The following is a 60305-nucleotide window of genomic DNA, read 5'->3' on the forward strand; positions in this document are numbered from 1 at the left end:
CTATCGCGTGGAAAATGTTGGAGGAACGTTGTGAATTTGACAGAGTGTATCCACAGTCCAGGGTCAGCGTGACAAAACACACGCACAGAGGCTTTAGCCCGCACCAAGTGTGTTTGTGTGTAAGTGTCCTTTACCAGGGATTCCTGGCGTGACTGGGATGACTGGTGTGTGTGCACGCTGTGAAGGACGCTTGTAAAAGAGACCGTTGTATATGTACAGTTACTGTGTCTGTGTGTGTGAAATTGGAATGACTGGTCAGTGTATGTGTGGTAACGTGTGTGTGTGTGAGGTCAATTGAGAGTCTTAATGTAGCGTTCAGCCTTTATATATTTTAAACAAATTAGAGGAACCCTGACCTCACAATAGTCTTGTGACTTCGACAGTGTGAAGAAAATAGCCTCAGCCTCAGCCATTAATCATGATTAATGGACTCGGCCATTCATCAAATTCAAACCGTCATTGTGATGTGATAGAACACAATTTCTTAAAAGCAAAAATTTGGTGGTCCTACTAGACCACTAGATTACTACTAATGTCATAAAACACATAATTTTTCTCATATTTTGCATACTGCATTATGCTCTTTTCAGCCTCTCTCTGAACTCTCTGCTTTAGTTCTTCTCCTGTCTGCTTTGGTTGGTCAGCTCCCGCATGCCTGAGGAGGCACCGTCCACCAAGTCCTACATCAGCTCTGCCATATTTGAAGGGAAACACATTAGCCAAGCAACACGCTGATGCTGAACAAGGCCGTATGCTCAAAAGAGCTCTACGTGTGACATCACAAGCGGGGCCAAAACTAAACAGAGCATTTTTTACATATATCAATTTGGAGATGTAGCAGGAGAAAAAGAGAGGATTGTTTTTCTCATACTTTAAGGGTCTGTGGACACAACGGGGACAAATATTTAAGTTGAAAATACATTAAGAAGTGCATTTTGCATAATATGTCCCCTTGTGAAAAAAAAAAAAATCTTTTATTTTTAATGCTATACAATCTAACAAACAAAAGGCCCTGCACACTTCACATGCAAACACGCTGCCCTACGAGCCACATGACATACGAGTGAGAATAGACGAAGACAACAACTTGTAAAATGCCGCGTACATGCTCTGATGTTAGCAGGACTGCCACGTGAAAATGGCCGAGGCAGAACCAATCAGCAAAGAGCGAGAGATGACTGTTGCCAAAGAGGAACAGTACGCCAGTTGTCTCGACATATTTTGGGTTTAGACAAGAAGATGACGGACTATCAGGTATTGTGCAGGACGTGCTTTGTCACCATAGCTACGACACTAAGCAGCACAATACATCTGTTCCAGCTTTTAAAAAGGCATCTTGAGGCCAATGATTGCACGGCTAAGAACCAGACGACCAGTGTGTCAAACAAGGCTTTGAATTATCTAAAGTTTTTAAGAGTGGCGAGTTAGAGCCGTAGTCCGTGTGTACTTTACTTTGTGTGATTTGTCAGCGCACAAACACTTACTTTGACGTCTTGCTCAAGCGTTCGTATCAGTTCTCCATCCACCTGCCCTGTTTGGGCCACACGGAGGGAGCGCCGCTCTGCCTTCCTCAGCCGGTACTGCAGGATGCGGCAGGTCTTATTTGCCTGAGAAACAGAGGCAGTGGGAGTACATGGTGTTATGTGCCGTCAGTCTAAACCATCTATGATGCTTCACTTTGCTGTATTGTGCCTTCAAGAAAACGCTCCCTGCAACATCCTTTAAAATACAACAGAAGACATGCTTTTCATTGTAGAAACTTTTGAATGCCCATGGTGCACCTGGGTTTGTGTAGCTCAGAGATGACACTCAGATGATTGCTTGTCCGTTATCTTATCTGCCTGTTTCAAAACATTTTGCAGCCTCTGCCTCTTTTATACATTTAAAGTTCCTAGATATCACTGAGATGGAGAGCACAGATTCAATAAGTGTGCTTTCGTTTAGTCAGTCGGTCCATCCACCCACCTGCTCCAGCTGTTGCCGTAGTTCCTGCAGCTGGTAGACGTCGTCCTCCATGTACATGTCCCTCATCTCCAGCATCTCCGACCTCAACTCCTCCATCTCGTCCTGGAGACAGTGGAGACAGTCATGAGCACATGTGGGCCGTAAAGGGAATCCTTTAATGTTTTATAAGCATCATTATAGCTTTTAGCATCTTTGTCATAAATGCAAGACAATCATCATCATCATCATCAAAAAAATCATCTTCCATTAACCTTGCTATGATCGTAACCCATCCCATCAATCACCAACTCCCTGTCATTGGCCACTACATCGCCGTCTTCATCATCCTCATTATCAGGACCATTACAAGAATTAGTGTCTTCTTCAAATGAACTGCTATGTAATATTCTCTCAAGTCAGATAAAAGGGGTCATCAGAAAGAGAGATCTACATGTTGTAAGTAGCAGAATGGAGTACTGTGTAATATAATATGATTCTCTATTGATTCTCCTCTCTCTCCCACCCAGGAGGCCGTGCAAAGGAGGTCAAAGATCAGGGTCAGTCAGGTTATTAGATAGCCTGAGAGGTGACTCTTAACAGTCTCTCCAGGGAGAAAATAAACCAGCACATATGATTAATTAATAGTAGTAGTGTTGTTATCTACATCTCTTATAGACATATTGGGAATGAATGGTTCATTTCAGCTTGACAACATGAATTGCATCATCCCCTCTGAATCTTTTCAAGGTGCCGCCCGTGTCTTAGCGTGTGTGTGGTGTGTGTGGTGTGTGTGTGTGTGTGTGTGTGTGTGTGTGTCTGCACTGAAATGAACCACACCCCACTAGAGAAAGTCTGGGTCACTGGGCTTTGGGCACTGGGTGTTACACACTCTTGCGCATCAAAGTGTGTGCAAAGTGTGTTGTGCGTGTGTACTATGCACTCGCATAATAAGCAAAAGGAATACAAGCAGCTGTAGTAGTAGTGGTGCTGTCATAATTTACTACAGTGGAGAATGTGGGTCAGCCTCTGCAGAGCTCCAACCAAAGCAACAATGAGCTCCCAGGATATATGTGTGTATGTGTGTGTTCATGTGTGTGTGTGTGTGTGTGTGTGTGTCTACTACGTATGGTATACACAATCTGTGTGAGCGTATGGATTGCGAACATGTTTACAATTAAGGTAGCGCGTATGGTTTAACATGAACTGGTGAAAGATTTGTCAGTCGAGCTAAAATAGACCTCAGCAAGAAGCAATCTGCAAGGCACCGACCACTGTGCTGCACATCTGCAACACAGAGGACACAGAGGAGGGGGAGAGAAAGGAAATTAAATAAGTAAAAAGGAAAGATGGATGGGAGAGGATAAAGAGAAAGAAAGAGAAGGGAGGCAAAAAAAAGAGGGAAGAATAAGAAAGGGAAAGGAAAGAGAAACAAAGAAAAGAAGAAAATCAAATAGAGGCAGCAAAGGAAAAGGGAAAAGGAAAGGAGAGAGGAAAAGGGAAGATGTAGAAAAAAGCAGGGCTGGGAAAAACAGAGCATGAAAGAAATGTAGACGGGGAGGGAGATACAACACGACAGCAGAGAGTGAGAATGTGAGGACACCAAACGAGGGAATCACAAGTTAATGTGGTGAGAGACTAAGAGAGAGGTGGTCCACTGACCTGCTTTTCACGGCTAACTAAAGAAGAACAGGGAGCATGGTTTCTGTCATGCGAGCGAACCAGCCAGTCAGGAGAATGAATCAACCAATCAGATGTCTGGTGCTCAGTGAGCCAGACAGATTTTTATCTTTTGATAACTGTCCTCACTACCTGCTGTAGGACTGAGGCAAATATTATCATCTCTTTACATCATGTTTCTAGAGCTAAGAGTCCAAATCACACACAATAATATTCATGTCATGCATCTACAGACATGACTGTGCACTTCCTTGTTGTGTAAAGACATTAACTACAGCAGCAGTGGTTGTTATCAATGTGTTTTGATTTTTATGAATTAATAAAGGGGATTTTACACGTTCATCGACGTAATTAAAAACTGAAAATTGCTTTGATGAATTTTCTTTTTTCCCCAAAAAGAGAAGAAGCCATTCTGATGTCCATTATGCATATGAAGCTTTAGGCAGCAGTCAGTTAGCTTAGCACAAATACTGGAAACAGGGGGAAACAGCTAGCCTGGCTTTGTCCAAAGAAAATCTGCCGTCATCATTCTCTAAAGATCACAAATGAACATGTTACAGCTTGTTTGTTTAGTCCGTAAAAACTGAAGCGTAAACATATTGTGGTTTTATGGGACAGTGTTTGTGCTAAGCTAAGCTAAGCTAAGCTAAGCTAACTGGCTGCTGCCTGTAGCTTTATCATAATATAGATTCGAGAGTGGTATCAATCTTCTTGTCTGACTCTTGCCAAAAAAAATCAATATGTGTATTTCCAAAACTGTCAGATTTTTCCTTTGCCATTGTATTTAGTTGGAAATGGACCATGGTCTTGAATATACAGACACAGGTGGTGGATCAGGGAGGGTTCCATGTTTGTTCGACCAGGCAGTGCCTCTGAGTTAATAAAGAAGTGTTACACAAGAAACAGAAAGGCTCTTGTGTCTGTCTGTACTAAATCTTCAAGGGCTTCTTACAACACAAGCATGTCACAGAAGGAAACAGCTTTCAATTCAGTGTGATTATAAAGTAGCTGGAGAAGGTTCATCAGATGGGTTCCATGAGTTCAAGAACAGAGTATTGCTTTAATATAATACAGGAGGATAAACTGAAGCCAGAATTACAAAAATTGGCCAGGGGAACTGGTAATATGTACAACTAAAGCCATTCTTCCTAATGTAGAACATGGTGAATATTCAAGGATAGCTATGAGAAGGATAAAACATCTCATCTGTACAAGTTAACTCTGCACAGAGGCTCAACTGTTACCTTAAACTGTAGTCACAGGACACAGACATTCCTAAAGATTATGTCCAAAAAGCCTCATCTTTGTGACTCTGTCAGGTTTAGCTGTGACACGAGGCCTGCAGTAAAGACCAACATGTGGTTTATCACATCTAAGCCAGCATGTGGACCTGAATGTTAATTTAATTCATTGTTCCTTCCTCCTCCATACGCCGTAATTCCTCCACGCTGTATTCTGGCTCACATGAGCAGCCCCAAATGTCTGACTCCAGTATTGAACTATTAAAATTATTTTTATATGGCAGGCATGCAAAAAATGCAGAAGTCAAATCTGCATAACAACAGCCCTTGAGGCACCAGAAGGCTTTTGCAGGTGAGCTCTGGGTGCAGTCAGCGTGGCAGGAAGTTACATATCATTCATTTGCATATTACTGGCCGCATGGTAATGACACAAAGCTGGTTGACAATCAGGACAGTTTCCCTTCAAAGACAAACATCTGTACACATTAAATTATAAATTAATAATCTGAGAGATTCCAACAGCTGTTAGTCATCTTCATCTTCTAATTACCCACCAAGAGGGAAACAGTAGCAGCACCAACAAAGAGCCAGGATATTAATATGCTCCACATGAAGCTATAGTTGAAGAAAGACGAGCCAAGGCATAAAGTATGCAGTGAAGGAGAAAAAGGTTGATCATTAGAGGTAGAAAAAGAGAATTGAAGAGGACAGTGAGTTAGAAACTGAAGTAAAAATGAGACATGGAGCTTGATGAGAGATGGGGGGGGGGACACCTCTGCAGCATGTTGTTTTGATCTTCAGATTAGCAACCAGGTGTTTCTCACAGCTGCAACAACAGACACAGCCAGACACACTTCACTGCCCGGCCTCCCATGAGGCTTTGGGGTGGTCCAATAAGGTAGCTCTGTTACATGCTGTCCTATATATTCAAGCAGCAGCTCTGGACCGCCACAGACACACACAGGCCACATACACACGGCTGCAAATGTGCATCTACTAGAATGATGTACATCTATTGCTTGTTTTTCCAAACCAACAGTCCAAAACCAAGCTATTCAGTTTGTATTGATAAAAAAAAAGATAGAAACAAAAGCTGGAACCAGCAAATGTTTGAAGGTTATGCTTGATAACTGGTTTGTTTTTTCATTCATGTTCTGTCAATGAACTATATCAACTAAGTCCACTGATCAGGGCTAAATAACAATACAAAGCAATAATCCTGATTATTTTAGTGGCTAGCATAACTAAAAGTAATAATATTGTCAGTTACTATTTCATGATAAAAAGCCCTTCAGCTATGTGGAGCCATCGACAAAATAAGGATCCACCAAGAATCTAAATTCCTCAACATTGTCCCAGATCTAAATGCGAAAAGAAGAGGATGTCCTCCTGTTCGGGCTGTTGATCAATCACCCTCCGCAATCAATATCTGACAATTATTGGCTTGTCTGGCAACTGCCAGGTTAGTGCTTAGGGACATGCTAATATAATCGACCCGTCCCCTAATCAATCACACTCAAGGCCAGATGGATCTCCTCGACCAGTGGATCCATGTATATTAGATTTCACTTTCTGCACACCTGTGAGAGCTGAGATGCCTTTACTATCAAAATCCGATGACATACGGTCCCACTGTGAGTGCAGGTACGCGTGACGGTGCACTGATGGTCTGGTGGTTGTTCTGAGTGCTCATGTTTTGGTGTTTGTCACATTGACAATTTTTGGAGCTGTGTTTTCCAAAGACATGATTTTGACATGTTTTCGACCATTTTAGGTTTAAAAAAAGGCCTCACTGAAGAAAAACACAAGAACTCTGTGTTCAGAAACTACGTTTCCCAGAATATTTTACCCCTGTTAGGTTGGAAATCACCAATACTAATCACATATCTTGGTAAATTAGCAATAAGGCAGATTGAGGCAGATTTTACTGCAGAGACTGACAACCCCTCAGCCTGCTGACTTAAATTACATCCTCACCTCCATCATGTGAGCTGGGAGAAGCACATCTGACAGCACTAACTGATGGTGAAGAGCCACTATCTGTCCAAACCAGTGCATCTAACTCTTTGCAGTGTTTCCTCCCTATTGCACCTGCAGGTATTCCAACATGAAACAAGGCTACAAAGGCTGCATGCTTTGCACAGAGGGCGCAGATTCATAACATCATCATCCTTGTAATGAGTAGCCTTGGATGGTGTCCAAAAGGCATCTGTACACACTGGGGAGCAAGTCAGAGTCAACTGGTAAATAAAACCAATGGACTTTCAGATAGAACATCATCATTGTGACAGAGAGAGTTTTTGTTTTCACATCTCTGTCTAAAAACATCTCTCATGCAGGATCTGGTCTGTTTGGGACCAAATGATTAAAACAGGAACTGGAACTGGAAACTTCAAAGACATTTAACTGGACACACTCACAGTTGACACTTGATTTCTTGGACTTACTTTGAGGTAATCATTCTCAGATCTCAGCTCTTCTATCTCCCGGACAAACTCCTCATGCATGCCGTCCATAAACTCCTCCGTGAGGTCTGAGAAAGCCAGGGATGTGCTGGCTGGCACCCTGCTGTCAAACGAGGTGATCGAGCGCTCCTCGCCGGGGGAAACGCTCCCTTCCCCGGTTCCCACGCCAAGGGAGAGCCGGTCTTTGTTGTCCTTCTCCGTGGAGGAGCAGTAGGTGGCGGCTTGGTGGCTCGCTCTGTCCGCCAAAGCCCCATCCCTGGGCGGCTTGTCTCCGTCCGGCCCTCCGCCCCGGCTGCTCCTCGACTCGGCGTCGCTGCTCACAGCGTCCGCGGAGAGCTTGTTTTCCTCGGAGGCGCAGTCCGACAGCTCGGAGCTGCTGTCGGTGGGGGAGAGCTTCCCCGTGGCGCAGCCGGAGTCCTTGGATAAATCGTCGGATCCGATGCTGGCGTCCGACACCTTCCGCCGCCCTCCGGTGCTCTTGCCTGCTTTGGACGCCGAGGTCTTGGACAATGCTGCGGCGGAGAAGGAGGATTTACCCGCCGGTTTGCCACCACCGCTCTTCTCCGCCTTACCGGAGAGACTTCCCACGGGGCTGCGCCTGGAAATGCGGCTCCCCAGGTGGATGGCTCCGGGCTTGACGCTCAGGGTCGGGGTCCCAATCCCTCCGCGGATCTTGGTGAGCGACCACCCGGGCACATCCTTCGGTCTGGCCGGGGACGGAGCCCGGTTTATCTTCTTCTTCTCGCCCGGAGACGGAGCGGACGGCACCGCAGAGAGCTCCGCAGTTTCAGGCCGGGGGTTTGGCTGCTGCTGGCCGGGCACCGCGTGCTGCGTCTGCCCGCTGTCCGAGCCCTCCGTCCCGCCTCCGCTTTCCATCTTCTGTCGGAGATGGAGTCTCCGTTCCTTGGGCGAGGCGAAGAAGAGGTGAGTCGGAGAGCTGTGGACATCAACCTCCTTTGTTTTTGTCATTCATTCCGTTTAGGCCGAGACAAGAAAAACAGAAATGAAACCTCCTCTTGAGGGGAGACAGGAGGCAGAAGTTGGAGTGTCGATAAACAACTGCAGAGCCACACAAAAGGAGGAGATCCTCACTCCAGCCACAATGAGAGCTCCTGTAGTGCAACAAGCCCAAAAAAGCAGGAAGCAGAGTCCAGATGCGTCAAAAAAGGCAAAATATAATCCCGTTTCGCACCGTGTGTGCAGTAACTGTGGGAATTATTCCGCTTTGTTCTCACAGATCCTCCCCTCCTCTCTTCAGAGATATCTGTCTCGATCACATTAAGTAGCCGGTTCCTGCTCAGGGGAGCTGTGGGTGCGAACAGAGAGGCAGTGTGGTGAGTATGGTCCAGCCTCTCTCTCCCTCTTTCTCCGCCCAGATAGTGGGATGAAGCTCTGGAGGAGAGAGAGAGAGTGTGTGCATCTCATTTCTGCAGCTCTATGTCGCCACCACTGCAGGATGCAAGAAGGACACAAGGAGCAGGCACAAGAAAACAGTGTGTGGATGCTCTGAGAGGTCCATAAAGAGCAGGCTTGAAAGCCAGATCTATGTATTTAATGATAAATGGGATGAGGGCAATTACTTTTAAAATACACATTAGTCAGAGTAGTCATTAGTCCTGCAGCCAGAAACTGCTCCCCTAAAATTACACAATGCATTTACTGTGTTAGACCCACCTCGCCATCTTGCTGCTGTCAGCATTTATTATGTGTGTTTATTTCATGGATAGATGGTCACGACTTACATACCATTTCATAGCATTTGTAGATTGATTTCCAGCTAATGTCCCTAAAATGGCTTCAAAGCTCACCACAATACAATACCACGTAAGAGCAAACGCGTACAGCAGCTTGCCAGCCAGAGCAACAGATATGCACACACTAGATCAGGGGTGTCCAAACTTTTTTCACTGAGGGACACATACAGAAAAACATACAAAGGGCTGGGCCACTCACTGGAAGTGAGCTATAATGCTAACTTTAATCCACTAGAGGTGATGTACATCGCCTCACCTCTAGCACCAGCACCAGCATCAGAGAGGGAAGCTTGAAATAGTCTGTGCTAGAGCCCTGGTGCTCGAATTAACAGCCTTACCTCCACTTTCTTGCCCCTCGCCGGACACCGTAGAGGCCATTCCTTTGCGCTCACTTGTCTCAGCTGGAGCCCATCCATTGTACCTCCACACAGCTAGTCCCATTTAAGTCCCATCATGCCAACTGCATCTGGCACAGCTTCAAAAACATCCTCACCAGTCGTGGTGCTCTTTAGACTGCTAACATCAAGCAGCTCCTCCGTAATGCAGAAGTGATCGTCATTAGTTATTAGCTGTGCTCTCATCGCACACCGGGTCTGAAACTTTCTACACTCATTTGCTTTCTTACCTTTCCTTAATTCTGCCATTTTGGGTCACTTGTAGCAAATTTTCTTCTTCTATTACTCATTTTATAGAGAAGCTGCCTCGTTCAAGACAGTTACTCCCCCTAGTGGTGAGACTAAGAAGTACAACACAGTCCAGCGCAAGTTCCATGTGTGGGCCGTACTCCAATACATTTTTAGAATTTCCTGCGGGCCAATGAAAATTGGACCACGGGCCGCAGTTGGCCCGCGGGCCGTAGTTTGGACACCCCTGCACTAGATAGAAGAGGAGGGAAAACACACTAAATAATAAAGCTGACAAAGTTGAAGGTTACACACTTAATAACTATATGGTGATCGATACACAAATACAAACAATAATAATACAAAAATTATTTAAAACTCATCAGTAAACATGACAAACTTCCTTTGGTTTGCTAAAAGATTTTAATACCGCTGTATTTTATTGTTCAGAGTTTCGCAATTTCTGTCATCACTGCATCCCAACACACAGAAAATCTCATCATTACCAGTTAAATAATATTTTTTATTGTATTTAAAGATAATTAGATATTATTTAGCATTTAATATCCAACTTAATCAGCTCTTTCTTTACACAAGAGGTAATGCTAATGATGAATACAGCCGTTTCTATCATGATTAATTTACTTCACTTCTGTTGTAGGGGATCAGAGCATTGCTGGACTCCATGTGGGACTTCAAGGCAACACAGCACAGTAAGTCTCAGGTTACTCCCTCTCTCTCTCTCTCCCTCTCTCTCTCTCTCTCTGATGCAGTAACAGCATTAAAACACAGCCTACTGCACTCTACCAAAGGCTAAACAGCTACGGGTTAATGCCTTCAACCCTGCTGGAACCACTGGTTCTTAGTGCAAACACACAGTATTATTAAAAGTCACAGATCTAAGGTCCCTTTATGATTTTATCGTGGTTACAATAATCTCAGTTTTGCAGTGTCTCTTACTTGCAGTACACACTAACAGGTTTATTGTTTTAGTTTAATTCGGCTGTTACCTCCAACAGAGTGTATGCTGTAAGACATACTAATACTGAGACGTGACGTTTTCATCACATCAAATTCCAAAATCTGTAAATGGTCCTTTCACTTATTGGGTTGTTTTATTCTGCTGCACCACTATTTGTCCTTTGTCTTCTTTTACAATACTGACAACTATTCGATCAACTCACACCCAAATTATGAGACCATATTCTCATGTAATTAGCATTTGTTTAATATAGAGACACTGAATTCAGAATATACTTCATTGTCTGGGTCTGTACAATGTCTGTACAATGTTTTGTGCCAATCCATTGAGTAGATGTTGAGATATGTCACAGGATAAGTGAAAAGTTTGACCTGCTGATGGCGCCAGAGGAGAAGTCAGAGTAACTAATCATCTGGGGACCATGAATGTCGGCACCAAATCTTATGGGAATCCATTCGATATTTGTTGAGACATTCTCCCAAACAAACAAATAGACCATCGCTTTCTTATTACCACACATTGCCTCTTTGTAGATGATGTATGTACCTGATTAAACTGTCCCAGCATGTTATGCAACTACATTCCTTATACAGCATGTTTCTTGGAACATAAGTAGGAAGCATGAAGTTGATGGGTAAAAATGTGTTTCTGCAGTATTTTCCATAAGTGACAGGGACAGATGATTTGTTTCATTATTAATGCTAAAAAGCAAAGTGGGACCTCCTCCTCAGCTCCCGCCAATTCCCTATCTCTAATAATAACCATAGTCATGTTTCTCTCTCCAATGTGCTGTGTTTCCTCAATGTTATCACAGCAAACATTCACTCTTACACACATTCCATTATAATTTCCAGTGTTAATGCAACAGCAACTCTATTCATGTTTACTCTCTTGATCTTTTGTCTCTGTTGCGGCTGTTTGTGAAACTGTGGCCATCAGATTAAAGTCTCAGAGAACACAGAGGCAATGCAAGATGTCGATATGGTCTGCGGCGACAGAATCGCGCTCTGTGAATGATTTATGGGCAGAAACTCTAGAGCGTCAAACACAGAATTAGAGCAGTTAGAATAGATTTTACCAGTCAGGGATCAGTACTGGTGATTGGCCATTTGTTGTGAACCAGTATAAGGAGTCTTGTTTTATACTCTATACTCTTGTTTCACACTATGCTGTTCATTAAAGAAAGAAAAAAAAAATCTGATGTGATGTCAAATAAAAAAGTAATGGGTAATGGGTCATTTTTTCACAGAACTAACTATTCAACATTCACTTTTCTGTGACATTTTTGCTTTTTGCTTAACTGATCTTAGAGCTATAGAAAGGCACTGCTATGGGCAGCAGGAAGGGATTTAAAATTATGCAGTCTTTAAATCATTCATGGCCAATGATCCTGCTGTGGCAGCCACAGAATTACATCTGATAGACTGTACACCCCCATTCACACCAGAGATGCTGATGGCCGCTAATAAAAGGCAAAGAATGTGTTGTGTAAATCACAGATATCCTGAAATGAATTCACTGCTTTAATTTACCGTAGCCTAAAACCAGGTGGGAAATTTCATGAGGAAAATGTACTTTTGCAGAGAACTGGTTTGGTTTGTCGATGGGAAAAACACAAGAGTCTTTGTGTAGTTAGCATACGAGCAGGCTGGCTGACTGGTGACAGAAACGTGACACAGAAGAACAACACAAATTTTACTAAAAGCTGTCATTGTTTACACGGTTTGATATTTAGACATACATCAAATTAAAGAAACAATTTTTTTTAAGAGGCAAAAATGTTGTAACCACTACTGGGGCACAAAAGTTACCCTGTATTAGTACTTGGATAATCATTAACCCTAGAACACTAACGTCAGGTGATTTTCACCCATGCGTGGGGGATGCCTCTCTTGTATTCAAGTGTCGATGTATATGTCACAGTGAACCAGTACACACTAAACCAGGACCCTGAAACATAAGCAGCTAAATGGAGTGCAGCCATCACTCATTTGGCTCCTTACTACTCATATATATGTTCAAATGTCAAATGTTAGAAATGAACCTTCCGGCAGTGATACTGCACAAACCAGAAACCATTTCAATGAGATATCATAAAGGCTATTTTTGTTGCCTTTCTGTGGATTGTAATTCTATACTTAAATTACATACTTATTAAGGATCCAATTCAATATGGAAATAGCAATTTGGAGTAGCAGAATGGATCTTTGAATCATTAATGAACAGGCCATCAATTGCTGCATATAACGGCAAAAGGCATTCATTGAATAATTAAGCAGCAACTTAGTGCTACACAAACAGCAACCATGTTGGCTCTCACAAAGCCCTGTGTCAAGTCCCAAGATAATAACCCTATTCAGAACACAAGGTAGTGTTCAGCCAATTCATAATGAAGTGAAATACAACCATCCCTGCAATGTTAATGCAGTCCCTCCCTTGCTGACGGCCCTCTGTAAAATGTAAAGTGACATTAATTAGGCCCACTGTCATGAGGACACACACACACACACACACACACACACACACACACACACACACACACACACACACACACACACACTCACATTAGTACCTGTTGTTTATTTCATTTTATTCCATCCTGTTAGCCGAATAGGGTTGTTACTGTGTATGTTTCAAAATAAGTGTACCATTCCCTCATTTTGCTCAAGTAGTTGCCCACAGCTGTCAGTGTGCTAGTGTCAGCTGAGAGCACCATGGGTGTATAAAGAGAACTGGATACAGTGTACAGTGTTGGAGGCAGGGCAAGAAACCAAAACTATCTGACTTTGTGGGCATAAAAGCACCCAGATCTACCGCACTGTTGGGCCCATACAACATGTGTACAAGCGCCTCAGGCCAGCTAACTTCTAGTCGACCCCCCCGCTAATTCAATAGGGGACAAAATGATTTAATTGTGTGGCTCGAGACTTTCCAAATGTTATTGGACTAAATGGATTAAATTCTGAGGATGAAAGGAGTCATTTCTCAGGGGTTGTTACTCTCAAAAAATATGATCCGCTGATTTAGAGATGTCTCTTTCACAGTGTAAACTATAGACTGAAAAAAGTCTTTGGCCACTATGTAAAAGTGGCTTCAGAGCCTGGCTTCAAAACCCCAGGCTAACCTAGCATTAGCTTGCCAGTGAAATCATCTCTGGTTTGCATTTTCTGTGTGTGCACAGCTGCAGTTTACACAATAACAATTCAGTAAGCACAGGTGTTATTCCAAATTGAAATTGATATATTAGAATATACAATATAACGGTGTACTACTGCACTAGTTTGCCTACCACAACTAAAGGCTACCAGCTTAAGCCTGTTCTCTGGGGATTGCTGTGCGTCTGTCCGAAAAATGTAGGCAATGATGGACTAAAGCACAAGAGACAAGGGAAGAAAAGTGGACACAACACAACATGTACCTACTTTATTTAAATTCCATTCTGCCTGCTTACCTCAATCTGTGGCTCAAAGGCCAAAGATAGACCTACTTTTCCCACGTGCTGCCTACTTTGAGGGTGGAAACTTAGCGAAATGTGTCATTGACAGTTTTAGTGCCCCTGTGCACCCCTGTGCTGGGGACACAGAGCTTCCTCTGTCAGAAACCAGACAGGCGACCGGCCAGCATGGCAGACTGATGGCCAATTAACCAGTTATCTGTTAAAAGTGGTTTCTATGTTATTCAGTCAAGGAGATTCTTTCTTTCTCATGTTTTAATCTAACCATGGTGATTCCCATCGGTTTGTAACTATTTTAACAAAACCTAATTTTGCTTCATTGATGCCGGTGATTGAACCGACCGGCCATCTGACCTCTCATCAAAAATGTGAGTGTAAATGAAGTGATTAACACCATACTGGCACCACGGTGCTTCACCCCACCCCGCTGTCGCTTGGGCCAGGACGGAAGACTGGAGGGAGGAAACCCAGCCGACCAACCAGCAAATACTTGTTAACAATAGGCATATTTTACTAATTATGTATGAGAAGAACACCCTGATGTGTCTTTCATTGCCGTCCTATCTGGGTATTAGTGTGCATGATTTACAGTCTTCTGTGCCGAGAGGAAAAAAAAGACGATAGTAGAAAGCTGCTGTCCTTGCAAGTTATCTTCAGCGCAGTAATTGGAAAGCAGTCGGTGTGTGCTGGTGGTTATGTAGACGAGCTACATCAGCAGCACCACTGCCACGGACACACATAAACTCCTTCCATATCTGCTCTCCTTTTATTTCCTATTGTTTTGCACTTTTTATATGTAACGACATTCTCTGCTTGACTTATTGTTTGTTCTGTTTATGCTATTTATTTAGTTTTGTGATTAACAGCCATTTGGTTAAAAAACTCATAATGGTAATGATCCAAACAATCGTTTACTTGCTCAAAGTAGAAAGGGGATGCTAAGCAGGAGATAAAATGTCTATACCAGCACAGCACAGCGAATAAGCCCTTTTCCCAAATATCTAACTTTTCCTGTCAGTTTTTGAATGTACACACTCACACAAACATACACAGTAACACACAAGCACGCACACACATCCATTTTTAGCAACTACAAGTAAAACAGTTTCAGAGTCATATTCATCTTTGACTCACCTCATTATCACCGGATAATTTTAATCATTTCCACATGTTTTATCAGTGTACTATTGGAGTGGAAATCTCTGCGGACATCTACAGTGATGTTAGCCTCCACTGGTTGTTTTGAATCCCTCTGTGAGAGTCAGGGAGGATCTTTTTTCTCCTGCAAGTGAAATGAGTCTCATGTGGCTCACTTTATCTGGAATAACAAGTTTCTCCTGAGCCCCCCCCCCCCCTCCCCCCACTGGTTGCAGTAGATGGCCTATATAGAATGATATCATATCACAGACCTCCTGCTGACACTGCTGGTTCTCGCCTGGAGCTCTTCATAACTGTGCTTTGTGTGTGTGTGTTTGTGTGTGTGTGTGTGTGTTAGAAGAGTGATCCCATACTCTTGTTTAAGACTGCAAAATAAGGAAAAGCGTGAATATTATTATGATACTGACTTTAAAAGGCCTTGCTATTGGAAGATCCGATTGAAATCCAGCAGTTATCCTGGTTGTAAACCACATCTAACTAATTTTATCTTGTATTCAGAAGAGGAGCAAAGCCACTGCCCTGTTGAAGTGTCCTTGAGCACAGCACTCAATCTCTATGAGCACCAGGGGGTGCTGCTTCATAGGTGATGCTTCACTGGGAAAAGAGCACTCAACAGCAACGCCAACAAAACACTACATTAAAACAACGTTTGCTTTCAGAGGGGTACATGTGCAGCATTCTCCAGTTGTGAACAAAATTATAATGTTTGTTTAGAAATATTAACTTATATTATATATATATATTAACTGAAAAGTCATGCTGGAACACTTTCAGAAAACCAAATAAACTGAAATTCCAAATAGTTGAATAAATAAATAAATGCCCCACTTTTGCCAGCAGGAACGTTAAAGTAATGTACACATTATGATGATTGACTATAATACAATAGTTTATACTTTATTCTGAAATGGGCCATTCTGCATAATAAGCATTTTAAGTACTTTGGGTACACTTTGATGCTCATTCTTGCATTTTTACTTGAGTAAAACTTTAATGCAGGACTTTTATATAAAAGAGAGACTTTCTACACTGTGATGTTGCTACTTAATTAACAGATTTAAATGGAGCTGTTAATGTAAATATAATGTACATTTGTACAAACTTGGGAGGTTAAATATGAGTGGGTTAGTCCTCTGTTTTTGGAAACTTTACTTATAAATACTATACTTGTCCTTCGTACTATAAATTATATTTTCATCTCACCACAATTGTGCACTGAGCTGCACCCATGCCTTTCTTTATTCCATTCGGTTTAGTAGCGTGTGTGTGTGAGTTTGAATAATTAAGCAGCACACAACCAGTATATATCAGAAAGTACTATAAAGATGCAGCTATTAGAGGACATTAATAAATAAAATATCAGTTATTCTGTGGATCACCATTTGGGGGAAAAGTTTATCTATCTTCTACCTCCATCTAGTGGTGAGTAGAGGACCAGCTGAAGCGAAGGCCCAGCCGACTGAGCCAGTGTTATAGGGGAACAGCCATACCCGAGGAAGAGAAGGTCTGTTTGTTGGGTAGTTGGTATGACAAAGATCAGAGCTTTACTTGGATTTTCTATGTTGATATTTCCTATAAATGTGGCACAGCAAACCGGAGATAAACTATTCAAGATTCATTCTAATCATTATTCTGGTGCAAAGATTGATGCTGAAAGTCAGAGACACTTGTGTGTTAAACTGGCTACTTTTCCCTTCCCTGATGGTTCAAATCATCATGAAAGTACACAATTTGTTTTTTTTTCTCTCCTCAGGAATGATTGTTTTTACTCACTCACTAAGTAGTACATGTAGACAGTGGCAGTAATTATGTTGACTCTGTGTTTAGCCTGGAGGACTGTTTTTTTTCAAATGTACACCACCACTATTTCCACATTCCTAGTGTGCATGTTTGTGTATTATGCATGCGTGTGTGACTATCTGTATGTACTGAACATGACTGTGTCATTGTGTGAGTGTGGTTGTGTAAAAGCAGGACTGAACTGTGTCCCACTGTGAGCCTGAATGGAGACCATTTTCTCCTCTGCTCCACTGTTCTCGGCCTGTTCCCTCCTCCTACCTCTTCTCATCCTATTCTCTGTTTTCTTTTCTTTTCCTCCCATCACACCATCATGGCTGTTATGCAACGTGGGAAAAGAAATACACTGCTTCTCTGTCTCATGCTGCCTACAACAGCAAATCATTACTGAAGATTATACTTTCCTGTGTGCAGTCATGTGTAGAGTTCAGAACTGGTGCTCTGAGTTTTTTGAAAACTGTCTCGATTGCTAAGCCCTCGTACTTTTCATTTAGATAAGCTGTCAGCCAAACAGAGTGGATTGTTCTGTAATTCATTACAGAAAGACTGAGTGTGTATTGGAGATACTGCCAGTGTACACCATATGCCCATTTCTTTGTTGTACCTGTGTTAAGCTGGCAGCCACCTGTATCAAACATATCAGTGACTGACAGTCTGCATTATTGATGAGAGAGATAATACACACTGGCCCAGCTGATGGCCCATGAACAGGGCTTGAAATGAACACCGGCTATCCAAAGGCCAAATGTCAAACCACAACTGTGAAGGTGTGGCAAGTAACAGCTTCTGTGACAAAACCTGTGCTGAGCCACCTAATGCATTACTTCATCCTCTAGTTTTTCTTTTCAAAAACACAACCATCATCCCTTGTTGTGTTCAGATACTCTAAAGAGGACCACATTGTAAATAAATATTAAAAAACTTTAGTATGAGTAGCAATAGCACAGTGCAGAAACACTCTGTTACAAGTAAAAGTTAATTTGAGTGAAAGTACAAACATATCTGCATCAAAATATGCAGAGTGGCCCATTTCAGAATAGTGTATGCTGGATTATAATTATTAATGTATGCATCACTTTGATGTTTAAGATGGTAAAGGTGAGGCTACTCTACTTCTACTACTTTATTTACTTTATCTGCTAGGTAGCTTGTGAATTTCCCCTTTGGGGATCAATTGAGTTTTATCTTAATATGTCATTTTACATCATAATCTATTTGTTAATTGTGTTTTGTTTTATCAAACTGAATCTACAAGGTTTAGCAATGAAATAAAACTACAATAACTGCCTCTCAATTGTAGTGTAGTAGAAGAATAAAGCAGCAGAAAATGGAAATACTCAAGTGCAAGAGCCTAAAAACTGTGCTTAAGTCTAGTACTTCAGTTAACTCCTACCGCTGTAATCTACAGATCACCAGCGTTATTCATTCACATCATCACTACCATCATAGTCAGCCGCTGGCATAAAACATCCACAGAGCTACCCAGAGCAGAGATATAAATTCCAGTCATTCTCATCATGCTCAGTTAATCTCCTCTAAGAGATAATGAGGGGAATATGAAACCATCAGGGTGTGGTGTTAAGTGGCCACCTATTGAATGTTACACAACCCACCTGATTTTTTTTTACCCCTATAAATGTCCCCTTATCACTACTAAAACAAATACGTTTCAAAATAGTGGTGAGATATGTGATTGCATGTCATGAATCTAGGCTTAAAATGATATTTACTTCAGAAAAAAAATTAATTTAAATCTATACTTTTCATTCAGTGATAAATAATGATAAAAACAATGAAAGAACTATGGATACTTAGCATACTGCAGCTCAGATTTTAAAAACAACATAGAAAAACAACAAAACCAAAACATTTCAAACAACATGGGTGAGTTAGCCAGTCTTTATACAAACAAGCAATGCTATTGGTCAAGCGCTCCGAGCGTGACATCTGATTGGCTGCAGACCCTGCCTGTCATACATGTAACCACGCCCCCATAGCCAGCGACTTCCGCTTCTGTGTCAATCCGAGGCTGCACACTAAATTCCTGCTCATCTCTCTGGACCTGTCAAAACATCCACCCTGCACAGCCCGCCGAGGTAAGGCGACATACATTTCACTGCCCCTGTCTGTGTTCTCCTGTTGTGTTTTAACGCCTGCAAATGCTACTTTAACCTTTTGCATATGGGGAAGATGGCTAGCTAGCAGCCACCTTTTTTTCTTCCCTCAACCCGCCCGCTAACGTTAATGCTAGCTGTCAAAAAGCCCCCTGACGTCCTGTCGGAGTTGGAGCTGTTGGCTTGATGTGTGTTTTTAAGGATAAACAGCACCCAAAATGCTTATTTAATTACCTTGCTCTCACTAAAAAATGTCGGCTGAGGTTAATTAAGTTTAAATTTTGCATGCTAGCGTTAGCAAGCAGTTGACGGTAGCTTAGCATTTGGGATGGGTTCTGCTTGGCACTCATGAGCGAGTTGGACATGAAGTTATTATTAACAACACACAGTTTGACTTTAGTTACTTATTCCTAACTACTGCTAGCTCTTTCTAATGTTTTATTAGCAGTACTGGTACGTTGTCTGGTATGATGGTGATGCGACTGTCATTTGAAATCTGCCCAAGGTGAGATGTGAGGGAGACACACAAAGACACAAGGATATGTGAGGAGGGCACAATGTGAAATATTCCTTTGTGCAAGAAGGGTTTGTAAATGAACACCTGGGTCAGCAGTGGCTCTTATCAGTGGGAATGCCCCAGTTCCGGTGTGGCTCCTCACTGCCTCCATCATCTCACAGGACAGACTAAACAAAGCGCTGTCTTTTTATGTTGCCGTGCTGTAGGTCACTGACACCAAGGTTTGCACTGACACAGCAGGCTGTTTGTCTGCTCTGTCTGATAAATATATCCCTCAGAGGCACATGTTGTATTGCTGCATCAACAGACCTCTGATTGTGATGATGCTGGGGGAAAAAGTGCTTACACTAAGACTCAGTCAGTTTAGACACATACCAATCTCATGGTTTGTGTATCGAAAATGTTTTGGCTACGGCTTGGGAACAGTGCATTACAGTAGGACAGAAATGCAGACAAACTTTGGTATGGTACATGGACATGTGTGAGATATATGTGTGCTGTTAACATTGACAGGACATTGCATTTTAATGGTTTGTAGATTAATCAGTAAAAATAGTTTCTGGACTGATGCATGTTAAGCACAAATGACATTTTCCTAGAGTAGTTGATTGATCATTTGAAAACAAATATATATAAAATAAATAACAATAGTTAGTTGCAATAGATAGACATGTTTTTTCACAATAAATGAGTGGGATGCTGTGTTTCTCTGCACTCATACTGTATATATTATACTACCTGGTGTTAAAGATCTTATGATGGATTTTCCAGTCTTGGAGAAATTACAGTTACATTTTTTTTTTGTTGTAGTTTTGATTTCCGAGGGGTCCTCAGGAAGACGCACACACCTGCTGATTTTATTGCTACATTACACGAGACATCAGCCCGTTCTCTCTGGAATTACAGCTGTTGTCATTTTGTTATGTGTCTTCCTCTTTAAGGTGCCCTAATTACTCCCTTAGTTAGTTGCTATGGCGATGGTCTCCATTTGAGAGAGGAGCATCACACTGTACCAGCAGACCGCCTTCCGCTCGGCAGAGCAGCAGAGAGAGGCATATGCACAGTTGAGGCAGGTCCTGGTTTGTTGATTCAATGGTTGCCTAGTTAAGTGTTTGCTCTGTGAACACCTTAAGAGATAGTTCAGTTATGCAATATGCATGTTTGAGTTCTGCGGTTAAATTTAAGTGAACAGGAAGGAGATTTTGCAAGGCATGTCCTAAAAGCCAGGTTTCAACACATTCGAGAGGAGCGTCACAGTGATGGCACCACCAACACACACTGCAGAAGATGCCATGCCAGTAGAGACATGAATTATTTTCGCACAGAAGTTGTAGTTTTTGGATTTGATTTCATTCTTTGATCTTTTGGCGAAGAATTAGATGTGGAAAATTAATTACATTCAGCCTCTGTGTGAAGCTTTTAATATAAAGACAGTCACAGGTTGCTCACCCACTTTCTCAATCGTACAGTGGATCTTCATAACTATGAGCTTAATATTCTTTTTGTTCATCTTATATCTGCAGTGTGTTGCCTGATGAGGCAAAGTTGAGCTAACGCCAGTCTAGGCAACCATCCAGGCAACAGAGAAACAATACTGTATGTATAATTTATAATAGAGCAGGGTAACAGTAAGCCAATCAGGAGCATGCCTCATACACAGCCATTGTATTGTTTTGCTCTGCTTTGATTGTCTCAGTCATAGGAAGTGTATGTTGGTCAGCAGGGACAAAGTGTGACAACAAGTCTACTATGGATACACCATTATATCCGTCAATATTGGCCAGTAGTGGTGATGATAAGTAATATATAGATATTTATCTGTTAATAATTTGCAGCTGGTATTTGTCAGATCAAATCAGCCATTCATTCTGTGTTATTCCTGTTTCTCTCTAAAGGTGCATTTATTTCTATAGCTGGGCTGTGTGTGGTGTCTACATGTTTGTATCTGGGCCACAGTTGCTGCTGCAGCTGATGTTCTATCCTTTAACTGCATTATTTGTAACTACTGTGGATGTCAGCGTTTGGGGGGGGGGGGGGGGGGGCATGTGCAGGCTGCAAGAAGTGCGATTGGACAGCTTGGTTTGCTTTTTGTTTTTTCTTCATTCTTTCCTGTACTTGTTTACTGATAGCGAAGACAACATCAACAAACCCTTCTCATATTAGCAAGCTGAGGAAGGGCATGGCAATGATCTCCTTTTCAGTAACACTAGACCACAAGGTATTCTGTCATCTGGCAAAGTTACGCTGCTGCACACACTGACAGAAAGAATGTAAACACGATTTGTTGATGAGGATATCCAATGAAATGAAAGTGTATCTTGGCCTCCTGATAACCTCGACTCAGAAGCAAAAATCCAGCCAAACCAGATTTTCCCAGCTGAATCAGTCTCACTCCAGCACACCAGTGCTCGGTTAGGAGTGTCAGTGTTTGTTGTTAAGGGTGGACACTTGGCAGAGGTTTCGAGGCAAGGTGCTGAGCAGTCTTTCGATAAACCTGTGTGAAAGGAAGACTCATCCTAGCAGGTTTTACTTCCTAGCAGGTATCACTGGAACGTGCTGACTCACACAACACTGAATGGTGGTTTGTGTGTGTGTGTGTGTGTGTGTGTGTGTGTGTGTGTGTGTGTGTGAGACAGAGAGAGATTGTGTGCTCAGCATCCTGCTCAGAATGAGACAGTGCTGTGTTCCCATAGGGTTTACACTGAGTTCTGGCAGGAGGAACATGAAGAGGCCAGACTCATCACTTCAGTCAGAGGCAGCTGCACACTCAGGGAACACGTTAGGATTGTCCCCTGCACGTGGATTAAGCCTAATTCTCAAACAAATGTAACACAAAGAAACAAAAATAGGCGACTGTGTTGTGTGTTGTCTTGTTTTCAGGTGATTATTGTTAAGTATTGTTAAGTGTTAAGTTAAGATGCTAAAACTGGGAGTTTTAACTACAGAATTCTTCTTATTGTCTTAATGCCATTCGTTTACCTCATGGAAAGTTTTTGTTAGTGTAGTTGTGATGGCATTTATGTTAATTTCCCTTCCTTGCTAATATTGTATAATATTTATTATGTATTAATAAATACATTAGATTGGCTGTGTTTGGTTTCAGAGAACAGTGACTTAAAGTTCTTTGACTTTAAAGCTACTTTTGGGTAGGAGTGCCAGCTAAATGGCTGAAATCTAACTGTTAGGGTGGGATAGCGTTTCCCTTTTGTGATTTGCTTCCTGAGCTGAATGACTGATACAATCTGGAAGTTACACCAGTCTCTTTCTGACTGTCTCTGGACATGTTTTATTGAGCGATTGTATAAAAAAAAAAAAAAAATTGGAAATAAAGAGACTGAATGAGATTACAAGTTAGATCACAGTTAACCAATTACCAATGGTACATATTCTGCCTTTGTTCAGGCGTCCAATTCGCAGCCCTCACTTGCTTCTCATGAGTTTTGTAGCTCCGTCACACCTTCTCATTTATCATTTTTTTCCAGCTGCACCAGTGTGTGATTTAAGCTGATTAGGTGCAGTATATTGCTGCTCTACCTTTGAGTTTTATTTCCATTCTGCTGAGTGGTTGTTAATGTAGCCAGCCGTGCAAGTCGTCCCTCTGCAGACCAGGATAGATGTTGTTAACGTTAGCACTTATTTCCTCCAAGTTGCTCCAGTCACTGGATGTGCTCCGACATGGTTAGTCTTGTGATGTAGGTCGACTGAATTTGATTTTGTACTTGTGGTCATACTCATAATAAAACATCGTTTGTGGGCTATTGACATTTAAACTCTCTTTTGTTAATGGTCTTGTGATCTGTATTTCCATTTCCCTTCCCTCAGACAGCACTGATGCGTCCTACTACAGATGACACACATTAGAGGATGTTGTAACCTCCTGAAAGATAAAGAGATGAACTTTACTTAAGCCCATATTGCTGTGATAGAGCATGAGCCAGCCATGGTTTCCTGTTTTTTTTCCTACATAGTCAAGGTGTTGCATTGTGTTGTTGAGGTGAAAACAGGGAGTCTTTTCTTTCGCTATTTCATAATTAGATTTTTTTTATTATCTGCATCAGTTTGTTGTCTGACTGTACCTTTGACCTTACAGCTGTTTATGTCGAGCATTACAACAAAAAAAACACTTCCCTCCCCATCGATTCTGTCCTCCAAAGTCCACTCCTGCTCCTCATTTTCTTTTCTGCACATATTAGTGCACAGACAGCACCCAAAGCTAAATGCTGCTCTGTGTTGGACTCCCTATGACACAGTGGCCCGTCTGTGCTTCTTGTTCCTAACGTTGACACTCAGGCTGCAGTCACATCCTACCTCCTCCTCTTTTGGATTGGCAGATCAAACATCCATTCCCTTCATCAAAATCGTAATCTTCTAGCTATGGCCTAAAGCACTCGCTTGGTAGATTTTAATCAAACGACACAAGGTCTCTGCAAAATGTGTGCCTGAGAAACAACTTCTAGTGAAAAACGTGCCCGTTTAGAGCACAGTGAAGCTACCTGAGTGCATTGATGTTGGAAAACAAAGAGCAGTAGGCTTTTTTCTGATTTTTGACAGCTATTTGTTGCAGATTTTATGGATGCCATAAAATCCATTCCAGTGTGTTTGTGTGTGTGATGCTTGTCATCTGACCCGTTTTGATCAAGCAGTCCCAGAAACTAAGCAGCCTCAGGAACTGGACTGAACTATAGGCTATAATAGTTCCTTTGTCTCATGTTGTCTCATGTCTCAATTGTCAAGTATTCATGGTTCTCCAGACACAGTGGAAACATAAATTAAATCGTTTTTTCACACAAGACATCAGTCAGAATTGAAAATGACTGACAGGCAAGACACGTGTCTCCAAAGACACTTTTTTTTTAGTTTTGCTGGTTACTTTCCTCCTTCATTCAACTGCAATAAAACTATGAGCAAATAAAGCTTTGCTAGCTTGCTCTTATTTCTCTTTCTTATTTTCTAGGCTAATCAGGAGGTTGGACAAATATTGATATCATTACAGTGTCCCAGTATTGATACTAGTGACCACTGTACATTAGTTGTTGCAGTCTGAAAGATTGTGTTTGACCAGTCAGTGATGCTCAGCACAACAGACCGCTCCTCGATGATTCCTGCTCCATCAGAAAGTCCCACCTAGGCAGCAGAAACTACAGTCGTAATGCAGAAAACGTTGAGTTCAGTTGAGAAGCTCCTGGAAAATTTTCTGCAGTGGAAAAGGATCAGTTGTTTGTTCACAGGAACTAGATGAGACAAAAGATGGTCACTGAGCCCCATCAAAGCTGTGTTTGTTTCAGGTAACTTGAATTGTTTCCCTTTTTACATAGTAAATGCTCCCAGTTTACCCGTGTGTGTGTGTGTGTGTGTGTGAGAGAGAGAGAGAGAAAAACTGGCTTGTGGTATGTATTTCACAGTCGGTAGAGGTGTGTTACCTATTGAGGAAGGTGTGTGGAAAGACAGGAAAGGAGGTCTGTGTGTGCTGTATCATTGCTCAGTGCTGGGTGCCGTCTCGCATGGCAACAGCTCTCGTCTCTTAATTTCTTCCTCCTCGCCTCTCTCCCTCCGTCTGTGTCTGGTCCTCTCTCTTCGTGTCCCTGCGGCTTTGGATGTTTTTGTCAGCCCTCGGAGGACAGCGCAGAGGGACGTTGCTAGGCTAGTATCTGTACGCTGGACTTATGAATGGAACAGCCACTTCGGTAGGTTTGTCTTTAAGGTTTTGAATGAGGTAATATGCCACTGGAAAGTTTGACACGAGTGTTGCTATGGTAACAAGCTTTGGTATTACCTAAAAATAAAAAGATGAGGCTCATGTCGAGGGTCCTCAACATGACTGGTGTTATCTGTACTGTTTAGTGGTCTAAACTCTAGAATAGACATGTACATGGCCTAGTGAGATTTAAAGTCTGGTGTAAACAATTGCAGCACAACAATATTGTTAACTAAAAGCTATAATGTACTTATTCTCCCGACCCAACCTTTGTCAGCTGTCAAACATCAGGAGTAAAGAGTATAAAAATACTTGGTCGCATACTTGATACTCTTGGTCATTTGCTTGTTTTAAAAGAAAAAAAGTCTCACATTTTAGGATTAGTTCGTTGTCTGCTCTGTTATAACCTCATAAAAAACATTTCTAGATGTGTCTTAAAGGGAATATCAGTATCTCTATTTACGAAATGCATCTCGACCAAAATTATTTGTCTAATTCTTCCATCTGAAGTGAGTGTCATGATACTTTGTGTTATTTTGGATTGAACTCAGACTACTGTTTGATGCTGGGTCTCATTACTTCTAACTTTAACAACGCTAATGTGAAATAAATGCAGCACACTCTAATGCTTATTTTGACTAAATATGAGAGCAGCAACATAACTCTGAGCATTTTTTCCATTATTGGCTGAAAAAAAAATTTTATGGCCACTGTTTTAGGTGATACAACATCATTTATAATTGATATTCCTGGTTTTAGGAGATTAGGCTAGCAAAAGATGAACTGTTGAGACTGTAGTCAGCAGTTATGTGTTAAATGAATTAAGGGCAGGAAACCTCAAGATTAAAGAAAAGTTAATATGACCAAAGTGAGGCTGCATTTACCTTTTCTTTTACAAAACTTTATCTCTGAAGCCATCATGCCAGACGCATGTTTCTCTGTTTTTGTGTGTGTATCTAATGGAATAATCAAGGTTACATGAGATAAGCTTTTGTCCATGTACGAAGGAGTGTGTTTGTGGTGTGTGTATGGTGCCATGTCTGTCATGGTTACATAACTGCTCACAGGCGTCTGGGACAGAGTGAGCAATATGATCTTAGAGCCTTTTGCAGCCAATCAGAAAGCTCTCTGTCTGCCTGCCTGCCTGCCTGTCTGTGTGAGAATATGTGAATTTATTTAATTAATGGAACGGTTATGAAATGGGAAAGTGAAATGACTAAAAACATTAGTGAAATGCAGTTTGATGTAAAACAAGATTTAGTGAGTAGAAATAAAAACTGGTATAATCTTGGCTTATCAGGGATACTGAAGTTCTTTAATTTTGCCTTCGTCTCCTTCATCTGTGGTTGTTGATGGTTTGAGATGCAAAGAAACATTTGCTCTACAAATCATAAAAGAGGAACTAATTTAATAGCCAAGAGCACAGCATTCAGAAGAGTAATTAAGATTAACATCTACACCAAGATTCATTCCCAGATATTGCACCGTTCTCAGCTCCTGTTTCGTTTCAAACATGCAAACTTAATTATTTAGGACTCCGTGTGGAGCGTGTCTTTCCGACCACAGTTCAGAAACACTTAAAGGAGAAGAATCTGTTTAACATCCTAGAAAGGCCAAGTACAGCCTGAGGGCTGCAGTTCAACCAGTGGTGTCATACTTTTTCTCAGTTGTTACCACATAATCAGAAGGAACTGATCTGTACAGCGTCTGTGTGCACCAGATTTAAGACTGCAGTTCTAAATAAAGAGCAGTCTTAAAGAAGAGCCAGGAGTCTGTTGACTACAGGGACTTAAGACATTGTTGGAAACATAATACTTCCTGTTATTGATACAAAAAATGAATTGTGTAGTGACTTCTAGGCGTGGTTTTGGCTCATAGCTGGAAGCAGTTTGTTATGAGATTAGGTTTAAGATAGCTTTAATACAGTGAGAAATCAATTACAGGCTGGGTACTGAGGGATTCCCACTTGAGAGCTGGTGAACTGTAGCCACTAAGTAGTGCTTTGTAACCAAGGCAGTCTGCCATACCAGGAAATGTTGGTGAATTTCTTTCCGAGATTAATAATTCATCGTATTAATGTGAATGTCATGTAAAGCAGTCAACCTGTCTTTCAAAGTAGGAAAGAGTTATCAACTATGACACCTTCTGGTCAAAACATGGTGATTTATTGTTGTCTTTTTGATGACATCAAACCAATAATGCACTAATAGTATTGTGTACAGCCTCAGTCGCTATAACCCTCGCTCACTGTGCTGTTATGGCAGTCCCATTGGTTTACCCCCACAGTGAGGAGTTTTATTGGGGTTAGGGTTAGGGTTAGGGTTAGGCATGTGGGTAGATTTTAGATTTTAAACAATGACAAGGAAGGTTCAGTAAAGCGTCATTATTCTTGGTATGAATGGATCCCACAGTTCAGCAGCAATAAGGTTATAAAGTGTGGCCTAAGCGATGAGCCTGTAATAACTCATGCAAAGCAGATTTTGAACCATACTTGCTTTATTAACAGACATACAGGCGGGTATCTTGTGGTTTTCTGTCATCCAGTGCTGCTGTGTTGCTTCTTAGCAAAGTGTTTCCAAGATGCCACGTTCAAGGTTGAAATATTATTTTGTCCTGGTTTTATTCAGAAGTCAAATGGAGTCTCAGTAGCTGCTACAGAATGACCTTCTTTAAGGGGACTTTCAGTATTTACTTGGCATAAATAAAATTGCTCTGTGTTGGCTTGCCAAAATGTTTAGCCTGATATGATGCGGCCGTTTAAATAGCAAACAATCAGCAGATTAGTAGAATATCAGCACTTGTTACATGCTAATTTTTAAGTGGTTTAAGTTGATACCTGTTGCATTGACCTCCGGTTTTATGTTGAATGTTGTGATGTTCACAGAGTAGAACATTGAGTACGAAAGCACTGATGCATAAAAATATGTGTGATAAGGGTTATCACAATTGAAGGCTTGGTCATGTTTTGATTCACAAGCTGATGACTTACCTTTTGGAAGCAGGCAGTAGTTTGGGTATCTTTAGACCAAGAGGACACACTTTTTGACAGTTAAAATGTCCTATTTCGTCCAATCTGGATTTTAAAAATGCACTGCTCATCGGTGCCCTGGTTTGTGGGATTATTAGTATGGGAGGCCACAGGAAATATCAGGCTCTATCGTGTAGATCTCCTGGCTGGATAAGCAGTCAACTCCTTTTTAAAATCTTTTTTTTCTTTGATTGTCACGTGTACTAAATCCATTTAAACAACAAAGTCAGAAACATCTTATTTTATCTGGCTGAAAGCACATAGGTGTAGATTTAATAGGAAACACAATCACAAAAACGAAATGCAAGGTAGGACTTTGAATTAGCTCTTCGAACAGTCATCTGTTCTGTCCACCTTATCGATTTGTAGACGCTGGGTCCAGAGTTCATTTATGTGCTGAAGGCGTTACCTGGCAAAGGTAAAACCAGTGTTGTAAAAAAGTCAGAGCAAGAGGAAGGGAAAGAGAGAACAAATACTGTTTTCTCTGAGATTCAGCCATTAGCCCTCAGAAATGAACTGTATGAAATGATTGGTCTCTTTTGGGATTCAGCTGCACTGCAGGTATGTAAAAATTCTGTGCTGCTCTTCTGATAACCTTATAAACAGAAGATCTCTGTGTTTACTGCATCGCTGTGTTACCCCAGGGTAACTGCGTATTGCTCATAAAGCAGCAGCCATTCATTTAAGAATAAAGACATAAAGACATTTTGAATAGAAGAGCAAGTGCAGATGACATTTGGTAATCTTGTCCACAGTTACTACTGTAAGCTACTAATTGGTTACGCCTTGTAATGGCCACTGTAAACACACAGGACATCATGTGATGATTGGTTTTGACCAGTGTCAGAAACACTAGAGGAGCCAAAAGGCAAGAAAACTGTAGACAAAGCAAAGAATAGGTTATGGACACAACAATGCTCAGCAACATTTCATTTCAGGCATAAACTTTTCCCTCTTTTCTTTTTCTTCATGTCTTTCTAGGCTTGCAAAAATATGTCTGCAAAGCATGTTATGCATATTTATGCATCAATTTCAGCTGGAACTTTTGATCTTCAGAAGCTGGGATGAGAAAGGACACTAATGAAACGTATTCATTAGACCTAAGCAATAACAAACCACATATTACAGACAAACACTTGGTTAGTATAAAAATCCATGCAGTCTTCAATGACCACCGTTAATACATTAGTTTTACACCGAACATTTTGCTATGCTGGTGTCAATACTCAGTTTCAGTATTCATACCAAAATACAGTGAGTAATGGAATTATGAACATATCTTTACCCTTTATTTTCATTTAACAAAACTGCTCAGTGCATCAGTGTTCAGGTAATATCTGCATACAAATCAATACAAAGCTTTCTGTCCAGATATTCAGTGCAAACTTAATAGAGTAGATGTTAGTTCCTGTATTCTGGGGCCTTCCAATATGTGGTTTGATCATTTTATCTGGATATACTAGCATGAGAAAATGTCTGAGTACATTTTGTAATTTCATCCAGAGGAAGTGGTCGGTCCCAGTTCACATGTTTGAAGATAAGAGGCTAAAAGTACAGAAAGTGATTCAGTGATTAATATATTAATTTGATGAATAATAATACATGTCACTGATATTTTATTTATACTTACTTCATATATACTTATACACTTTGGCTAAAAATAAAACAGTGAGACTGCTGTCAGCCAGTATAGATTCTTATGAATGACCAAAATATGAATATTTAGATAAATGCTAAGCTTTGATTTCCAGTAATTAATCAATTTCGCTGTGTGTATGTGTGTGTATTACTCATGTGCTAGTCAGGGTTTATTAATACCTGCACCCACCCGTTTAGAGCCAATACGCACCACCAAACCTGCAAAAATATGTTAATCAACTGACACGCAAACCGCCATTACAGTGGCACAATTGTCAAGACTGAGGACAGAGATGAGGACTGAGCGCTGCGGCGCCCTCTAAGAGAGAGGAGAAGAGAGAGGGAGCAAAGCTAACAATGTCTCTGTAAGTTATTAATCACTTTGGCTACTCTGAACGCTGTTATGTCACTTTTTGAACCGCACATCCAAACCCATGATAGTTTCTAATCAGTGAACCCGTCCGGTCCGTCCTGTGGGTTGACCTCTAAATGCAGCAGTGACAATGTGGTGTAGAATTGAATTGATCAGAAGCAGAATGGATTTGATTATGAGTGGACAGATTTTGCACATGGTAAAAACATGGTAACACTGGGGGGGTCTAAACTAATTGTTTTAAAAGGTAGCTGCGACACCCATGGAGCCATGTATGACTTAAAGTAGATAAAGACCCGTAACACACAGTATAGCTAAATAAAGAGGAGACTCCTGCTGTGCGATGCCGTCTAGCCTACTGCTGAGCTTCCGCTGCAAACGATGAGTCAGTGTGTTATCAATATTTGTGGTATTTGCCATGTGGGCAGTGTCATTGTGATGAAAATGTTTCATGCCTTGTAGTTTAACTAAGGTAAGGCAATGAGGGCTGTAGTGCTTACAGAAACAGGTGGATACATTCTGTGTCATGGTGAACACTGTGGTGAAGGTGGCAGTGATACAGAACCAAACCAAGACTAAGAGATAAAAATGACCTTTTTATACAGCAGAATGATGTGGTCTGCTGCCGGGACAGTGAAGGGGTTTCCTCCAAACGACATACTCATTAACTAACGTGTTAGCATCACCTCACCCAGTGTAATTTTTGAGTAATTAAACAGTAAATAAACCTGTTGGTTGAGTGTCTCCACCTTCACTGATTATCACCTTGTCACCTTTACTTGCTGGTTTTCAACAGGATGGAGAGAGAGTCATTTGAACATTGTTAAGGCCAGTTCACTCACAAGCTGAATGTTATATAAAGCGAATTTAGTCTAATTGTGAGGGGATAAATGTACATTTCTTGCACAGCAGCCAATTCTTGCTAAACTAAAAAGAAAAGCCTCAATGTCCAACAAAATGAGACAGGCTCTGATCCAGAATGCCTGTGACAGTGGTGTCCTGATTATGTAACCACTAGACTAGAAAACTCTCTGTTTGCACTCAGTGGGCCATGATAGACAAGCTTGTTGCTCAGCCAGACAAAGCAGATTTTCAGCTGGTAGCCTAGATAGCTGGGAATGACCCTTAGCACTCTGTGTCATCTTTGGCTCATGTTAACGCAGGCTTCATGGTAAAAAATGACTCTTGAGTGAACTCAGAAACTAAAGACTCAGAGCTTGTTGTTGTTTTTTTGTCTCCACAGGTCACTATCTTGCTTCTCTCAGCAAAGCCAAAGACACTGAAACTGACCTCTGAAGTTGGATCAGCTGTCCATTAGCTTTCAGTTAATCAAACTGGGGCTGGGCTGTGATTGACGTGTCCTGGTGACATTCTTCAGTGGTCAAACCCTCCGCCACAAATCACTGAGACATTCCTTGGATATTGAACGACCATTGTGCCGTTGCCTTGGTGATAATCCAGAGGGACCTCGAACGACAGGTCTCTCCTCCAGGGGAACTCTGAGGGGCCGCCACCAAAAGGAACATGTGCTAGAGGTTGAACATCTGTCTCAAACAACTGGTCGGCTTTGACTCTAGAAGATGAGCAATGAGGATGAGTTCTTCGACGCCGTCACAGGTGTGTGGGTGAACCGTGTTTTACTCATGTTATGGGCACATAACATAACATGTTTACACTGTCACATTATGAGGGTTTGCCTTCCTTTTAGGGACAAACTGTTTGCAAACCATTACAATATAGGGTGAAGACTTGATTTAAGGTTAGGGTAGGGTTATATATAGACTAATGTAAGGGTTCGGTTTAGTTGAGTTGTGGTTATGGTTAGGCTAAGTCTCCAGGAAATGAATGTAAGTCAATGTCCTCTGAAATGATAGATTTTCTTTCTCAGACACACAAACACACACTGTCCTCTTTCTAATTTCTATTAAAATCTATTCTGCAGATCGTTAGAGTTAGGCTAAACACACCAGATATATGTATATGTAATGGTTACGTTTATTAGGGGCCTGCTTTTGTCTTTAGGTACTATGATTCTGTTCTTTCAGCAATAGGCTGTCAGTCCTATGAGGTTTGTTTTTTTGTCTCCATCACAGAAGCACAATAGCATCCAATGGAACCTAACCTGCCTTAGTCTGATGATAAGTTCAATAATTCAGAGGTCTGATGTCTTGCCGCCATGATCGGTAATGTTAGCAACACCCTGGATTCTGTGAGAGCGGTGTTGTGTTCACATGCGTATGTTTTTGTATTGTATTTGCAAAAACAAAAAGAAATAGACCGAGGAAAAGCTGTCAGTGTTACATATTTGTTTGTTTTTATCCAGCAGATGCAGAGAAGTGAAGGACTTGGGTAGTGACCGCCCAAAGTCAGCACTTAACATTTAATCTGATATTCCTTCTTGAGGGAGGCAGTTAAATGAATCAACCACCAAGTCAGGAGGGACTTTTATATATGATTTATCTTAAGTGGTTTCAGATTTCTGCCACTGTGGAGGCATTAAACAAGCATTCCTCCAAGTACACACTCATGGGATGCCATGCATGCTAATGTTAGAGTTGCTATAAAAAGGTCTGATATCCACAAATTAGCTAATTAAAAAATTTAAGGTTGCTGTGTGTGAGACTTGTGTCCCTCCTTTGTCCTAATGACTATTTACTATGAGAGGCATAGCTTGACTTCCATTCCAGGGCTTGTGATGTTAGTAAAGGTCATGTATTAATGTGAACAGTTATAAATCCTGGGATTTAATAATGGGAAATAAGAGATCGTAGACAACATGGGTTTTGACGGCGGTAGTACAAACATTCTAGTTACCAGCCCCTTATGTGCATTTGAGTTTGAGTGTTTATGTTTGGTGCAGGGTTGAAGGGTTGAAGGGTTGAAGGGTTGAAGGGTTGAGGGGCAGGGCAAAGCAGGGTGTCCTTCCCTTTTAGCAATTGTTAGCCTCATTGTATTTGTTACTTTACTGCCAGTAGAATCCTTGTTGTGTGATATTGCGAAGGCATCCATGGTGACTTACAGTCATTGTTGTGCCACTATTGTTATGTCTTTGCAGGTTGCTGTTTCTATGTAGATATGAATGAAATATTCACTCCTACGGTGTGTCATTATTATGATCATCTTACTAATCTGAGACAGATGCAGACCAGGGCAGATGTATTATTCATTGGTACATGTGCACAGAGGTAGCTGTGATCAGCATCAGGTGGCTTCCAGCCTGGCTTTAGTATCTAGTTATTTTTCTTAGTATCTAGTTCTTTCCATATTATATATTCATGTGAGAGGCCTTTGCTTCATATTTTATATCTAAAATGGATTACCTGATATGGTAATAATACACACCCAAGCACCTTTGACGTCCTACTGACAGCCGAGTAGGTGTGTTTACTAAATGATGTCTATTTTGTCTATTTGAAAGTGTTGTTAAGGCCCCACCTTGAGTTCACAACTCCACCCTGCAACGCTAAACATTCGCATGCCATGTTCATGCTCTGGCATCCAGGTGTAGGTCAACAACAGCGTGTATTATATAATGAAATTATATATAATTTCATTATGCAAAATATTCAGTCACTTGAAGATTTCCTGTTGTCAGACAGTAATGAAGTGTTATTTACAACAAATATAAAGTAGACTGACATCACCAGAAATAGATATATTATCTGTCTGCCAAAAGACACCAGCCTTAAAAAGACACACCTACAAGCTGGCAGGTTTTCAGTGAGGTATTCTGGTCAGTCTTGCACGTTGACAATATAATCTTTCTCTAATTTGTTGCTATGCAGAGTTTGTCTCTTAACTCCTGATCATGTGTCATTCTTTTTTAATTTTGCTTTGAATTTAGGAAATATTTTTTTCCACATTGTATGCAATGTCAGGTGCTTTTTACTTGATTTCCAGCATTTTGTTGCAGCTATTGAAACTTTTTGAACAAGCTGCTATGGTTTCATAAAGCCTTCACCATGATAGTTTATATGTATTTTACCATTATTTAGTTGGGCCTGGAATCCTGACCATGAATTTAAGAAAAAAGTACACTTACCAATGACCCACTGCTGTGTCAGAGAAGATGTTAGTCAGTGTTTCAGGCAATTGGTGAATTTTGCAAAAACAAAATATTCATATTGGAGGCAGCAACCTGCAAAAACCATAGAGGCCAAAGTGTCTATTTAATCAGAAAACCAGTTTTTTATTTGACTTAATTTGTCCATCCCGTTTCTTTTTATTTCACTGGTGAGTTAACAGGTATTCTGCACTCGACATTGGCTGCTGCAAAATTGGGTATAGCCACTTTCACCTTATGTCTTATGTCCTGTCCCTCAGGCCTGGATTCGGACGAGTCGTACGAAGGGGTGTCAGAGGCCAGTTTCAAAGATGCACTGGTGTTTGACAGCAGCAGTCAGAAGAACAACGGATCAGTGCCACAGGAGAATGGCATCAAGAAACACAGGTACTGCTGCATTCCTGCCACGTGTATGTTTGTTTGTTGGTTGTTGTATCATGTATTTGTCTAGAAACTATTGAAAGCCTCCGGCTGATACCAAAGCAATGTGTTGGGCAGGGTCAAAACTCTTATGCATTAGGGCTGAATGCTTCATTGTAACCAAGCCACCCACTGAACCTGTCCGCATTTTTTTGGATCTTTGTTTTGCACTTTTTGTTTCGTTATCAAGTTGCCCTCATTGACATTCATTCAAACAAATGTTTTTCTAAAATAAAAAATCTGAAATGTAAGCTGCCATTTGTACAGGAAAAAGGAAAAGGGAGTGAATTTTAGCAAGAAATACTGCTAAATACCTGGACTATTGGCTTCGTTACCGAAGTGTAGTGTGGTATATTTTAGTCTAGATGTGGTACATGATTACGTGTCTGCAAATGTTAGATGAAAAGAAACAGAAAAAGAGAAAAATATTGAAGCTGTTTCTATTGCCGTCAGCAGGGGTCTGGCTTTGTTTACTCGCACATAAAAGAATTTGACTTATGCTGTCAAATTATGTTTATTTGATCGCAATGATGACATACAGAGTGGAAATGAGCACTTCTCCATTCACTCCCACTAGAGTCATTCTGGGAAAAGCCAGCCTTGACTCTTTTCTGCAAACAAATCTTTTCTGGTCTCTCTCTGTTTGAACACAATCAGCACAATATGATGTGACATTCAGTGCGAATATTTTTTCTTTCTCATTCTAGCATCAGCATGTAGCATTTTTGTATCTTCAGGCCTGCTACCAGACCTGACAGAGCACATGCTCAGTGTATCTACAGCCTTGGTTTTCATTCTGTTGGATCAGATAATATTGGTACTGACACTGACAGCCTGCATCTGTTTGTTTGTGTGTGTGTGTGAGTGTGTCTGTATTTCTGAATCACCATCATCTCCGGAAATGTTTTTGTTTGGGTGCTAAAGACTCACTCTAGAAAGACTGGCAATAACTGGGACAGACAGAACCGACTCTGTGTTTAAACTTATAGGAAGTTGTTGGTTTTTGTTGGTGAGAGCAGCCTTCAAGAAAACATGTATTGAGTATCAAGTATTGGTGAAGCTGTGTGTGTTTTATTTGTGCATGTTCTCCATTCATGCAGTGTCTTGTCTTGTCTTTTCTTTCTTTTTTAGGACATCATTACCTTCGCCCATGTTTTCCAGAAATACTGTCAGTATCTGGAGTATCCTGAAGAAATGCATCGGAATGGTAAGGACCCACAGATTTTCCTCCGTTGGTTGGATTCATCGGAACAGAAATGGCTACCAGAATATGTTGTGTGAAGTTATTTCTTAGATTCTCTCCAACGTCAGATTCAAGTACAAACTTCATGTCGTGTGCTTTTCACAGGAGCTGTCCAAGATCACGATGCCCATCGTCTTTAACGAGCCTCTGAGTTTCCTGCAGAGAATCACAGAATACATGGAACACACTTACCTCATCAACAGAGCCTGCTCGCTGTCCGACTCCATAGAGCGCATGCAGGTCGGAGCCACACACACACACACACACACACACACACACACAGCTCTGTGGAACACATGACGGACATTGAAGAACACATACGAATTAGTGATAACAGCAGTGTACTTTCTTCAGTTATCACATACAGCCAGCCAGGCATCACTGTATGGTCCTTAAGTTGTCTTGGGTAAAACATTCAGCCATCAGTACTCGATAATTTTGTTTTTTGCAGGTTTGACTCTGGCTTGCTCAGTTAATAACAATTAGTGGAGGAAAATAGTTGTGCTGGTAGTGTCATTAAAGAAATGCATGAGCTATATAATATAGATCAGAAAAATCTAAGTAATTTAATTTGGCATGAAGGTCTGTATGACATCCACTGATCAATCAACCAACTTGTTTGTCTTTAGGCAGTAGCTGCTTTTGCCGTGTCAGCAGTTGCGTCTCAGTGGGACAGAACTGGAAAACCCTTCAACCCTCTGCTGGGAGAGACCTATGAACTCATCAGGTACACACACACACACACACACACACGCACACACAGCTCTTTTTAAGATCACCCCATTTTAACAGTTCATTTATTCTCTCCGCTCCACTGCCTTCTACAGAGAGGACCAGGGTTTCCGTCTGGTATCGGAGCAGGTATCCCATCATCCCCCGGTCAGTGCCTTCCACGCAGAGAGCCTAGCAGGGGACTTTGTCTTCCACGGCTCCATCTACCCCAAACTCAAGTTCTGGGGCAAGAGCGTCGAGGCTGAGCCTAAAGGGACCATCACACTAGAGCTACTCAAGTTAGTCCGAAAGAGATGTTGGTGAAACTGTGTGTGAGAGTGTGAGTGTGTGTGTTCATATAACAGTTTATTGATCCTCATCTTCTCTACTCTCTTCTCATTTGTAATCCTCTCCTCTCCTCTCCTCTCCTCTCCTCTCCTCTCCTCTCCTCTCCTCTCCTCTCCTCTCCTCCAGGCACAATGAGGCGTACACATGGAGTAACCCTTACTGCTGTGTGCACAACATCATCCTGGGCAAACTATGGATAGAGCAATATGGCACAGTGGAAATAGTAAATCACAGGTAAACTATACACAGGAGGTTTAGTTTTTTATTGTGTGTGTTTTTTTTTTGTTTTTTTTTCAGTGTATAATTTGTAGGCAAATATGATAGAAAACAAAGAAAGGCAGCACATATTCACATTGTAGGGGCTGGAACCAGCAAATGTATGACATGTTTACTTGATGAATTACTTTTTCAGACAAATCATTTTCTTTCATTCTAATATAAAACAAATAAGGTAATTTAAAAGGGAGTTAAGTTTTCCATGGAGGTGATTGGTCTTTATTGATGCAAAGCAGGAAATGCGACATCACTGAGCTTCTCACACAGTTCCAGTCCACACCCATGACTGGCCAGGGTTTAGTCTTCTCAGTTCTTGCAGAGGAAATGGAATCACCGTCAAGTTCAGTAAAACCGACACTGTGGTACCTGTTGCTCTCAGAACTGTTAAGTATTCCTGCCCAACACCTTCATCTAGTCTGCCACAGTGTTCAGACTGCAGCGTGTTTAGTCTTTGTTTGCCTTCTCAGGGAAACAACCCACAGAGTCACTTTTTAAACCTTTATTTATCCAGGGAACCTCTGCAAAGCCTTTATTATCCTTGCTTCTGTCACGCTCTGTGTCATGTTCACACAATTGCACAGATTCACACTGGGAGCTGTGTCAGGTCACAGTCTAGCACAGCTTACCTGCACCGAGCTTTACTGTTTCACTGATTGGATAAGTGCCTTGAATGGGAAAACAACGAAAGCTCGATTGATTTGGTTTAAAGTTCAATGACATTACACTAATGATACTCTAACAATGTAATTTCTCCTGAAAACCAGAAGCCTTTTTGAGAGACTTTAGCTTCAGTCTTGGAAGCATACATCTTTTATATGAACCTAATAAAGCAAACTGATATATGTTAACTTTGATAACTTTGATGTTTGTCTGATGGTTGTATTGCATAACCACCATTTAAAAAAAAAAAAAAAAACACCATTATTTTGAAAAACAAAGCTAGTGAAGAGACACTAACTGGTTCCTCTTCTCTCCTCTTTCCCTCGCAGCACTGGAGACAAGTGTGTGTTGAATTTCAAGTCCTGTGGGATGTTTGGCAAAGAGCTGCACAAAGTGGAGGGATACATCCAGGATAAGAGGTTAGAGTTAGTTCACTCTTGTGTTGCTACATCAATTGTTTTATAGCATTTAAAGCTTAGAAAGTTGCTATGCTAATCTAGTTATTCCTTTTCCTTCTATACTCGCTCCGCCTCTTCCACATTTCCTCTCCTCCCTCTCTACCTGCCTTTCTTCTTCCTCCTTGTGCTGCTCCTTTCTTCTCCCATTTTGTCCTCCCCTGGCTTTCTCCTCTCTCTGCTGTCCCCATCTTGGTCCTCCTCCTCCTCCTGAACCTCTTCTACTTCCTCTTTCCCTCCTCTCCCTCTCCTCCCTCCTGTTTTCTGTCTGTCTTTCTCTCTGTCCAGTAAAAAGAAGCACTGTGTCATCTATGGGAAGTGGACTGAGTGCATGTGGAGTGTCGACCCTCAGACCTACGAGGCCCACAAGAAGTCAGAGAGGAAAGGAGACGGCAAGAAGCACAAAAATGTGAGAACAAGTTAGAAAAATCTGTTGCTTGTATTTACTTTCAACATTGCATTGTTGTATAACACTGAGTCATAAAAGCCTTACCCTTGTTATCAGATCAGAATTTCTATCTACTGTTTTTCAAGGAAGCTCAAGTTTTTGCTTCAAATATATATTATATCCAGATTCTGAATATCGTAGAATTGCTTGTTTTTTGCAGTTGTTGCTCTCATGATTTTGCTGTTAGTCCCATTTATTTGTTTTCTTTTTCTCTTGATTTCCTGTTGGTGTCCAAAGCACTCTGTGTGGTCTTATCCAGGTAAACCAACAGGCTTGTGTTGGTAGGTTGGTGCTGAGCTATTCAGCTTTAGTCTGCTTGGTTATTTGTAGTGAAGCATAATAGCTGCAAAAAATGTGTTTCTTTCCCGGTGGTTTTGAAAAGGCCCATTGAAGCGAGACAGATCGTGACAGAAACTAATAAACTGATAAAGACGGTAACTGTATGTAGATGTAGTATAAATGAAGCCATTTTTAATTTCATGGAAAACTTTATTTGCCCCTGAACATTTTGACTGCATATTTTCAGAGTAACAGTGGAATGTGTTATTTCCAGGAGGAGCCGGAGGGAGCGGAGAATGATGATGCAGATGACATGCCTGAAGTCCAGGAGACAGTTTGTGTCATACCAGGAAGCACTCTACTGTGGAGGATAGACTCCAGACCGCCACACTCCACTATGGTAGAAAAATTAAAGATGCACTGGGAAAATCACACACTGTACCGCTTCACCTTTGAGTAGGAGCTTTTCTGTTATCGGCCTCACAGTCATGGAAGCCCATAAAACAAAAACACACTCAGTGAGCTATTTTAATCAACAGAATGCTGAGACTCTTTGATTTTACTCAGGGGTTGAGCAGAAAAGTCATACAAGATGAATATATGTATCTTTCATTTATAATTTCTTCTCTTCTGTCCTCAGATGTACAACTTTACCAACTTTGCAATGTCTCTCAACGAGCTGGAGCCTGGCATGGAGGCCAACTTGGCCCCCACAGACTGTCGCTTCAGGCCTGACATCAGAGCCATGGAAAATGGCAACATGGGTGATTTTATTTTAAAAGCCCTACATCAGTGTTTAATGGAGTATTGTTCTGAATATAAAATAATTTTTTGGCAGATTTTTTTCTATTCATTTTAGTGTCATTATTATTTTTTATTTTATCAATGTTATCTGTAAAACAACCAAAAACAAAAAACACACATAAGGAGAAATAAAACAGCAGTGTCCTGCAGAAACTTCAGTCTTGCTGGCATTTCTATGACTTTTCTATTTCTATGTCGATAACAGGACAGTGCTGCCACCTGCTGGATTTCCGTGTCGCTCGTGTTTCAAAATGCAAACAACTTGATTACCTTGAATTTGTAAATGTATTCTAGCTCGGATCTCTTCTGCTTGATCCATGAGCTAATCTGTGTGTGTGTGTGTGTACATGTGTGCAGATGAGGCCAGTAAGGAGAAGGAGAGGCTGGAGGAGAAACAGAGAGCTGCCAGAAAGGAGAGAGCCAAGAATGATGAAGAGTGGTCTACTAGGTAGGAGACATACGCAAATTAACTTTCAGTGCAATAAAGCATGCAAATGGTACAAAGATAACAAAACAGGATGATGGATTAAGGATGTTGTTCTTTATCTTGACTATTTCTTATTATTGAATACACATGATTATAGCACCATTCTGAATTTTGAAGATAACATTTAGGTCTTAAATTACCTCTAACATCTGATGTGGCAGTTTTAAATCCACACTGTAGATTAGTTCATCTTTACAGACATTTCACTTCCTTGGCTGGACAATGTTACATTAGATAATAAATATGAAATAATCATCAATTAATAATCATACAATATAAATGAAACAATAAAAAATTGACGTGATTTCACAAATAAAAGGGTAAACAATCCAAATTATACATCGTCAAAAGTAACCAAATGTTTTTGCCCTTGTTAATTTTTTAGGATTGTGTGACACATGAAGCAGGTCAGTTGTTCAGACATTTAATCTGTCTTTCAGCTGGTTCCAGATGGGCACCAACCCGTACACCGGCTCCCCAGGCTGGCTCTACACAGGTGGCTACTTCAACAGGAACTACCAGGACATGCCCGACATCTACTGATCGCCTGCTCTCCTTCATCCTCCTCTTCCTTCTCTATAGCCTGCAATGATCTGCCTGTCATGAAATGGAGAGAAATGTTAAGAATCCACTTACCCATCTTCTTCATTCCACTGCCTTCATCGTCGTCATCACCTCCAAACTGACCGACACACACACCCAGCGCAGATTGGGAAGGCTCACAGAGAAGCCGAATGGCGGTCACTTCTCTCCAACAGCCGCCTGCTTGACAACTCAGTCTTCAGGTCTTTTTTTTTTTTCGGTTGTGTAAAAGCTTTTACACCAGCTGCACCTCAGTCTTATTCTCCTCATCTCATGTGATTTCATCACGCAACGACCAGCAAACGTCTCCCATCTCTCTGCCCCGGCGTCGTTTAGAGCACAAGAACCATTTTACCCCTGACCAGTCCTAGAGGCAGAGAGCTGGTACATGACAAACAACAGATAAAGGCCCACAAACTCACACATCCACTCTGAATGTTCTTTACAATCGGACTCCCTCCTCCTAGGAACCACCTCCCAAGCCTCTGGACAGCGACATTTTAAACAGTCACATTTGTCATTAATGAGTAAGAAATAACATGTATAAGACATTATAATCACAGTGATGGATTTATGGGGGTGGACGGACAAATAGTCAATGGGGAAATCAGGGATGTGAATGCTCCTTTGACTGAAGATGGATTTTGAGGACATGCATTCTTTTTTTTTTTGTTGAGACTTTTAAACACTCAAAATATAAATACAGGTGATAATGTACTCGTTAAGAAACAAAATTAGAAAGAAACACTGTTGGTTTAATTGGTCACAACGAATCGAAAGCAAAGCAAGCGTGAGCTCATGACTGTCCACATGTTATAACCCTAAAACATTTAGTATCAACTGTTACTCCACCTTAAGTTTTGACCATAAAAAAAAAAAAAAGAAAAGAAAACAAGACAGCCACTAGAAAATTGATGTTTCCTTGACGGCAGAATGTGCAGCTGGGACCAGATCTGGGGTCAGAAAAGAAACCATTTAGGATCTGGTGCCCTCCGACAAGGACGCCAATGAATGAATGAATGGAGCACGCCCGAGGTGACCCCCCCCCCCCTTGACATGTAACAGTGTTGTTTTAACACTTGGCCTGTAGCTTCTGTTTGTCTGCTAGAATGCTGTTGGTTCTGCTTCCAGTAGAAATATACGGCATGATAAACAATCCTGTGTGGGTTTCTGTAAGGACATGCAGAGCAGCTGGAGTTCAGACCCAGAGTTTAAGAAACACTGAACTGAATGTTACTATGCGGCTTGGCTAACTGTGCTGGCTGCTAACTGAGGTTTACTCATATTCAAAACAGGATTTGCACAATTGCACAAAGTCTCATGTTCAAAGCAAACTTTAAGGGCACATTTCTGTTCTCCCCCTCCACAGGCGGGTCAGAGGTCAGGGTTCAGTCTCCTGCTCAATCGCACTGCAGGAGGGTGTGTGAGCTTTAACCTGAATGATCAGATTTAAGGAACAGTGGTCTGCTATCACAGAACCACCCCGCTGACCAAAATCCACACCTGAAAAAGCAGACAACAGCGATAGACCTCACACTCTTAGAACGATCCTGACATTTTAAGTGGACTTTAAATTCCCACATTAGACACAACCACCACCTGCGTTACATGGGGTAACAGTGATGGCGTCAAAAACGTAGGCAACAGTGACAATACATGCACATTCATGGTGTGAATGAGTGTATAAATATGTACAGACACTTAAAGCCATATTAACTACAAAATAGAGCGGATTTGCTGTGTGAATGATGTAAACTTGAGAGTTCACACTGTCAGATTCCTGTTATTATTGATGCCACTATCATCATAGCATGAAAAAAAGAAAACATTATTCATGTCAGTGTAATACAATGTAACCTGCAGCGTTTGATTGGGTATTAGAGGATGAATGGATTACTGAAGGGGCCTATGGGGCACAGGCCCAGAGGCATAATGTCAAAATTACCATCAAAGAGACACAGAACGACTGTTACAGACGCAAAACGGATACAAAGCATTGTGTGTAAAATGACTACAGAGACACACAAAAATGAGACGTGAGACAAGATTTGAGACTCAAAAAGCTACAGAAAGATGCAAAATGACTACAAAGACACAGAATGACTGCAGAGATAGAAAAGCACTACAAAAAGATGCAAAATGACTACAAAGACAAAAAAAAAAGACAAAAACGTCCTCTTGTGTCTCTTTCGGTCTAGGTGTTGCTCTCCTCTATACAGGCCCGTGCTCAGGGGCCCGTTGTCTCATAATCCATCCATGTGCTGGTTTTCTTCTGATATTGATTGTAGTAAACAAAGAGAGACTTGCCACATTCCAACAGCAAGTCGAGAGTTTCATTCCCAAAAAGATTTGAATAAAAAGAAAGTGAAAACTACTGCAATGAATGTTAACACGCAAAAAGAGATGACAACCCTTCTCAGGCATACCATCAGCTGATAGTTTGACACAGTTATCAAGTGTTTCAGAGCTTAAAGTTCAGAAACGTTTGAATAGACATCCTTCGCGCAGTGCGTTCTGCACTTTTAGATCACGTTAAGCCAAGCGGCTCAGACATGAGATACGTCATGACTAATATTTAGACTTAAGCTGCTCTGGAGCTTCATATTTAGACGGTTGACTCTCACTTTGTTGCCGTTGATTCCAGCTGAGGCTTTGGGTCTGAGATCTAAATGCAGATGTTGGATGTAAATTCTGTTGACTGGACACCAAGCAAAGCACCTGCAGTAAACTATCAGACAGGAACGTATATGAAAGATTTAACTTTCAGTATATAGATTTAGCATGTATGCTGAAATCATATTAAAATAAATGTGTTCAAACATACGCGGTTTTATTAGAGCTTCACACTCTTCAGCTTCAGATTAAATTAGAGATCTAAGATTAAATAAAGTGAAACATCCCCTCATGCTCTTATCTTATCTTTGCTCTTGTTGAATCAGATACAACTCGTCTAAAGTTGTGTTGTGACGTTCATATAAAACCCTGGTTCATCACATCAGGACTTTGTGACAGATTCATGTGTAAAAGACCCTCAGCTCACCAGGTTGTTGTCACACCACAACACTCTTCACTTTACAGACTAGTCTGCACCGCTGAGAAAGTGACTTTTTGACAGCAGTTGTTGAGAATATGGTTAGTTACCTTTAAGGATGCGTCCCTTTTGAATAACGTACTGGACAGAGAAAGTGCAACAAATCTATTGAGCCTTAAAATCTATCGAGCGATCCTCAGAAAATAGTTTTAAAATCACATTTTCGTCGGTGCGTTTAGGAACTACGGCGTGTTTCACAATAACCAACTCTATGCAACTCTGGCACCTCAACATGAAGTTTCATGTCTGATCTGTTATTGTACAGGAGCTTAACGTCCCTCTCACCCCAACAACACACACACACACACACACACACACACACACACAGCCTGAATAGTCATTTGTATCCCCAAATAATAAGATATGGTATTCCTTTATCAGTCCCACGGCGGCGAAATTCACAATAATGCTAACTTTGCCTTCTTAGTCTTTCTTATAATAATCATTTCCAGTTCCAATGGATTATATTAACTTGTTGAACTACTTGGCACTACAACCAGCGTTCATCAACTTTTCGTTGTGTTTGTTTTTAAATTTTATTTCCATGTTATGCTTAGTGCCTGGATTTGTCAGTTTCCCTTTCTTCATTCCCTTGTTTTTTTTGTTTTTTTTTAATTTATGTGTATTATTTATGATGTTTGAGCTTTTATGAAAAAAATTCTGTTGTCAGTTTTGTTTTGTTTTTTTGCTTATGTAGTTAATCCAGTTTCTCTTTAATTCTAACACGAATAGGAACTGATTTATAGAGGAGCAGAGCGTCTAATCAGGGCTTGAAGTGGTCATCATTCACCAGCTCAACACGTGGACACTTTACTGTGGCCGTTCCATTTGTCAGATTACCTACAGTCGCTAATTCACAGTGGAGGTGGGCTGAATCAACTTAACATGTAAAAAGTTATTTTCATTCTCACAAAATGGATTTGTAATTTTAAAAAAGTCACAAAGAGTCAATCACACAAACACTACTCGAGTTGCTCCACCACAGAGGGGTGTGAACATAACTCTGGTCACATTGCTGCAGCAGCATTACAGTCATTTCAGCTGGTTAAATGGTCCCAGTGGTGGCTAAACATAAGACACGGCCACGTCCATCAGCGCTGATTCAGACTCTTTGGGCCACAAGACTGCTGCTCTGTCATGAAACTACATCTAGGTTTATGTTGCTTTGAGTGTTGGTTCTTTCTATAAAAATGTCTTCTGTTGAATTTTACCCTCCTTCCCTCTCTGACTGTATCACTGGGTTGTCGATGTTATATATGTGTACAAGTGCTGCACAGAGGTAATCACAAGCAAACGGCATATTATTTTGTGCAACTGATTTATTTTTATAGTATTTAAACAGTTTTTGGTGAGAACATTGTACCAGATGTTTTATTTTGAGGTGGGGGACTGTAAGGGGGGCATATCCAATCTGTGGACAGCTTGGTAGATTAATGAACGGGGGAAATGTCTACTAATAAAAATGCTAATTTCATTTTCTGATCATGTCTCCTTCTTTTTAGGATAAAATGTATTCCTGCTTCTCTACACTGAGTCAAAACATCAGCCAGTTACTATTAGTCCTGTAACTGCAGCCATTTATTGACTCAGGATGACTGAAATGGGACAGAAAGGCTTTCTTAAAAGGTCTAATGTGCTGAGTTTTTGTCTAAATGAAGACTTCTCGTTCTATTTTGGTACATTGAGTAAAAGCAATATACACTATAGGCCAATGTTACAGAGAGGAAGTACATGTATTTTGCTGAAAATGCTCCTGAGTAAAAGTAGTACTATTTGTAGTAATATTCTGCCAAACAACGAGTCTTTGAAGTACAATTTACTGAAGAAAATGACATGTAATGAACTAAATGTATCATGTTAGTACCCACCACTGATCTGTCTGTCTGTACCTGGCCGGACTGACAGCAGGGTTAGCGCAGACGTGTCAATGTGCTGCAGGGCAACTAAAAGATGATTGATCTACTGACTGTAATGCTAACATCAGCATGCTAAAGATGTCTGTGTAGGAAAAACACAGGTGTCTTAGTTAGCACTAAACAGAAAGTTCAGCTGAAGCTGATGGGAATGACGTTATTTCTGGAAGAATTTGTTCATGAATTAAATAATTGGATAAATTACAATTTTGACCTGATGGTGGCGCCGCATGAAACTTTTAGGGAGCAACAAAGTTAGAACAACTATTTGGTGGACTGATCAACACCTCCACCTCCACAGCTATGCCGCAACTGTCACCTACATTCTTTCTAAAAGCCAGTAGGGGGCGACTCCACTGGCTCCAAAAATAATTGAGAAAAAGACCCGACTTCTCATTTGATTTATTACCTCAGTGAACACTTTCCTCATGTTTCAAGTCTCCTTCAACACAGCCTGATGTTCATTTAGTAAATTTTGGTCCCAACAATAAATGGACAATAAAGCAGGTTATGCTTCAGGGCAGGACTACATTGTGACTAACCAATCAGAGATGGTTTTTGTGGAATAAATCTCCGGCTCCAAAAAACCAAGATGGCGACGCCCACGAAGGCAAACTCGAGGCTTCAAAACGACGACCTGTAAACCAACAGGTGATGGACTAATTGCTGTGCCCACTTCTTATATATAGTCTGCAGCTAAAACTAACATGTGGAGGACAACCTGCAGCCTGCCAGATCTGAGTGAGTTTGTGACTTTGTGTGTCAATTACAAATCAATGTTATGAGCTACTTTGCATCTCAAACTTCAGCCAGGTCTTGGTAGCCTAGATCCATTTGGGGTTCCTGGTGCTGCCTGACTGCTTCTTTCTGCAGTTCATCCACAGTACAGGAATGCTGTATGTAGAAACATGTTAGCCGATTATATATTCTAAAATACCAGCAGATAAATATAAAGGTACTAGAGTGAGAAAGTACATTTTATGTTGTAAACCAACCCAAAGATAAAAAAAAAAAGCAGAATGAATAAAGAAATAAGAAAATGCTGATGTTCCTCAACACTTTTTACAAATCAAGATGCAGTTAAAAAAATGAAAATAAATAAGAGCATACACAACAGTTTTTTTTTTCTTTTTATGTATTTGTCTTTTATTTATTTTTCCTGATTGAAATGTATTGTAAGGTCATAATTTGTCATTCATCACATTACATGGCATGATGCACCAGGTCTACTACACCCATTTACAGGAGGAATACACGGAAACATACACAAGGTTTTACAATGGGGAAACAGGAAGTTTAGCTCATTGCACTTACAACAGTGAATGGAACACTTTGCAGTCATTTTTAGGTCTCTCGACCTTTTTCTGTATTTTATTTTCACCCTCTTTTTTTTCCATTCAATTGGGTTATTTTACGTTTTTTTTTCTCCGCTGTCCAATTCGCCATCTCGCCCTCTTCATCTCCATCTCCCTAAAAAGTATCTGTCCACCCCAAAAATGACATGGAAGCCAGAATATTTTTCCCTTTTTTTTGTTTTTCATGTCATCTCATTTTACAAACACAACATGTATAGAAACTCTACACAGACCAATATGTTTTTATTATTTTTTTTATATCCAAATACAACTTTTTTAATGAGTTTTAAACAGTCCGCACGAGCCAGCCACATACGTACACAATGAAATTTTTGTAATTTATTATTCAAATCAACAACTGCTTTTGTTTGTGTTATGTAGGTTTTTGTTGTCTTTATACACACAAAAGCACAAGTTTGGGCAGGGAGGTTCAGGCTTGCATACGCTCCAGCTTGTGTCGCTGTGTAGTGTGCAAAGGCCTCTCTCATGCCTGTGTGTTTGTGTGTGAGTATGTGTGTGTGTTGTGTTGTGTTAGCATGTTTGAGACCTACATGTCATACTGAACATGTCCTTCATGGCATTTACATGTTGTTGTTGTTGTTTGTTCAAAGCGGACTCTGGTCGGATCTCATCTGGTATTTACACTGGAAAAAAGATGGCAGCCCGTGAGGTGGGAGGCTAAAGGTCGGAGAGGTTCACAAGGTCGGGGGATGGATGGGCGGATGGGTGGGGTTAGCTTGGGTGGGGGAGGTGTCCAGGTCATGCACTTGTAATTTTACGTCAATGATTCATTACAGGTGAAAGATGAATAAACGCTCCCTGATGGTTTTACGGTGAAAGATGGACTTGGTAGCTTTTCCCTTGTTGCGTTTGTTTCATCATCTCTCTTTTTACAACCTCTCACCTATGAAACATTTACTTTTTATATATTTATATATATTTATATGTATATATTTTTGTGTGTTTTAAAGTCTTTCTCCGGTCCTGCTATACGTCAATTGTCAGCACGACCGACAGCAAGCGCAGTGGTGACAGTTACTACACTACATACTGTACAAGCACTGTATGCTACCTTTTTGGTTAAGAACTCACACAGTCTGGGTTTTCCAAAAGCATTCTAAGCTACATGTAAATGCAGTTAACTCAGTATCTTTTTAACTCTCTGTGGTGCTACAAGTTTATCCTTTTCATGGCTGTACAGGCAGAAAAATACCCAATGCTGATACCAGATCAGTGCCACAAAGGGTCAAAAATCAGATTCTCTGACTGTGTGCAGCCTTATTGCTGAGTCTTGATGTCGAATTGAAAGCCATTTGACATTTGACTTCTTTTAAACACAGACCTAATGGAAGCAACCTCTCCTCTCGCCATGTCTGTAAATCTGACCCTTTGTGTTCTATTGCAAACTAATAAACGCAAGAGTTTTGTTCCAAATTTGAAAGAATTTGTATGTGTGACTTTCAGCTCCTAATATTTGGATAAACAATTTACGTTTTTCTCTCATGAACCCTAGTTTGTCTTTTTGAGGGCTTAAGGAAGCTATGCAATAGCAGATTTCATTATTTCATTAGCATTGTGATTTGGAACACAACTCTTAAGTTTTATCTTTTATTATTGTCTACATTTGTGCTTCAAACTCCTCTGAAAAACCAGGCTGTGGCTTAGTGATTTTGCCCACTGGTGATTGCTGTGGTCTGGACTGAAGTCCATAGCGTTCCTGGATATAGACAGACACCATGCAGAGTATAGACAGAGACCACGACTGGCTAGAGGGCAGTAACAGGATGGCTTTCTTCAGTGATCAGTATTAATTATAAAAGCCCTTGCTGCTATGCATATTTAAGTCACCTTCAGTGGCTGTGTTTACACAGGGGCAAGAAATGTTTAAACGTTTTTCACAGATTTTGACACAGATCTTTTTATTAATTACTTTATGGCTGGGCTGTGTCACTCCAATATCAGTGAATCCCTCTAGGTAACAGCAGCTATGGGAAGATCCCATCTGTGTCAGAAAGTGTTAAAAATCTGATTTATTGCTCCTGCATAAACGCACCCATTATTTTCTATTGTCTATTGAACATCTCTGTTGCAATGCTGCATTTAGTGTGTGCTTTCCTGAGGCAAAAGTGATTGAGGAACATTTTATTGAACATTTTATTTTTTTACAAACTTCCAAAAACATACGACATACAATAGAGGAAGTTGGTAATATTTTGGGTATCTTTAAACTCTCTCTCATATTATTTGTTCTACTTTGACACTAATTTTAAGCTTCTGTGGTGAAGTCACTGATCTGGTGGCAGTGTGTACATTTGAAGTCATCTCTCCAGGCTCGGTGCTGTTTGTCAGGGCCACATGCTTCCCACGTGAAGGAGAACGGCCAGAGCCAGACAGAACCAGAATAATCGTACTCTTAATCCTGCAGCTCTTTTTAACTCTGCAGAGGCCAAAGAAAAGACCAAAAACCTTGAAGGGAGGGTAATTTTAACGAGCATTATGACCTGTAATCTTGTACATAAAATAGTCTGAGGGGAAATTATGGAAGTAGATTTTAAGTGTTTAAAATGTTTTAAAATAACCAATAAATTGACAGCACAAGGTGTTTAAAGAATCAGAAAGGGACACCGATCTGATGTTCTATGATAAAACAAACAGGGTGACATATTTTCAACCATCTGATTATTCTTTTTGTGCATAAATCCAGTGATAGATAACATCTGCATAAGCATAACTTCTCATTTTATATGTCTATAGATTTCAAACCTAAATCTCTCTTATTTCCTCACTGCCAGCGAGCTCTAGATCCTTTTTATGATAAAATAAATTCTTACATAGATAAATCATCTCTTAAATGTTTCACAAAAAAATATATGTAATAACTTCTTACAGTTTCAGTGACTTGTAAGGACACGTTCAAATGAAGTTGCAAAAGAGCTGTAAAGGAGTTAAGGGTTGTTTTCATACTGCATAAACTGACTCTTTTCTTATCTGTATTTTCATAAATAGCTTCTATTATTAATTATTATCATTAAATTTGCTGACAGCTTCTGAGATACAGAAATGTACGTGCCACAGTGTTCTTAGCTTATAAATCTTAGTGTGTCGTGGCAGTGCACCGTTAAACATCTAAACACACACTCACAAACTCACTCTCACACCACTTAGTTAAATTTAGGAATGCCTGGCACACTGCTTCACTAGCAGCCTATAGCAGTATCTTCAGTTAAATATAGTCTATAAATTGTATACTATAATCTGTAATATGTATATTTGAACTGGCTCTGTGTTTCACCTAAATATTCTTTAAATGCTTCTCTCAAAACAACCACAAGTGCACATACAGGTCGATCACTAGGAATTTTGGGCCATGGTCATCAAAAAAATAAATAAAGGAGGAGCTTTTCTTCTTCACCTGTGAGCTGAGACAAACCATATTTAGGAATATATTGAAATCTTTTATAAATACATATATTATATGTTTATATAAATCCTCATATTTCTCTATGTAAACCTCTGGACAACCTTTCGGTATACTCAGTTGACACTAGCTTGAAGCAAAACAAAACAAGATGGCCGACAGCTGTCTGGAGGTGTCCATGACAACTGGGATCTTTCAGTGCTTCTGCTAACTGTTCAGTTAGCCTTTCAAATGCCTTTTATTTCCTTGTTTTTTTTCTGGGAAACGCTACTTAAAAATTGACGTTCAGCAATCTGCCATTGCTTGTGTAGCATCTTTTGCCAGATTTTTGTTTTTGCTCATGAACATTTTGTGTTTATTTTTGATGCAGGTTTCCTTTAAAACAAGACTATGACTACATTCATTTTATTTGCATGGCAGCAATGCTGACATGTCCTTATTCATCCTCTCAGCTCTAGGTGCCATTTCCCAGCTGTCGTGAACACGTGATTAGAGAGAGAGACTCTCAGTAGGGAAGGGGACCCTGAACATGCCAGGTTAACACAAGTAAACCAACGTCCTTTTGTATTATTTCTATAATCTATATAATACACAAACAAATTCATGTTCTCCTTATTTTTATCTATGAATGCCAAAACAAAACTCTTCTTGATATTAGAATAACTCAGGAGTGATAAAAAAAAAAAAATGATTGTGTGACTTTTCCCATTTGCGTGTTTTCCTTTTCCTCCTCATGTTTCTGTTTTTCCAAATATGATTCATTGCATAGAAGGACTGGAGATGAGAGGTCGCCTCTTCTGCCCACCATATTTGTTGTGGTTGAACTTGTTTTCTTATCTTTTCCACATTGGATGATGGTTGTTAAATACACGCATACAGACCCCTACACACATACATACAAACAGTAGGAACAGAACAATATAGAGGTGACTTTGAGGTTTTCTGCGCCGGGCAGCATGCGAAGGTTCCCAGCGAGCGTTCACACAGACAATATACAGCAGAAGTTGGTTGGTTCGTTGGTTTTGCTGAAGGCCTCACAATGTTTGGCCCGACGGAGCAAGTTTCGCGTACCGAACTGCAGATCCCACAATGCACTGCAGGAGCAACAGCAGGGAGAACACTGACCTGAGAAGTTTCCATGACAACTGACAGTCTGAGAGAGAGGTTTTCGGGGGTTGGGTTACAGGTCTGGTTGCCACCACGATAGAAAATGAAAAGTTAAAAAAAGGCGAGTGACTTTGTGACACAACCAAGTGTGTTATTTTTGGTTCCTCAGTCACATGAGTGCTGATTTTTTTTTCGCTCTTTTTGACACCATTTTCAAGTGTGCTTTCACGTGCGCTGTGCACATTTGACAAAGTGAAGACACATGCTGATACACACTGATGTGTAGGGAGCTCGGCGGGGCTTTTTTGAAAACTCCCAAAAAACATCCATCTTGGAGAATCCGAAGAATCACATCGAAACCCAAACCCCCGCAGGTGACAACGTCAAGTCCAGTTCTGCCGCGATGTGTGACTGGTCTGCTTTTCAGTGCCTCTCTGCTGCCCTGCAGTGCTTTCAGATCAGACTCTAGCTGGATAATACAAGCAGCGTATCACTCCGATCCACTGATTGAAGACATTGATGTCTCAGTATTGGTTGGAGGAGAAGATCTGGGTGGTACCAAACTCTTGTTTAAAGGTGAGCTTCTGCTCTCTGATGTATTAGTACAGCAGTAGTACAATACTGGAGTACGTTTTGTGGTACATTTAGGTCAGACTTGAGCAGTACATCAGTGTTAAGTTAGACAGACGGAGGCAACACGTTTCTGTTCCACCAAATTTTAAAATGACACAAGATTGTGCTCTTGACTTTCTTGCTTCTTACTCTATTGCTTTTATAAGTATTGATAATAAATAAGAGTCAGAAAATTGACAGGGGGCGTGATGAAGGTAACAAAACATTACAAAACATAAATTAAAGATAGAAATAATATCACAAACAATTATCAAAAACAAAGTTAATTTTAAAAAATATAAATAAATCTCACTGTGGCCAGTGTTCCAGTTGATATTACTACATAAAAAAAGGGTGTGATGAAAATATGTGTTCACAGGGTGTAATAAAAAATATGCCACTTTTACTTCAAAATAAAATATTTTAAAATGATTAAGGCGATATTGGTAACCTGCAACATAAAAACCAGGCAAATAAAACTGAATAAGAAAAAGAACAAATGAATCAGAAAACGAATGATAACCACCTACAACAACATGAGATATATCTGAGAGCCAAATGTTGTGGAGCAGTTGAAGAAACCCCATCACCACAAGCACTGCAGGTAAATGTTGTCTTAATGGCTTTGTAATGGCTGAAAAACAACCCAACCACATACCGCTTTCACTCTGAATATCAATTCTTTTTCCTGAAAAAACAAAACAAAAGGCTTCTCTTATTCCCGTGGCCCAATTCCTGTGTGTTGCTCCGGAAATCTCTCTTCTTTGTTATAGTTAACGTCGTCTAGCTAAGTTGTGTTTCCCAGTGTCTTTATGGCCTCTGTAATGAACAGTGTAAGGTCTTGGATATAAAGTTCCATGCATTCCAAATTCCTACATTTTTTTTTAAATCCACTATAAACTTCTTTAAAGACATGGCAAGTTGAGGATCGTTGGGTGGGGATTAGAAAGAAAGAAGAATCAGCATTCAAGAAACGCAGGGAGGTGAGGAAGAGGGGGAGCAAAAGGTTATAACAGTTCCAATCTGGAATGTAGATAGAAACAGAGCAAACCGTGAAAAGAAAAAATACATGCCGACACACTTGAGTGCATCAGCTACGTTGTTATTATAGTCTTTTTCATTCAATGTGACATTTCCATTAATTTCCTTTCCGACAGTTGATGTAACAAGAGGTCTTTAGTACCAGAAAAGCCTGCAGTACTTAGGTGAGTTTTATTCCATTTCACCCACTCTTTTTTTTACTTTGAGAAGAGATAGAAAAGAGGAGAGAGGCTGGTTAGTTGCTGTTACTCCTAGTTTGAGCACAGGACTGTGAAACCGAGGATCCTTGCATGCCACCATGCCTGCGACACAGCTGTTATTTCCTGCAGGCTGTTAGCAGGAAAAAGCGGCTCTTATATAAACAGCGAAGTCATCAGCATATGGGAGTAGCATTGCACCACCCTTTTATTTCCTTCCATCGCAGCTGCTTTGTTAAATCCACATGGAGAGCTGAGGTGGTAGATAGCTTCCATCGATCCTACTTGTCTTCAGCGACTGCGTAGATCTTGGTTGATGTAGGTAAAGCTCCCTCTACTGGCATGGAGGAAGAGCAGCAAAAACAAAAAAACTTTTTTTTGGCTGCCAGTTTCTCTTTTGTGACGAAGGGGCGGAGATGCATCTAACTGCTACAGGTTGATTTAGGACTCTGTGGTAGTTTTTTGGAGTCTAATTCTTTGGCTGGGAACACTTGATGGAGGATAGTCACTCTGAAGATGGGTGTTGTTTTGGAATGATCTGTGAAAAAACAAAAAAAGTAATTTAGTCAAAAGTATTGACCACAATCCTTTGATATGGCCTCTGTATGTTTAATGTATTCATATAGGTCCTTGTAGATTACAGTATCAACATTAGAATCACATAACAACAGCTATCTTTCAAATATGGAGGTACAACAATTTATAGAATAGAAAATCTCTGTTGAAACACTAGAACTCAGAGATTTGCAATTTCTGTGTGCTGAACATTCAATGTTGAGAATGCATTGGACCTAAATATATTCTATCAATGTAAACACAAATTAGAGAACAAAATAGTATTACACAATATTACACAACAGACTAAATCAGTGATCTGACTGATTCTGGGTTAAACATTGTCAGTGAATTGAGTTTAGGTGAAAAAAAGGAGCCGCTCTGTTCGAATTTCTGTAATGATGCAAAAATGAAGATGGCCACTAGATGGAGGTTAAGCCCAGGAAAAACACTGCTGATCTACAGTGCAGTGTACATTCAGGCTTGCTTTCATTTAGCTAATTAGATATTTGTCATTAGGGAGTCAAATGCAACTGTTCTTCTGTTCCCTGCAATGAAACTCGGCCATATTTACATTTTGCTCTGGCAAAACAAAACCATGCATTCTCTTGATTTGTCTATTTGTAAGGTTTGATTTAAAAAGGATACATACATGAATTGATTTATGTAGATCCTAGTTGAATCAAAATGTTTCCTGTTTAATAAAATCACAAGTCACTGATTTATGCTTAGAAAGTCCACAACATGCTGGTTATCTGTCCTACATCAAGCATGACATGCATCTTGGTCAGCATCTGGTTATCTTATTTATTCATTACAGGGAAATTTTAACTACAGATCTTCCTACTCCTAGCTGCAAAGAATGATAGTGAAAGCAGCATTGTGAAAGGAGCTTTTCTAGTCAGGAAAATAGTGTGAAAATTGGTGGCAAAGGTGAACCGTACTTCAGTACTTTCTCTCTTTTTTTTTAAGAAGTGTTCACGTGTTTTAGTGAGTATTTCCAGCATGAACCAGCTGTACACTCTTAACACCAACAGCCGCCATGTCACCCTGTGCTGACACAGCACCTGTCGATACATTGAAGAGGGTACATGTTACGCTGCTGCCTCTGATAACACACTGAAGTCTGAAGTCACTGTGTGATCTGGCACTTTAAATTTGCTTCACAGTTCTGAGGTAGAGGCCTTTCATTGTGCAAACTAGGAATGCTCAGTTTTTTTGTCTTGGTGTTTATTCAACTATAATTTAAATGTAATTTTGACAACAGCTGCCTGCACGTACTTTTCTTTTTCATTCTTGCTTTTGGTCATAAACCTTCCTGCCTCAGGCTAACAAACCCAATGGAAGAGCATTTCAGAGCATGTATAGACTCTGCAGTAATTAGCCCCAATGCAAAACATCTGTGTACCACAGTCACAAGACCTACTTTCACCTGTGGCCACTACAATGAGTTTCACAAATTGAAAAAAAAAAATGCATTTAAATATTCTGCATTCAGGCTCAGCGTTTATTGCCAATGCTGGTGAGACCAACCCCAAGTAGTTTAAGTGGCTTAAACCTGCTGGTACACATACAAAAATTACTCATTTTGTCATTTTTGTGCAATAAATTGTTGCATAGGAGATTTGAGTATGTATGTAACTATAAATGATAAGAAGAAATAATAAGAAAAATTAAGATGCACTTTTTATTTATTCTAATACCAAATAAGGTGTCAGACTGAAGCTTTGGAAGTCTACTATCACATTTACAGGTTGTCTTTGCCCCCTCCATTAACCTGTTTTCTTATTTCCAGTAGCAGCATGTTTTCCATGAGGACATTTGCAATTTTTTTTTAGAATCACACTCAATCCCACTGTGCCTGACCCACATTAACTGCCCCAAACATGCTGTATATTTATATGTGCCCAGCACCAGACTTAATCTGTTTCCAGTGAACACAGAGCCCCAAGAGGCTTGTACACAACACACGCACATACATCCACACACGCACACACACAATGACGCATACAAAGATGTATGAATATGAGCACGGACACATGTACACACTAGCTGACTCACTGGACAGAGAGGTGGAGGGACGGAGGAAGCAGGGGTTGGGAGGAAATGCTATATTGCCTGAAGTGTACGGACACATACTGTTGTGTACTTAGTCTGGGGTTATTTGTCATGGTTTTGGTGAAAATTTTAATGCTACATCATATGGCATATAATGACATCTAAGACAATAGTGTGTTTCCAACGTTGTTGCACTTTGGGTAAGATCCTTTTCTGTTCTCAACATGACAATGCTGTGACGTGCACAAAGTGTGGTGAGATATAAGAAATGCTTTTCTCAGATTGGTGTGGAGGACGTTGACTGATTTGCACAGAGCCTTGACCTCAACCCCATCCAACACCTTTGGGCTGAACTGAAAAGCTGACTGCGAGCCAGGCCAACATCAGTGCTCGACTTCAGCAAAGCTCTTGCGGCTGAATGGGAGAAAAAATCCTCCAGCCAGGGTCCGAAATCTTGTGGAAAACCTCCCAGATGAGTGGAGGCTGTTCTAACAAGATATTCATACCCAATGAGAATGGAAGAAGATGCTTAACTATCACATTCGTGTGCATAATGTTTGTAATGTTCCACATACTTTTGGCCATTTAGTGTACAAATCACAAAGGTGACGGAGCAAAGAGGGATAGGACAAGCACGAAAGAGACAGGATGGAGTTGTGAGAGCAAGATATGTATTCTTTCCATGGGAGCGGGTGCAAAGTAGAAATGGCAGTAATAGAAGAAATGAGAAAAGACATGCAGAGAGAGAAAGTGAGCGACAAAGTTGGGTTCTTGACAGAAAGAGGAGAGTGAGGAAAGACAGCAAAATAGAAATCTGAAAAGAAAAACGCAGTGATGTTTGACAGCGGGAGCAGAGTGTGGGAGGAGAGAGAGACTTCTCTTTGCAGCAGTCACATGAGGCAGTTAGTCAGCGCATGGTTGCACAGCACACAGAAACACAGAGTCCAGGCTCAGTACATTATCTTTTATGGCACACACAGAACACAGTGCACACACAGCAACATCAGTGACTGCTCATCCCCCCATGGTGCATCAAAAGCCTCAAAACCCACTGCACCAAGGCAAACCACTGTACTTCAAATGAAAAAAAGCATGTAACAGATTTTCCTATTGCTGCTTCTATTTTTACTGCCCAGCTCACATACAGTAACACACATCTAAGCCCTTTATCAGAGCCACATGCCTTGAAGCTGGTTTGAGCATTGCTGTTCTACTGAAATTACAGTCGTACATAACGAATTTGCATTGGCGAATGTGTTTTGTGTTTGCTAACACAGATTTATGTTGAACATATCTTAAAAATATTCACTGGCAATATATTTTATTTACTCCTCTTTTGTGACAAATAGTTTGAATAGAATATAATATGGATATATTTTAGATATTGAATATATTTGAATAGATACTGAGACTGTGAGCTGGTGTTACTTGTTGATTAGCTGATGAGGTAGTGAACTAATTAATGTTGCAGCGACCTTGCTACTATGCTGGTAACCATGACACACAAGGACATCACATCAAATCTTATATGTAAAGTATAACTGTGTGACTTCTGAACTTTTATGCAAAAAAAAAAAACTGTATTTGTTACTATTACTATTTGTTACACACTGTAAGGAGTTGATGCTAATTCATGTGCAAATTATAGCCAATGCTCAAAGTGAGTGTTTTTTTAATTGGAGACATCACTTCTCTGCTTGTCCTTTGAGTTTTGTACTTTATGATTACTAAGCCACTTTTAGACATTTTCAATGGTTTATATTTAGGTTTTGAGGTCTTTAGGTGATCATCACACCTTCCAAGATGTTGGTGTCAAAGTGAAGATAAGTAAACCCCAAAATATACCTTGAACATTTTTAGATTTTAAAAAGGCACGAGTGTGCAATGATATCAGAGTCAGAGTCAAAGGACACAAATCAGGTGCTCTGAGAGACGTCTCAGGTTGTTTAGTGTCTCTCACTGAATGGTGATTAAAGGCAAACAACTGATGCCAGTTTAGTTTAATCTTTGAGCAGCATTTCACTTTGGTTCTTTGGCCCATCGAGAGACAAAACGAGCTACAAGCCTGATTCGGATTTTAGTTGGAGTTTAGGGTTAGGGTTAGGGTTAGGGTTAGGGTTAGTCCATTTTCTCTAACAGGACAGTGGTTCATGAATCAGTGGCACGCTCTTGGAATGAGCCTTGCTGATTTGTTTCTGGCCGAGCTGACTGATGGTTTTAAACTCACACAATCCACATGGCAGCGATCTCAGGAGCATGACAACACAACAGCTGCAAAAACACAGAGGTAGCGACAAAACTTTCTTGTAAAGTTTTCTTGTAAACAAACAAAAGTTATGTTTACTTTCAGTGTTGTGTGTATCCTTGAGCTCTAATAAACGTGCTGAATGCGTTATTTCTTCCTCATAAAACATTTGCAAAGCTGATTTAAAGCAAAGTATTTAAAGCCAGTATTGATTGCATCCATGTTTACTAGCATGCAATCTTCTTCTTCCTCGTCGTTTCCTTGCAGCAGTTCTTGGTGCGTTACTGCCACCTGTTGATCAGTGGAATAGTGTGAAACCACTGGCCAGACTGCGTACTGCTTCAACCATGTGGATGTGCATGTTTGACTTTGTATGCACGCACAAGACAAATGAGTCCCACTCATACAGCGCCATAGCGCTACTAGAGGTCGAACTCCACAGGAAAGCTTTAATTTTTCTTAATAGTTTGCTGTGTTAGTGTTCGATCAGAGATTGTCTGTCAACCAATTATGCAGCAGAGCATTCTGAGATCTAAACTAAAAAAGAGCATCAAATTATATCAGCTCATACAGGTTTTCAGAGCTGTATTGTGACAGTAGTGCCTCCTAGTGGTTGCATCAAGAAAGACACTGTGGCATACAGCCATACACGTGGAATCAAATCATTATCATCATCAAACAGACTCTGGATATGAAGGTTTTCTACAGGTGTGAAAGAACTTACTGTCTGACCTGCCGGAGAGAGCTGCGTGCTCTCTCTGCCAGTGTGTGTTCAGGCCTGAGACATGAAGTATCCGGAGGATTCCAGTCCTTGTTGGCTGCAAGAGGAAGCAGCGGCATTTTAGACAAGGCGTTTTTCTTTTAAATTTGAAAAATCCAGCCTCTGATACATCAAACAAACTTGTGCTGTACTTTGGCATATGTAACTTTTATTGTACACATCTTCTTTTATTATCAGTGGGTGACTTGTTGGTGCAAAAAGCTGTTTTCTTTAACACATGTTAATGAGGGTCACAGAACGCACCATTAGGTTTGGTCTCTGTCAGGTCATGATGTTTTTATTTCAATTAACAGTTTCTGGCTTGTTAATAGCATTCATGTCAAAGTGGATGCATTTTTCCTGAACACCAAACAAACATAGACTCTTCATGCCATCGAAAGCCTGTCATTCAAGATGACTAAATCCAACTCCCACATGAACATATTATTGAACTGGGCTCACAAACATGCAGTTCAACCACTGCAGCAGCTGATCTGAATAATCAGCTCCCCTGGTTGATGGTGAGTTAATTAGTGAAAACAGCTGCAGACTGTTAGTCATCCACATCCTGAGACTGTGGTGGAAGGTAACATTACCTACTAAGTCCTACTGTGTTTGCAGGTCAAATAACAACTCAAACACTCACCAGTATGCTCAGCTCTCCTCTCTGTTCCCCTCTCTCACTTGCTCTTTTCTCGCTCTCTCTTCTTGTAAAAC

At 40.6% G+C, this 60305-nt stretch overlaps 2 protein-coding genes across 5 annotated transcripts in view; one reads left to right on the forward strand and one right to left on the reverse strand.

Annotated features, from left to right (window-relative positions):
• mtcl2 (microtubule crosslinking factor 2) overlaps positions 1 to 8296 on the reverse strand; it is an 87240-nt gene extending 78944 nt beyond the window's left edge. Inside the window, exons 1-3 of the mRNA XM_070839614.1 lie at positions 7310 to 8296; positions 1966 to 2067; positions 1485 to 1607 (exon numbers count right to left, since the gene is read on the reverse strand). Of these exons, the coding sequence (XP_070695715.1) occupies positions 1485 to 1607; positions 1966 to 2067; positions 7310 to 8296 (1212 nt within the window). The remainder of the gene's footprint in view (positions 1 to 1484; positions 1608 to 1965; positions 2068 to 7309) is intronic.
• Positions 8297 to 19108: 10812 nt separating this feature from the next.
• Positions 19109 to 45801, forward strand: LOC139209230 (oxysterol-binding protein-related protein 2-like). 4 transcript variants are annotated; one of them, XM_070838863.1, is made up of 14 exons: positions 19109 to 19191; positions 31704 to 32077; positions 34784 to 34910; positions 36075 to 36150; positions 36292 to 36426; positions 36816 to 36913; positions 37014 to 37196; positions 37372 to 37479; positions 38511 to 38600; positions 38925 to 39045; positions 39638 to 39763; positions 40004 to 40127; positions 40525 to 40615; positions 41095 to 45801. In XM_070838863.1, exons 2-14 carry the CDS (start codon positions 32041 to 32043, stop codon positions 41195 to 41197), a joined length of 1419 nt encoding a protein of 472 aa, XP_070694964.1. In that variant the 5' UTR covers positions 19109 to 19191; positions 31704 to 32040; the 3' UTR covers positions 41198 to 45801. The 4 variants fall into 4 exon arrangements, with proteins under 4 accessions (XP_070694964.1, XP_070694967.1, XP_070694966.1 ...); XM_070838866.1 differs by having other exon boundaries at positions 39641 to 39763; XM_070838865.1 differs by lacking the exon at positions 19109 to 19191 and adding an exon at positions 25224 to 25410.
• Positions 45802 to 60305: the final 14504 nt, after the last annotated feature.

This window comes from Pempheris klunzingeri, chromosome 11 (assembly GCF_042242105.1).
Source record: "Pempheris klunzingeri isolate RE-2024b chromosome 11, fPemKlu1.hap1, whole genome shotgun sequence".
NCBI lineage: Eukaryota > Metazoa > Chordata > Actinopteri > Acropomatiformes > Pempheridae > Pempheris > Pempheris klunzingeri.

What these genes read in the sequence shown, in the direction of transcription:
- LOC139209230 (XM_070838863.1), top strand. Translation starts at nt 32,041, where the DNA reads ATGAGCAATGAGGATGAGTTCTTCGACGCCGTCACAG. An exon ending in TGAAGAAATGCATCGGAATG is followed by an intron (nt 36,151 to 36,291) that starts GTAAGGACCCAC and finishes TGCTTTTCACAG; the next exon opens with GAGCTGTCCAAGATCACGAT. An exon ending in GAGACCTATGAACTCATCAG is followed by an intron (nt 36,914 to 37,013) that starts GTACACACACAC and finishes TGCCTTCTACAG; the next exon opens with AGAGGACCAGGGTTTCCGTC.